Source organism: Ruditapes philippinarum, unplaced genomic scaffold (genome assembly GCF_026571515.1).
Source record: "Ruditapes philippinarum isolate M1 unplaced genomic scaffold, ASM2657151v2 ctg1530_1_1_1_1, whole genome shotgun sequence".
Classification (NCBI taxonomy): domain Eukaryota; kingdom Metazoa; phylum Mollusca; class Bivalvia; order Venerida; family Veneridae; genus Ruditapes; species Ruditapes philippinarum.
In genome coordinates this window covers 239,308-303,146 of record NW_026860708.1, presented here as the reverse complement: position 1 = coordinate 303,146, position 63,839 = coordinate 239,308, and the positions used below count along the sequence as shown (strand labels likewise).

Sequence of the window (63,839 nt, the reverse complement as noted above, 5' to 3'; positions counted from 1 at the left end):
TATATTTATTCATTTATTATCCTCAATATATCATTATTTTACTATTCTTCTATTATAATATTGATGATCATTTTTTTCCTATGTAGTGAATATTTCTGGTTGTTATTGTGTTAGATCATAAATATCTGTGTTTGTGTAACGTGGTCAGCACAGGTGCTGTTGCCTGTGTTCTTGGTATGCGACTCTCGCGTGTTTTATATTATATTAGTTCTGTTTGCTTCGTTAAACAAGTTAACTTTTTCTGACACGTGTCGTAGATGCCCAAAAATATATCTGTTATTAATGCTCGTAAGTTATTAAAGATTTTTTTTTAATTCAAGTTATATTCATAGTATACACGGGTTTGAGCTTATTATTATTCTTGAAGTAGCTAGACGAAGTTATATATGTCAAACTCAACCATTAGTACAGAGTTATATACCGTTCAAAAAAATCTTTATAAATCATAACCTTATTTATAAAAAAAAAAAAACTGTTTTCATACATTTAAATTTGCATTAGTCTTGCTTATTAATGCAAATAACAGTAAAATTGAACTTACAAAAGTACAGTATCACCAATACCATCTCCCTACAATTCTTTTGAACGTGAATATTGTGCGGGATATAAAATGACATAGTTGTATCGGTTAAATCATTTCTGTTATCTTTATTTCATAGATAAAAGCGTATTTCGAGAGTTAAAATACGAAATTTCTAATCTTCAAGCTGTGAAAGATGTGTTTTTTGTGATTCTGTTTTTTTTTGTTATTTCGTGGGATGTTAAGTACTACAAAGACATCCGATTCCTCTTGCATAAACGGATGCCCTCTTACAATTTTTTGAGCGCGTCACGACAAACACCAACATAATACATTTGCGACCAGCATGGATCCAGACCAGCCCTGCGCAATCCGCCGCAGTCTGATTCAGGATCCTGCTCTTCGATATCAGTTGCTTTCTTGTTAATAGGAGTGTTGTAAACGAACAAGCCATGGATCCCTGATCAGACTGCGCGGATGCCGCAGGCTGGTATGGATCTATTGCTGCGTTGCTAAACCACATTACGCTGGTTTTTGTCTGCACAACGCTCATGTTACTTGGTACCGATTTTAAATTTATTGTCATGGCGTCTTATAAAAAATAAAAGCCGAGACTACATGCTGCACGCTATCTATAATACGTCTACAAGTGACATACTTAACCGCTGCCACAGGGTGAGCTGACCAGGTTTGAAAATCAAATGAAAATTCTTTCACATTTTATGAAAGCTACTTCGCATGAATAATATACATACCCCAAGAATAATTTCTTGTCAAATATCCAACGCGAATTAACTTGAAACGTTAAATTATAAATAGAGTGGTACAGGACAGTCTTTTTATATTTAGAGCACTTTTCGCCTAAACATTATTTCTAATTCAACTGCTGTCACATCATCTCATTATACAAGATTTTGAAAATATGTTCAACTTCAGCCTAACCTGATAAATGACGAGATCATTCATAATGTCTTAGTGCTGTGAGTCATTATATAGAGACAAATACTGATACTACTAAGTTCTTTTTCTTCTAAATATCTATAATCTTCCTTCACCGCGCAGACCCTGATCAGGATCATCGCTATTGTCTGCATCTAGTTGTTCATGCTACGTACATGAGTTGTAAGCTGAATAGTCTGTATTCCTGATCTATACCTGCGCGATATCGCGCAGGTATGTCGATCAATGCTGGGTCGCAAATCGCACTATGTTGATTTTGTCAAGGCACGGCTCAAATGGATTTTCTTGCTTTGACTTTAGAAAAGTCCATTCAAAATGTATGAGGTAACAGCACCATACAACCTGGTGAGACAACACGACACCGCTTCAAATACTTCCAGCAAAGTATTATTAAATTTATAAAACAATGTATTCAATGAAAAAATGTGTCTCAATTAAATACAAATAATACATAGTTAGTCATTAATACAATAGCGCTTTAATCAACCTCCCTTCGTTCATAGGGGTAGTCTAAGATCACAGTTCGTGTTCTAATGGATGTCTAAAACTGACGAGCTAGGAACGCATTTCTGTCAAACGTCTGTAGCGTCGGTTTCAAGTAATACTGCTTCACTGATTCTTCGGTCAGAAAACTAGTATTTGCAACAACGCTTGCGCGCAATAGAAATTCAGACGTACAGTACACCTAGACCCCGTATTCACATGTATTTCTTGCATGTAACGATTTGTGTTTACGCTAAATTTACATTACCTTAAACAGAATCCTGTTACGTGGACTCTGATGCCGAGTGGTTAAGGTCACAGACTTCAAATCACCCTCCCCCCCCCTCTAACAGTGGATTCGACCCCCGACAGGAACTTTGCGGTTCTATTCATGCAGTCAAGATATTAGCTACATTATACAATAATAACGGTTACCTTCAGTGCACTTGTAGAGTTTTATGAAATAGATTCCTAAAAAATAAATAAACGGAGGACACCCATTTATACTATCTCCACTTAGCAAAGTTATTATAGATTCCATGTGAACCATAACATGTAAGGCTAAGAACCATCGATGGTCCTCAATATCGGGGATAGGGACTAGAGAACAAACCTACCGCTGCATCCATCAGTAATTACTTTTCCTTACTTTTCAGAATCAACCACAGACGGACACACAAACAACGAGTAACAGTGTCATGTTTTAATGTTCCGAGTTAAGGAGTAGCTAGTACAGTATGTGATCAGTATTGTCTGCTAGAAAACGGGAAGCTTATCTGCAAAGCTCTATTATAGCAGTAATTCCAATGCTATTCTGCTGTAATTAATGTAACCATATTTGTATTTATCAATTGCTCGTCAAACATGGCGTGAATAGTAAAACTGATGCATGAACTTGCACTCTTCCATCTAATTACCAAATAATAACCAATAGTTTCAAATCGAATACTTAATAACCATGATTATATAAACACATTCATTCATATGATATAATGAATGGTTTATAGATGAAGGGGTATTTTTCCGAAATTGAAGCTATTGATTATAATTTGATTAGAAATTATTCAACTGCTCTGTGCTTCATCTTGAAAGTAAAAATAATTTTATCGCAGGAATGTAATGCCCATATATTGATCTTTTAACTAAATATGTCTAATTTTGAATTAAACAATGCAAAATTGTTATGTACGCGGAATATGCGTATTAATTATTTTTAAATCAGCTATATATTCATTTGTGGCCTCCTTATATGTTACAGGTTTTAAACAACTAATCGAGTATTACTCGTGCGAGCCCGAAACTGTGTGACTTTATATTTACACTCAAGATACAGTAGTAGAATTTTCAGTTATTTTCAAATGCATGTTACAAATTTGAGCTATATACATTTTTTTATAAATTATGCATTTTTAGTCGCTTAACATCTGCAGAAGAACAAGAACAAATTCCAAGCCCGACCCCAAAATCCAAATTTTTTTAAAAAAAAAGGGGGCTTGTTTTCCCAAAAATTTTTTTTTTAAAATTACTTTTATGACTTTGACAATTTTAGACAAGAATACAGAAAATTTTGGGGCCGTGTATCGTTTTAGGGGTTGGGTCCTTGTTTTTTTTTGCCTTTCATCCTGTTTTGTATTTTTTAAAAAATTAAAAAAAAAATAACATTGTACACAAATCCAGGGATTTAACGGGATGAAACCCGTACAGTTTACAAAATAATTAGGGCGTCCGATAGTTTAGCTTTTGGGGATAAAAAAATTTGCTTTGGTGCAAATACATTCGGGGAAAGTTTTTTTTTTTTAAAAATTTTTTAATATTGCTGAAAAATTTGGGTTAAAAATTGGGAGCCTTTTGTAAGCTTTGCATTCAACAGTTTAGAACTAAAAAAATTTCTTAAAAACAGATGGGGATTTTACACAGAAGGGGAAAAGCTACATTAAAAATGAAATGTTACAAAAATTAACAATGAGCCCAATCAGTTATATTGTATGTGTCTGTATTGAAACAATATAAGAAAAGCATTTTTTTTAAGAAAAAATTTTGACCTCATGGTGCTTTCCCCCAAGCGATGCCGACAAAGACAAACAATTGGGACGGAATGACCCCGTTTATTAGTACCCCTGGGGATGCCCATCAACTTTGTCAGCGTCTTCGTCAGACGCAATATAAGAATCCCCGCAGACGCCCGAGTGAAACTATCCGGGGTTATGACTTTAAAGGGTTATTTTTTTTATTACTGAATTTTACTGAATAAATTACTTTTACGTATTTTTTCTGGCCCCAATTATTCCTGCGGGGTTTGGGGATTGGTTTCGCGTTTTAACTTTTGAGGCATAGAGGACCGTGACCTGTTTTCGTACATGGGGGAGCATGTGATCTGTAAAACCCTACATGATTGGTTAATTGACCTTTCGAAAACCCGGCTAAAAACCCTTTGCCGGTCTTACGGATAAAACCTCTAGGAATTAGTCAGAAATTAACCCAATAAGAACAAAAAAATTTTCGTGATATTTCTAATTTTTTATAATTTTTTTCCCTTTTAAGGGGAAAAATTGAATGAGGTTTTTAAAATTAACAAATGTATCTCAAAGAAAAAAAATTTTTTTACTGAAAAATCTACAAAATTAAAATATTCTCATAAATAAGATACTTTTCTGCGTAAACTTGGTGTTTACTTTATTTATTATTTTTTGCTCGGAAATTAGTCATAAAATGGTAGCTATTTAATCATTTGCTTGAAAAGAAAAATTGTTATTGTTCGACCTTCTCCGTATCAACTCACCATTTCCAAATACCTTCTTCTATATTGATCGATTATGTCAACTATCATATTCCTGATACAAAACGCTTATTTTATCACCCCCAAACAAGTTGAAAATAGTTAATGAAAAATCTTGTATATCCGTTTTAAAATGTTCCCGCAGGAAACCATTTTACTTGTCTAATGTTAATCGGCATCCAGGAAATAAAGTAGAAAAACAGATCAAATAAACAAAACTTTTAGATCTTGTGAAAATTTCATATTTCTTCGTTATTGTTTGTTACCTACAGTAAAAGATAAACTGACATATCGTATATATTTCTTAAATAAGAACATTTTGTTTATCATTTCAGTTGATATAATACTGCCATGAATAATTATTCCTGTATACATGACAATATTTAGGACATGACCAAATGAAAAAGTGAGTAATTCTCATATCTATAAGATTATTTCTGTTTTATAGTTTTACGCTCATTTATTGTTCATGTGTAAAATGTCATTTCCCTCGCATGATCTAATTATAATCTAATGTAAACATTTAATGTCATATATGTTCATAAACTATTGACGTCATGTACTATTTACTTTACTTTACCTCCGTTTACCTCACTTTACTTTACCTTACTCACTTACTTCGTCTTACTTATTTATTTATTGCTTCACTTTACTTTACAACTAAGTATAATAAAGTATTATCAGCTGTTAAATTGCATGTTACATATATATATATATTATAATCTCAATACGAGGATTGAACGACCATGTGTTGGACCGTTACAGGGTTATTATCATACCTATATAATATACATGATATTAAGTTAATTTTGATATTTTGTGTTAATATTTCTAAGTTCTTGTTCCACGTTCATATTATGAAACTTTAAATTTCAGGGGATTTTATCTAAATGCGATAACCAACAGCAACCAGAAGAACATCAAAATGTTTGTAAATATTTGCAATTTATAAATGAAACCAGTTGAGCATTACCACACTACGGATATCATTCTTTTGGCATTTAGAATAGGAATAGTAAACATATTATTGTCACTTCGGTCACAGAGATCAATCAGGTAAGAAAGCAAATGGAAACTCGCAATCTATTCCAAACTAACTACAAGTACAGTTAGGATCAAAGAAAAACGCTATATCTCGGTGCAGTTGAGATGATTTAGTTGAAGTTTTTGCTATTCATTAGCAGAAATCTAAGAGACGTGTGTTTAAATTATATTAAACATTTTATTTCATTTTTGTATTTGGTTTTACATATATTTTATTTGTAAACGTCTTTATTATGTTTGACTAGGTATAGAGATATCTTTAGCATTAATTATACGGCGGCCATATTTCCAATAGAAATATGTTTGACTGCTTTAACACTTACTTGTGCCAACGTTATATCTTTTAAATCTGTGTCTTCTTTTTTGTGGACTTTAAAAACACTTTTCTACTTGTGATTGCTTTAGGTGTTTTTTTATTTCTTATTTTATGTTTTAATTTTGCTGACACAGTTTGTGAAATTTTAAACCAGATTACATTTTATCCTACAGATAATAAAATTTTTCCTTTCTTTTGATGTCTTTCACGTGTTATCGAATTTACGTGCGGCACTACGGGTATATATGTCTAGTGATGAAAATGTGTAAATACATTGTTATAATGTATTTTAACATAGACTACCTTTTTAATACTACATCTTTATATACATGTATTTATGTAATCTGTTATTATGCATATACAATTTATTTTTATAGAGGAATATTTTACTCAAAATTTTATATATTGTTTGTTTTATATTCAATAAAATTAACTTATTCGAAAATAGTTTGAAAAGTTTTATCTGTCACACATAGAGGCATTCTACACGAAAATATTTTTACGAAAGGGAAATAATTATATGTGGATGTTGTTGATAAGATGTTGTTGATAAGATATATATAATGTTGTTGTTGGTAAGTGTGATCCAGTATTACATACATATTTTGTCGGGTTTCACGTCGCACCAACACAGTTTCAAGACGTTTTCGGTAGTTTTTTTGTGCGCATCGTTATGCGCTTCCAAGAAAGATAATCATGGATATTTACTCTTCAAATGAAGGTCAAGTTGAATAGTATTCGGATAAGTGTTTAAATTTCGGCTATAAGCAAATAATGAGTAAATAATACAGAATAGATACTTTCTAAATGATTTAAAAGGAGATCGGTTCAAAAGAATAGAAGTGCGTTAGAACACATACACATAAAGGATTTCTCAAGCATTAGTACGACAGCATGATGATAATTATTCTGCGCGCGTTACCCACCCACTTGTGGTATAGTGACGAAAAGTGACCGTCGCGACTTGATTACTGGCAGACAATCGGCAAAGAAGTTAAAATGCAATATTTTAAAAGTGTTGAATAAAAAAACAAATTAATATCTAAGAAATGTTCCGAATTTCATTATTTTCTTTGTAAATTTCTAATACTGCTTACTGTTCGGGTATGTTAGTCGAGTGAAAAAAATATATGGCCCTAGATATGTTTTAAAAAGATATTCAGTATCAGTTTACTTAATAAACATCAAAAGAAAAAGAAAGTTTTTATACAACATGTTTTTGTTGTATATTTGACAATACATTTAGTATTAACACTGATATTTCTTAAGAAAGCGTGGTAATTTTGACAGTTGGCATATGCGGTAACCATGGAAACTGCCCGTTTACAAAAAACGTAACACGTCAACATATATATTTTATTCTATTTTTGAATCCACCATCAAATGTTACTGATATATCAATAATGTAGAAAATTCTATGAAAGAAATTTCTTGATAGCTTTTAATTTTTTACAGAATTCATGTTTATTTTCTCATTTTTTGTTTAGTTAAAAAGCATGAAAACTCATGTTTTAAAGAAATATGTTCCAATTATCGTTGTTTTATACAGAACCCTAAGATAAAGCAAGCTTTGTATAAAATTATGTTTATTGTGAGTGTAATAAGCTATTTTATACATTATTATAACACAGTTTGGCTATTTTGACAATTTTAGATATACGGTTACCAAGGAAACTGCCATTTTTTCAAAAATCCAACACGCCAACATATATTTTTCTTTTTCTTTTTGAATTTGTCATTAAATTTTACACAACATACAAAAAAAATAGAAAATCCTATGAAACACTTTTTTCAATATCTCTAATTATTCTCAGAATTCATGTTTATTTTTCTCATTTTTTGTTCGGTTGAGGAACATGGAAAACTCATTTTTTAAAGAAATATGTTCAGATTATCATTTGTTTCATACAGAATCATTAGATAAGGTTATCTTTGCATAAAACAATGCTTGTTGTGTGTTTTAAGCTATCTCATACATTTTCTATTCGTTATAACACAGTTAGGCTATTTTGACAGTTTTTAGATATACGGTTACTATGGAAACTGCCATTTTACAAGAAATCCAACACGTCAACATATATTTTTCTTTTTATTTTTAAATTCGTCATTAAATTTTACTCATCATACAAAAAAATTAGACGTTCCTTAAGCTAGCCGGATAGTTTCCTCACTTGAAAGAATCCAAAGTCCCTGTCAGGATTCGAAACCACAGCGGGGAAGGGCAAGTGGTTTGAAATCAACGAGCTTAACCACTCAGCAATTGACGCCCCCCCCCTACATACTCATATATAGCAGACGATAAATTGTTCTAGAACAATTTGTTATAATTCATCAGATAAATGTTCGTAGTAAACCAATAAGAACTAGATCGATATTTTTTCAAGACACATTTTATAAGAATATCCAAAATGATACCTCCAATTGCTTAGAAATACTTACCAAAATAATTCCCATTTTAGACTAAATCACTTTAAGACTAGTGATTTCTTAAATACATTTAACTGAACATTGCCCACTAGCCGATTGCCACAAGTGGCCAGACTTAAGACTTCTTCATTAAGCCTAGTTCTACGTAATACATTGTAGAATTTATATTTATTGTATAAATAATAAGATTTCTGACGAAAATACGACCATTTAAATTTATAAAAGTACAAACATCCGGCTAGATTTCACGGTTTAACCGGGCGGATTATTAACGGAGTCTGCTGGTTTTACAAATTTATGTTTTTGATACATTTAAATTGAAATAGAGCAATTATAATTAAAACTGGCCACGTTGTCATTAATAAGTTGTATATGTTCTAGACATTATCGATACTATCCGAGGAATTCCGATATTATTACGTATATATATACATAATAATGAAATAATAATGACATCAATGAGTGATAGAAAGTTTGACCGTTCGTTTTATAAGCGGTCAAATACAGTTAAAGGGGAACAACTCGTGGTAAAGAAAGTCAATATTTAGATTGATAATTACTTGTTAATCCCTTTCAAAGCTATATACGTTAACTTATTTACCTTGGAATTTAGAAGGAACACGTCCTTTTTTAAATGTATGGGATTGTTATTTTATAGGTCAAATACATTTGTTGAGGAAAAATGGTAAACATGTTAGTTGCCTTAATAATCATGCATGATAATACCTTGTTTAGTATTCAATGCAATGTCATAATCGTGTGTGGAATAGTAAAATTGTTATTGCTTACAAAAAAGCACGACTAATGCATGACTGTGAAAACGCACAATGGAAGAAAAAATAGGCTTCCAATATAATTATATTATATACATGTATATTACAGGTTTAAACTCGCAACAGGTTTAAGCTTAAGGGTATTAGAAGTACAATCGTATTCATAATTAAAAAGGTAACCTGCATGATAATGTTCATGAAAATATTTCCGTTTTGAGACTTAAATGGGCAACATTAAAATATTCAAATGACAATGCACGCATGCAAAGATCATAAATTACGGATGTTTCGTTCGAGACATGTGTGTTCCGTAGCACCGGTTATACTACGGTGTATGGATTGGAATTCGATTTTATGACCAAAGATTACATCAAAGGTGATTTTAGGTCTACACTTACACCGTTTAAAGAAAAAGCTAATCCGGGCTTTTATTTCAATAATCTCTTAAGCCCCATGTATTACGCCCGAAATTGCAAGGCACCGCCCTAAATCTCTTTTCAATAAAATAAGCATTATATTTGGAAAATAAAAAACACAGCACACTAATATGTTTTCGCGCATTTGACCGCTATGTTATTTGGGCGAGTCAGACTGTTTATGCGTTTACGATGACCGTAAAAACTATAATTTTGTAAATCAGGGCATTGGAATGTATCGACTTCACAAACAACGATTTTTATCTTAAATAAATTGAATGTCACTTTGTCTTAATCGTGATAAATGTAGTTTCAGGCTATAAGATCTGACTTGGATTTCTACGAAAGATACAACACCTGTAACCCATAACCTACTGCATTAGTTTTAAATGGACTTGCTTTCTGACGCGCTTTCTGATCAGGATCCATGCTGTTCGCTATCAGTTTCTCTGGTTTGTAAGCGAACAGCATGGATCCTGATCAGACTGCGCGGATGCGCAGGCTGGTCTGGATCTATGCTGGTCGCAAACGCACTATGTTGGTTTTGTCGTGACGCGGCTCAAATAGTTAAACAAGTTGATTAGATAAAATAGAAAAGAACACACAATAAGTTTTACATTATTATGTTACCGATTTTAATATAAAAATTTCCTAGTCAATGTTTTCTACGAATAATTAAATATGTACACATTCATTCACATGCTTTCATTTTTGTTGGAATGTTGACAGTTTTTTTTTCTTGTATTACATTAGGTTATTATTGATACGCCCAAATATATTTTTACATCTAATATATTCAGACAGTGTTGCCCTCACATGTTCACGTGACTGTTTATTATTATTTACAATTACAAATGTATTTGTCTCATGCTTTTTGTTTTGTAAATATGCAACTGGGATATACAATGTATATTCAATAAACTTGAAACTTAAGGATTCATGTTTCACAGACACTGGTTGTTCCATGTAATTTTCTCCGGCTAGCTGGTATGTAGAAACTCAATATACAGGTGAACGTACGTACCTCAGATGATTTCTGAAGGGTCATCTTGGCCCGTCCCCCACATCCCCTAGTAGAAGACAGGAAGACGTCATATTTATGATCTTTTATTGTGTTAGAACAATTCCCATGAACTTGTAATAAATTTGGCACATCACAAGAATGGATTCTACATATCAGATACGTTCAATAAAATTAATGAATAATAAATACAAAACATGTTACTAACACAACTGCAAAAACGCATGCATTTCAGTTATTTAATTCTTGTATAGCATAGCAAATTACGTACATAAATAAATAACAAGGTTATGGTGAACATCTTTAGTTGAGCTTTGAATGTCAAGGTCATCTAATTAAATCAATGCCATACCTCAGGACGTGAAAATGATGTTCTTGTAAAAAAAGATATGTTGTGTCCAAGCATAAGTCTTATAAAACAAATATGTTATTGACCAATGCGGTAACATTTTTCACAGAGACAGGCAGATAAAAAGAAAGGAGGAAAACCGTTTGTCCTAAACTCTGGCCAGATTGTCCGAAATAAACTGGAAATGAAGTCTGTTAGACTGTATTAAAGCAATACACATTTTGAAAATATTTATTAAGTAAATATTAATTTAGAAATACGCCATTGAACTACAAGTCAGTAATAATACTTGACTATTTTACTACCTCTAATAGTACCCCTGCGGCAGGTCAGTCTAGTAGAAAATATGCTTTTGTTATTCTTACGATCTTATTGACCAATATTTAACTTTTCGTAAAGCTCCCGTAGAATTATTGAAAAAATCTTGCATGAATGAAAAACTGGGTGTGGGTCAACTAATACGGATTTACAGAAATTTTAACACTTTCGCCAAAACTATGGAATAGGTGGGAAGCAATATTTTGATGACTTTTCATTGCAAACCAGCTTCATTTATTGCAAAACATATTTAAAGAAACGCATGGATATTTTCGATTGATAATTTTTTTTTGTGGATTTACAAAAATAAAAAAGAAATAAGATGATGTGTAGTCGTTAGAATTATCTTAACAAAATTACTCAACAGTGATTTCATTGGATTATATAATCAGAGTGGTTTCATTTTACGGATTTAAATCAAATAATCAAATTGGATTTTTTTGGGAATTACTACTTAATGAAAAAGGTAAAGTCTCAATTTTTGTATGTGAATATTAATTTAAAATGTTTAAAAACTTGTGATTTAAGCAAGGTGAGTCACTTTTTAAACTAAAAAAGAACTACAAAAAGAACACAAAGCAACAACTAAAAACAACAAACAAACAATAACAGCAAGAAAAAATATAATAAAGCATCGAACATTTATTAAGAAGTTTAACATCTATCGCACGGTAATGACATTCGTCCCGAATAAGACGCATACAGCGGTCTAAAAGTCTGTTTGAATATAATCATGCGAGTAACACTGTTCAGTCACAAACGATTTTGACGTCAACGTCATATCACGTTGATAGGAACGCTTAACGTGCAAATGATTTAACAGAAACATACTTTCTTTGAAAAGAAAATAACATGAATAATATATTATTAGCTTCACAATCACATTTTAGTCTTAGGAAAATAAATATATATACTAATAAAAGGTTAATTCTTAATTTTTTTTTTATTTTTTATTTTTTTTTTGACGCGGTTCAAACAATTCCTTAGTTCGGCTCATAAACTGATTTGAACTTTTGATTGAATATCCATTCACAGATCGATTATTCATTTCATATTCTGTTATCATTGTAACATGGCATTAGATTAGGTGACAAGATCAATGTCAGTCGAAATACAAGATATTCAAACATGCCATGCACTCACTAATTGACCAATTATACAGTAAATAAAAGCATTTGATACGTACAAATCAATTTGTCGATGATAAGTATCAATTTTTCTGGAGATTGTAACTTATTTATGGTTACAGAGTCAAGAACCGTGTAAATATTTAAATATGTAAAAATGCATTATTTCAGTCGATTATGAGAAGTTTTAATTTTGATATGAATCAAAGAAAGCATAATATTGATTTCGGGTTACTTGATTATTTTCTTGAGAGAATAATATAAGCCGTTTTTAGCTCTAAATATTATATATTAGTTTTAAAACTGTTCTTTCATTAGACTCGGCAATAAATTCAAAAAGGGATGGCATTCTAGTTTCTGGAAAGATAAATATATAACTCATATATTATAGTTCTATAGATAGATACACATTAGTGCCAAAGAATGTTTGCTTTTTTTACAATACAATTTTAGAAGAAAATACAATACAATACAATACAATACAATACAAATACTTTATTCGCTTTAAGGCTACCGGCCCATGCAAAAACATATATACAGAAAAACAATTTACACAAAATTATAGCATGTGCACAATGTTTAAACTTATACTATATAAATTTAACTGAAAATAACTTTTAAGCATAATTATTTTTCTGGGAGTCTCTTAATTATCATTTTGTATCTAAGACATATTAATTGTTTAACTTCCTTTTACAAAAATGTTGCTGTACCCTTTATAAGATCATCACTTTTTGTAGACATTAATGTATTAAATTTGTTTCGGGTTGGAGCATTTAGGTACTTAATCGGTAAATATAATTTTCTTAGTTCTGAATAAAAATCACAACATAGTAAAAAATATATATTAAATTTGTATAGAGATTATGAAAATATGTAAAACTATGTAAAACCTGCCTCACTCCCACATACGCTCACGCAACCCCCTCCCCCTGCCTCACTCCCACATACGCTCACACAAGCCTCCCTCCCATATAAGCTCACACAACCCCCTTCTCCTGCCTCCCTCCCACATAAGTTCACACAACCCCCTCCCCCTGCCTCCTTTCCGCATACGCTCACACAATCCCCTCCCCCTGCCTCACTCCCACATACGCTCACATAACCCCCTCCCCCACTCCCACATAAGCTCACACAATCCCCTCCCCCTGCCTCACTCCCACATAAGCTCACACAACCCCCTCCCCTGGATCCCTCCCGCATACGCTCACACAACCCCCTCCCCCTGCCTCACTCCCACATACGCTCACACAACCCTCTCCCCCTGCCTCACTCCCACATACGCTCACACAACCCCCCTGACTCCCTCCCACATACGCTCACACAACCCCCTCCCCTGCCTCACTCCCACATACGCTCACACAACCCTCTCCCCCTGCCTCCCTCCCACATACACTCAATCCCCTCCCCCTGCCTCACTCCCACATAAGCTCACACAATCATCATCTTCTCATCTCATTCTTTCAAAAATGCCATCACTCTAAAGAATAACTTTGAATAAAAAGTTATTTTTATTTCTTCATTTAATTAAAAAAAAATAAAAAATGTCAAAAAACAACAATTTTTCACCAAAATTTTAGGTGTAAGGGCACGTGTTAACATGGAAAAACTAGTTTTTGGGTAATTCCAAGGTTTTCATCATTTTTGATAAAGTCGTTTTTAATCATTTCCCCTAACCCTATAATATATAAGCCGTATTTCAATACATCAATTAACTGTTAAAACAATTCAAATTGTAGACGGACACACTGAACACATCACCTTAGTGCAATAACTGGTTAACTACTATTATTTTAGAAGGACTTAACCACTTTTATACACTAAGGCAACGAATCTAGGCTTCTTGGTCTTACCAAATGATGATCTGTTTAGAATTAATTTTGTCCTTTAAAGGATAATTTCGAGTAAAAAAATAAGATTCATATTTTCTTCTAAACTAAAACAAAATAATATTGATGCGTTTTACTCGCTTCAAATATTAAACACTGTAGAATTTATGTGGTTTAAAACTGACGCATAGCTTTTATGACGCCACAATCTAAAATTGTATCGCGTATTTGTGTATAACAGAAGTTATTCCAATTGTATGATATATGGCGGCGGATGACTAAAACATAGATGTAAAAATAGCTCCAATTGTAACAGTGTAGATAATGACGTCTGTAGATCGATTTCAAGGTGTTTGGTTTGGACAATTTAATATCAATTTAGAAGAACTTTCATTTAACCACCGACCTGTAATTTGTCGGATTACCAACAATTTAATAATTATGTTTAATATGACGGCGGTGTCAAAAATAAGTAGGGACTAGTCATGTGACAGGCCAGTCCGGTGTCAATGTAATGTCCATGTAATGACCATTAATTTTGAAATTTATGACATAAATTAAAAGAGCTCAGTCTAAAAACATTTTAAAAAAACAATAAGTAATACGAGCATATTGAAAATCTATATTAAGTACGTTTCTTAGTCTTACTAGCTCACTTTGTACCAAATAAATGAGCCGCGTAACGACAAAAGCAACATAGTAGGTTTGCGACCAGCATGGATCCAGACCAGCCTGCGCATCCGCGCACTCTGATCAGGATCCATGCTGTTCGCTAACAGTTTCTCTACTTTTAAAAGGGTTGGTAAGCGAACAGCATGGATCCTGATCAGACTGCGCAGATGCGCAGGCTGGTCTGGATCCATGCTGGTCGCAAACCCACTATGTTGGTTTTGTCATGACGAGGTTCAAATGATTATGCTAAAAAAGGAGATTGAGCAAATGATCTGAAATTTAATGGTATAGACCAACATGAAATGGTGTACAAATGTGACTATTTCCTGTCCCGTAATGTGTAAAAACGTCAGTGGAGTCTCTTTAATGGTGGTACATGTATTGGTGTAATGCAAATGACAAATCATATATTCATGCATAGACAAAATTGCCATATTTCTCAACAGGATTGTTTCATATTATGATTGTGATCATGTTTTTAAGTCTCAATTTTCTTAACACAGCTGTTTTAAACGTAAAAGCGTTATTCTATATTACGAGGGCATTATTTTATAAATCGCAAATCTGCCATTGTTGTGATGTAATTGTGTTCAAATCGGGTTTAAATATTATTTATATAAATAAATGTTGCAGTCATGTCTAAACATATACTTTATAAAGTGGCAATCGTAAACAAACACAAATGTAACCGTCCAAAATATATGAAGTTGAATTTTCTCAAATGTTAAATGTGTGATCTTGATAGACTATGCCGTTGTTGTAATGGCCATATTGCAATGTCAAAATGAGGCTTTCTTTCAGAGAAATGATGAAGTAAAGGTTGAAGTTGTCTGCTGAAAGACACAATTAGTCCGATTACCTTCTGAATTTGTATAATGGATTTGCCTTACTTTAACTTTGGAACAGTCCCATTTAGTGCTTTGTGGATTTCAATACATTGAGCTCCCAACAATGTAAAACCTCGTCTGATCGCAAGACGCACATGCTGGTCTGTCCGCAAGAAGCACAGACTAATCTGATCACAAGACTAATCGGAAGACGCACATGCTAGTACGATAACAAGACGCAAAGACTGGTCTGTAAAAAAATAACATTTTATTCATTATGTACTAGAAATGCATGTTTAAGAGCTGATACTTATAAAGCCGGGATAATAATTGTGGCATTTTATGAAAATTAAAAGCCAGTCTGAATAGGTCAGCTTAGCTGTTTTATATTAGTTAAAAAGAATATCGCAAATGAGCTAAATATTTGTTGAATAGAAAGAAATTTTAATTATTTTATGATTACGTTTAATTTATAATTGAATGAACGACGGTTACAAGAGTGCTTTAAAGTGTAAATAAAGGCAATTATGTAAACAATTCAGTGACTCCTTAACAAAAGTGGTAAGCTCTTACGAATATAGATAAATATCGTTGTCATCTTAATAAACTTGAAAATAGCGAAGCCAAATAAAATGTGTCACAATGATTTACTACCGAACTAAAATGAATGGTGAGAAAATAAAGGATGCATATAGTATTTGAACACGTCAATGCTTGACTGGGTCATTTGACCGAATGCCTAGTGGCAAATAGCACCGCTACGTTAACTTTAGAAAGTGTATAGGATATTTGTTTAATATAGAATAACAATTCAATATTTAATCGAACACTATTTGCACATCCTATTCTGTCTTGGGCGTTTTTCTTTGACCGATATTTGACGCAACTGTCCAAACATTCAGTGCAATGTCGGAGTTCAATTTGTTTTAATTTCACTAAAATTTGTATTGAATTATTTAGCATTAAATAAACGTTCGTATGATCTGTCTGAAAATCTGTAAGATTTAGAAACAAACTAAACTATGCATAAAGATCAATTTCGTAAATTAACCACCATTTTCAAGCATGTCTAATTGTGACAGAGAAAAATTGATTGTTGATTACTAGTATTAGCTAAAACTATCACATATTCTTTAAGATAAAATATACCTAAATTCCTCCAATATTGTGAACGTTCTTACAGCGTTACAGACTTTGAGTGTAAATATAATAATTCATTACAAAGGAATGATTTCCACATATTTTCGAAATTTACTTTGAAATAGTTAATTCGAAAATGTAACCTTTTAAGTAAATTAAATTAGTAAATTTGAAACCTTGAATGTCGTCTTACACGGCTAAATTTGAAATGTTGCAGCCTCGGTTTGGTTGAGCCCGTTCTTAGATGGCAGTGGTTAATGCAAGCTCCCATCTGGACCCCCTAAATTTCAACAATTTAACATGCAAATTGCGTTAAATTTAGAAGTTTAGAAATACAATAAGACTCAGTAATTATGTCGTATTGATTTTACAGAACTCCGATTCTCATTCACAATTACTTTTCAAACTTGCTCGCGGAAATGAGTATTCCGCCAATGATTTCTAATAACCACTATACACAGTTTCGAAACTCTCAAGGATCGTCTTTTTTTCATAACAGAAATGGTGATGTGCGGAAGCTATGTTAAATAACAACGAATTTATTATGAGTAAGGCTTTATTTTAATAAGGATAAAGATTCTTCGTTCACAGTGATTAACAATTTACATATAACGTAGGACAAAAAACACGGATTTTGGGATGTTGATATAATATATGTATGTATGATATTCGATGACATCAAGGCATGATGTCGAGTTTTCTTCTTAATTTCTTATGTTAAAGAATCCGATATGTCTAAATAGAAATACACCTTGATTGAAAACTGCATTTAATGTACGTGTTACGAGATTAGTTACTAGATTACTGGGCATGGTTCAATAATCAATCAAGGATAAATAAGATTTTATCGTCTGAAACATTATGACCGGATATAATCATGAGAAGCAGACATCGATATTTCACGTCTGCTTTACATATGAAGGGAGGTAACTCGAAGATTCGTAATATTCAAAATATAATGGATAACTTCTGAAATTCGGAGGAACCTTAATTTTAAATATTTTATCAATATAGATACTAATATTATAATAATGAGCGCGTTATTTCGTGTATTTGTGAAATATCTGTATACATGTACATTTGTAATCATAAATGGTCAGACGTGTGATAGACTTCGTACATTATGTGAACTGGTCCTTAAACCAACATCTAATTGAGTTTTCAAAATAAGATTGAGTTTTCAGATTAAAAATGTGATTTTTCAGGAGAATATCCATAAACAATTATATTATGAATAAATGGAAAGTTATCTTATAAATTGTTTCTTTATTACAATAAAGAGAAAACAATACTGATTTTAAATACTTTTTGAATTAATGAATGACTGAATGAATGAATGTATGAATGAATGAATGAACGAATGAACAATTAATTACTTTAATGAATAATTAATTAAATAAAGTAATAATTAATTGATCAATCAAACATTGGTGTGCGCGCCTACAAAATGCATTTAATACATGTAAAATAGTGATTACTGTATATAAAAAAGAAAATCTGCACAAGTGCACGCTGTATGGACAATTATGTTTATACATGTTTTTTTGTTGTTGTTGTTGTCTTTTTTGTTGTTGTTGTTGTTTATTTTATTTTTATTTTGTTGTTGCTGTTGTTGTTTCTAAGACCAAAGTGTCTTTAACTAAAGAACTATTTATGACAGTTGAACTTGCAGGTTTGTACTCAATGTGACATTGCACGTGATATGTGACGTCATTCGGCACAACTTTTGTAAACGTTGTTTGCTGATGTAAAAAACTTTATACAACCAATGACAGCTTTCCTGAAGTTTTATTTACTTGATTTTTACGGGGATTTGCAAAATATAAGGATTGTATAACAGAAAAGAGGAAAAAATACAATACATGTCTCAGTAGGATATACAAGAATCTTCGATAAGCTAAAATGCGAAAAAAAACGAAAACGAAAGTCGATGAAATTTCACATCCATCATGATCAACAAAATTTTCCTTCCTATAAAACATGCAAATCTTTCCTTTATTAATTTTAACAATGTCAATTCATTTTTTTATATTTACAGTCACTAAATAGAAATGACGGATCAACGACGCCTGATAAGGCAGTTGTCATACACTATTTTGACGATGCTGATTTCAACACTTGTTTCTGGATCAACAACCGTCGCTGATACAACTGTCGCACCAACAACAACTGTGGCTAATACAACTGTCGGGCCGACAACAACTGTTGCTGACACAACTGTCGGTTCGACAACCACAGTGGCTAACACAACTGTCGGACCAACAACAACTATGGCTGATACAACTGTCGCAACAACAACGGCAGTGGATAATACAACTGTCGGACCATCAACAACTGTTGCTGATACAATTGTCACACCAACAACAACTGCTGCAGATACAACTATCACAAAAACAACAACTGTTGCTGATACAACTGTCGGACCAACAACAACCGTCTCTGATACAACTGTCGGTTCGACAACAACCATTGCTGATACAAATGTCGGTTCGACGACAGTGGCTAAAACGACTGTCGGGCCAACAACAACAGTTGCTGATACAACTGTCACACCAACAACAACTGCTGCAGATACAACTGTCACAAAAACAACAACTGTTGCTGATACAACTGTCGGACCAACAACAACCGTCTCTGATACAACTCTCGGTTCGACAACAACTGTTGTCGATACAAATGTCGGTTCGACAACGACAGTAGCTGATACAACTGTCGGACCAACAACAACTGTTGCACCAACAACGACAGTTACTGATACAACTGTCGCACCAACCACAACTGTAGCTGATACAACTGTCGGACCAACAACAACTGTTGCTGATACAACGGCCGGACCAACAACAACAGCTGCTGATACAACTGTTGGACCAACAACAACAATTGCTGATACAACTTTCGAATCAACAACAACCGTTGCGGATACAACTGTCGCTCCAACAACGACAGTTACTGATACAACTGTCGCACCAACCACAACTGTTGCTGATACAACTGTCGCACCAACAACAACTGTTGCTGATACAACTGTCGCACCAACAACAACTGTTGCTGATACAACTGTCGCACCAACAACAACTGTTGCTGATACAACTGTCGCACCAACAACGACAGTTGCTGATTCAACTGCAGGACCAACAACAACTGTCGCTGATACAACTGTCGCACCAACAACAACAGTTGCTGATACAACTGCAGGACCAACAACGACAGTTCCTGATACAACTGTCGCATCAACAACTACTGCTGCTGATACAACTGTCGCACCAACAACGACAGTTGCTGATACAACTGTCGCACCAACAACGACAGCTGCTGATACAACTGTCGCGCCAACAACGACAGTTGCTGATACAACTGTCGCACCAACAACGACAGTTCCTGATACAACTGTCGCATCAACAACTTCTGTTGCTGATACAACTTACGCACCACAACTACTGTTGCTGATACAACTGTCGCACCAACAACTACTGTAGCTGATACAACTGTCGGACCAACAACAACTGTCTCTGATACAACTGTCGCATCAACAACTACTGTTGCTGATACAACTGACGCACCCACAACTACTGTTGCTGATACAACTGTCGCACCAACAACAACTGTTGATGATACAACTGTCGCACCAACAACGACAGTTGCTGATACAACTGTCGCACCAACAACTACTGTTGCTGATACAACTGACGCACCCACAACTACTGTTGCTGATACAACTGTCGCACCAACAACGACAGTTGCTGATACAACTGTCGGACCAACAACAACTGTCTCTGAAACAACTGCCGCACCAACAACAACTGCTGCTGATACAACTGTCGCACCATCAACGAGAGTTGCTGATACAACTGTCGGACCAACAACAACTGTTGCTGATACAACTGTCGCACCATCAACGACAATTGCTGACACAACTGTCGCACCAACACTTACTGTAGCTGATACAACTGTCGCACCATCACAACATACGACAGTTGCTGATACAACTGTCGCACCAACAACAACTGTCTCTGATACAACTGACGCACAACAACAACTGCTGCTGATACAACTGACGCACCAACAACTACTGTGCTGCTGATACAACTGTCGCACCAACAACAACTGTCTCTGATACAACTGTCGGACCAACAACAACAGTTGCTGATTCAACTGCAGCGCCAACAACAAACTGTCTCTGATACAACTGACGCACCAACAACAACTGTTGCTGATACAACTGTCGCACCATCAACGACAGTTGCTGATACAACTGTCGGACCAACAACAACTGTCTCTGATACAACTGCCGCACCAACAAACAACTGTTGCTGATACAACTGTCGCACCAACAACAACTGTTGCTGATACAACTGTCCATCAACAAACTACTGCTGCTGATACAACTGTCGCAACAACAACTACTGTCGCTGATACAACTGTCGCACGAATCAACGACAGTTGCTGATACAACTGTCGGACCAACAACAACTGTCTCTGATACAACTGCCGCACAACAACAACTGTTGCTGATACAACTGTCGCACCAACAACTACTGTTGCTGATACAACTGTCGCAACCAACAACTACTGTAGCTGATACAACTGTCGCAACAGCACGACATCAACGACAAATGCTGATACAACTGTCGCATCAAACAACGACAGTTGCTGATACAACGACTGTCGCACCAACAACAACCGTCCCTGATACCAACTGTCGCGGCGCGCAACAACGACAGTCACTGCTGATTCAAACTGCAGGACAAACAACGAACTGTCGCTGATACAACTGTCGCGACCAACAACAACTGTTCCCTGATACAACTGTCGCGCCAACAACAACAGTTGCTGATACAACTGTCGCACCAACAACGACAGTTGCCTGATACAACTGTCGCACCAACATCTACTGCTGCTGGATACAACTGTCGCACCATACAACGACAGTTGCTGATACAACTGTCGCACAAACAACGACAGTTGCTGATACAACTGTCGCCACCAACAACAACTGTCCCCGATACAACTGTCGCACCAACAACGACTGTCACTGATTCAAACTGCAGGACCAACAACAAACTGTCGCTGATACAACTGTTCGCACCAACAACAACTGTCCTATATACAACTGTCGCGCCAACAACGACTGTCACTGGATTCAACTGCAGGACCAACAACAACTTCGCTGAATACAACTGTTCGCACCAACATACAACTGTCTGAATACAACTGGTCGCACCATACAACCTTTGAACTGTCGCCCTGATACAACTAGTACTGATAAACTGTCGCAACCGAACAACAACTGTTGGCTGAATACAAACTGCGCACCGAACACGACTAGTGTCCTGGATACAACTGTGCGCCTCACAACGTACTGTAGCTGATACACTGTAAAACAACTGTTGCTGTACTGCGGACCAACAATACACTGTCCCTAGATACAATTCAGTCGCAACTACTTTTTGGTTTAACAACGTCCAAACAACCTTTGTCGTGATACAACTGTACGCACCAAACAACGACAGTTCCTAGAAAAACTGACGCACCACCAAACTAAGCAACTTTTTGCTGACTACAAACGTCGGTTCGCACATCAACTTACTGTTGCTGATACAACTGTCGCACCAACAACGACAATTGCTGATACAACTGCAGGACCAACAACAACAGTTGCTGATACAACTGTCGGACCAACAACAACTGTCGCTGATACAACTGTTGGACCAACAACAAGTATATCTGATACAACTGTCGAAACAACAACTACTGTCGCTGATACAACTGTCGCACCAACAACAACCGTTGCTGATACAACCGGTGGGCCAACAACAACTCTTGCTGATACAACTGTCCAAACAACAACTACTGACCTGATACAACAGTCGCACCAACAACTACTGTAGATGATACAACTGTCGCACCAACAACTACTGTAGCTGATACAACTGTCAAACTAACTACTACTGTTCCTGATACAACTGTCGGACCAACAACGACTGTAGCTGATACAACTGTCCAACCAACAACTACTGTTGCTGATACAACTGTCGCAACAACAACTATTGTCGCTGATACAACTGTTGCACCAACAACTACTGTATCTGATACAACTGTCCAACCAACAACAACTGTTTCCGATACAATTGTCGGTTCGACAACAACTGTTGCTGATACAACAGTCACACCAACAACGACAGTTGCTGATACAACTGCAGGACCAACAACAACAGTTGCTGATACAACTGTCGGGCCAACAACGACAGTCGCTGATACAACTGCTGGGTTAACAACAACTGTTGCGGATACAACTATCGGAACAAAAACAACTGTCGCTGATACTACTGTCGCACCAACAACTACTGTTGCTGATACAACTGTCGCACTATCAACTACTGTTGCTGATACAACTGTCGCACCAACAACGACTGTTGCTGATACAACTGTCGCACCAACAACAACTGTTGCTGATACAACTGTCGCACCATCAACTACTGTTGCTGATACAACTGTCGCACCAACAACGACAGTTGCTGATACAACTGTCGCACCAACAACGACAGTTGCTGATACAACTGTCGCACCAACAACGACAGTTGCTGATACAACTGTCGCACCAACAACAACTGTCTCTGATACAACTGTCGCATCAACAACGACAGTTGCTGATACAACTGCAGCGCCAACAACAACTGTTGGTGATACAACTGTCGGATCATCAACGACAGTTGCTGATAAAACTGCAGGACCAACGACAACAGTTGCTGATACAACTGTCGGACCAACAACAACTGTCGCTGATACAACTGTCAGCACCATCAACTATGTCCTGATACGCTGATCAAACAACGTGCTGATACACTGCCACCAACAACTACTGTAGAGTGATACAACTGTCGCACCAACAACTAACTGTTCTGTAAAACTGCGGCCAATAACAACGTTGCTGTTTAAACTGCCGCCCCCCCCCCCCCCCCCCCCCCCCCCCCCCCCCCCCCCCCCCCCCCCCCCCCCCCCCCCCCCCCCCCCCCCCCCCCCCCCCCCCCCCCCCCCCCCCCCCCCCCCCCCCCCCCCCCCCCCCCCCCCCCCCCCCCCCCCCCCCCCCCCCCCCCCCCCCCCCCCCCCCCCCCCCCCCCCCCCCCCCCCCCCCCCCCCCCCCCCCCCCCCCCCCCCCCCCCCCCCCCCCCCCCCCCCCCCCCCCCCCCCCCCCCCCCCCCCCCCCCCCCCCCCCCCCCCCCCCCCCCCCCCCCCCCCCCCCCCCCCCCCCCCCCCCCCCCCCCCCCCCCCCCCCCCCCCCCCCCCCCCCCCCCCCCCCCCCCCCCCCCCCCCCCCCCCCCCCCCCCCCCCCCCCCCCCCCCCCCCCCCCCCCCCCCCCCCCCCCCCCCCCCCCCCCCCCCCCCCCCCCCCCCCCCCCCCCCTTCCAAAAAAAAAAAATGCCCTGTACACTGTCGCCCAAAAACGACAGTTGCTTTCAACTGCCGGACCAACAACAACTGTCCTATAAACTGTTGCCCCACAACATGCTGCTTAAAACTGCGGACCAACAAAAAACTGTCGCTGTACAACTGTTGCACCAAAAACTGTGATAAAACTGCGCCCAAAAAAACACTTTCCTGATAAAATTTTGCCCCCACAACAACTCCCTATACAAACTGCCCCACCAACAAAACGTTTATACAACTGTCGCACCACAACTCTGTTGTGATACAAGCGCACCAACAACGAACATTCCCCCTATCCGTCGCCAACAACGCATTTGCTGATAAAATTTTCCCCCACCAACCCCAAGTTTTATCCCCAACGTCCATCAACCCAACACTTTTTGGGATAAAACTGTGCATCAAAAGACGTTGTGTAACTGCGCCCCAAAAAAAACTGTTGCTGAACAATGCAGGACCAAAACAAATTGCTGATAAATTAGGCTGTGTCGAAAAATTTTTGGAAAAAACAACTTTTTTGATAAAATGTCGAAAAAAAACCCTGTAGCTGATTACAACTGTCGCACCAACAAAACCGTACTGAACCCCGTTGGCTGATAAATGCAAACAAAACTGTCCTTTAGCAAAACTCAACATACTAAAAAATACTGTCGCTGATACAACTGTAAAATAACTTACTGCACTGGGGAACAACACTACTGTTAGCTGATACAACTGTCCAACAACTACTACGTTGCTGTTTACAACTGTCGGACCAACAACGACATGTTGCTGATACATGGGACCAACAAAAACAGTGTGATAAACTGTCGGGAAACAAATCTGTTGCAGATAAACAAAATCAAAAAAAAAAAACCCTGCGCTATACAGACTGTCGCAACCAACCCAACAACTGTTTCCGATACACGTCGTTCGACTTAACACTGAATACAACAGTCGGGCCAACAACGACAGTTTGCTGAGTACAACCTGCATGGACCAACAACCAACAGTTGTCTCGGAATACAACTGTGGCACCAACAACGACAGTCGCTTATACAACTGTTGCACCATCAAACGTCTGTAGCTGATACAACTGTCCGACCAACAACAAGTACTAATCTGATACAAGCTGTCGAAACTGCCCATGTCCAAACTACTAGTCGCTGGATCAAACTGTCGCAGCCACAACAACCCGTTGCCTGATACATACCGTTCGCACCAAACAACACCGTAGCTGATACAAACTGTCGGACCACAACAATACTGTTAGCTGATACAACTGTAACCAACGCAAACAACAATTACTGTTGCTGATACAAACTGTCGCAACAACAACTATTGTCGCTGATACAACGTGTTGCAATCCAACAACTACTGTAGCTGATACAACTGTCAAACCAACTACTACAGTGTGCTGATACAACTGTCGGACCAACAACGACTGTAGCTGATACAACTGTCCATCCAACAACTACTGGTTGCTGATACAACTGTCGCAACAACAACTATTGTCGCTGATACAACTGTTGCACCAACAACTACTGTAGCTGATACAACTGTCCAACCAACAACAACTGTTTCCGATACAACTGTCGGTTCGACAAAAACTGATGCTGATTAACAACAGTCGGGCCAACAACGACAGTTGCTGATACAACTGCAGGACCAACAACAAACAGTTTGCTGATACAACTGTCGGGCCAACAACGACAGTCGCTGATACAACTGCTGGGTTAACAACAACTGTTGCGGATACAACTATCGGAACAAAAACAACTGTCGCTGATACTACTGTCGCACCAACAACTACTGTTGCTGATACAACTGTGGCACCGAGAACAACAGTTGCTGATACAACTGTCGCACCCACAACTACTGTTGCTGATACAACTGTCGCACCATCAACTACTGTTGCTGGATCACAACTGTCGCACCATCAACTACTGTTTGCTGATACAACTGTCGCATTAACAACGACAGTTGCTGATACAACTGTCGCACCAACAACGACAGTTGCTGATACAACTGTCGCACCAACCAACGACAGTTGCTGATACAACTGTCGCACCAACAACAACTGTCCCTGATACAACTGTCGCACCAACAACGACAGTTGCTGATACAACTGCAGCGTCAACAACAACTGTTGCTGATACAACTGTCGCATCAACAACGACAGTTGCTGATACAACTGTCGCAACAACAACGACAGTTGCTGACACAACTGTCGCACCAACAACGACAGTTGCTGATACAACTCTCGCACCAACAACAACTGTCCCTGATACAACTGTCGCACCAACAACGACAGTTGCTGATACAACTGTCGCACCAACAACAACTGTCGCTGATACAACTGTCGCACCAACAACAACTGTTGCTGATACAACTGCAGCGCCAACAACAACTGTTGCTGATACAACTGTCGCACCAACAACGACAGTTGCTGATACAACTGTCGCACCAACAACGACTGTTGCTGATACAACTGTCGCACCAACAACGACAGTTGCTGATACAACTGTCGCACCAACAACGACAGTTGCTGATACAACTGTCGCACCAACAACGACAGTTGCTGATACAACTGTCGCACCAACAACGACAGTTGCTGATACAACTGTCGCACCAACAACACCACAGTCGTATATTACAGGTTAGAATATTTTTATGAAGTGTCATATCTTTTTCTGTTCTTGACAATATTCAATACATTGACAACCGTTTTTGAATTACAAGTTTATTAACAATTCGTACCTGTCCATTATACATCTATTAAATAAATATTGTTTCATTAACACTCCTTTATAATATTCATATCAAATCAGTTATAGTTAAAAATATTTGTCTTGTACAGTTATTTATCTTATTTTGGTTTCTGTCTCATCTTGATTCTTTACATAAACATCGAAGATTCTAGTTTTATATCTTGTTTGAAGGTTTACGTCTTGGTTACGGTGCGGGAGAAGGTGACAGCATCTCGACGGGTACTGATGACGAGTGTAACGTTAAACTTAAAACGTCATATGACGTTCCTTTCAAAACACAATCGTTCAGGAACATATACGTACGTTATTTTACTTTGTAATTATTATTTAGAACGCTGAATCAATATTAAATAATCAATTGTATTAAATATTTTTAAATGATATAGTAACACAGTTTAACGGCAATCAGAATGTACATACGGGTTGGTCCGAAAGAGATACTAATTTTTTTAAGGTAATTCCCCAAAGGTCTAATTACTGGCGTGATGGAAACATAATAAAAGAAGTTTTAGAAATTCTAGATAGCGATTTTCTTTATATACATGTATATATATATGTATTTATGCTGTATTTTAGGTGTGTGCAAACGGACTTGTTTGCTTTAATAAGCGTTATGAGAGTTACACTATTCCAATAAATGGCGAGACCAGCTCCGACTTACGTAATATCTATTGTCTGGCACCCTATTTCGCTGATCTAGATATGCGAGACACCGGTAAAATATTGTACCAGGCTTATGATGCTATACGAGAGGATGTTTCGGAAAGTAGCGATGTATTCACAACAGTAAAAGAACTAATGTCGAACATTTACGGGCTAGATTACAGTCCTGTTTATATATTAAAAGTAACATGGGAAAAAGCGCCAAGATATGGCAGTAACAACGAGGTAAGCGATACGAGTTTTGTTTCCCTGATATTTAGAGTACAGATTCTATTAAATATGGTGGCTGATTTTGTACATTGCGCGTTGCGTTCTCGATGGCGACAACGCAACCTATATCGTTATCGCCTTTTCGTCTTGTCGCTAGCGGCAACACGATAAAGCGCTAACGGTTTTATTTGGCGAAATATAAGCCTAATTATTAATTTGTAAAAGAAGAAGTTTTGAAAAGGATAAATAGGAAAATTTAAAGTCTAATTAGGATTTACCATCGCTTTTACAGGAGTTTTAAAGTATAAAGATTTAGACCCTTTTGTGATTAGGAAATATTTTATGGATCATTAACGTGATTTTGAGACAGGACTTTTCCGTACGATACAGATTTTATTCACATCATCTTCCAACCCCCCCCCCCCCCCCCAGCATCGACTTATGCAGCATTCAATATTCATTAATACTATATTATTGTTAGAAAAACATTCATTGTTTTGTACAATTTAGTTTAAACAAACCGGGCAACTATCATGATTGTTTAAGCTATATTTTTTTTTAAGAATTCACGTTGTTAGTAAAGAGCATGAGCTCAGATTAAAACTTGCTTTCACCATCCAATTGTATGAATCTTATTTAAATGCATTTTGCATGAATTGAAAAGTGAATGTTTGTAACTTATGAAATAACAAATATGACTTATATTAGATGTACATGTTTGTCTTATATCGTATCATTCTGAAGTATTAGCGTTTTTATGCTAATTTAAGTGCTTTTATGCTAATTAAATGTGTTCTTCTGCTAATTCAATGTACTGTTATATTAATTCAATGTGCTCTTATATTCATTTAGTGTACTCTTATGATAATTATATGTGTTGTTATGATAATTTCATACTTCGTATGTTCAATTTAGATGTACTCTAATAATAATTTATTTCAGACGGTGACTTTTCAAGCAATCTACGTGACAAATGGCTTAAGTGCTTACACTTTCTATAGCTATGAACCTGATGGTATGAACTTTCTAACCGATCCCCAGTTCATCGGAATTCTGGTAGACGGCGCTGCTGAAGGGTTCACTGATAGCCCAGATGGCTCTTACCTCCGTAGACCTGACGTCAACCTCATTTTAGAACGTAAGTAATATGTAGACTCAAACACAGGTGCCTGACATGTAACACACCCCCTTACCCACCCCATATATATAATAAATACAATGTTTATTATAGATATAAGAATGTTTGAATGGGGATATTAGACGTCAGGTTCCTTTGGACTCAGCCATTCATTACTCTGACATTTCAAGAATATAAAAATGTAATTCTCCGCACCTGGGTATCTAGAAACGCTTATACTTTCAAGTTATGGAAGCCTGCTTTGTTCTTGTAAAAAATACATGATTTTGATAGATCTTCTTCAAACGTTACACGTTTTGGCGATGAATGTTATTTGCCCTTTCTTATATGTAAATTAATGTGTTATCACTTGTCAGTCTGTAAATTGAACAAGAATCCTATAATGTAACAGATACTTATTTGACGACAACACAAAACACGAGCACTTAACCTTTTAATTTAATAATACTCTGAAAAAGTGATTAGTATACATGTATTAATCTATAATTAGAAAACGTCATATAAGGATGTTCAAAGGTAAGAACAAGACCGAACCGTACCGTATATGTACATTGTTAGCTTATTGTCAATTTACATAGTATCTTATATTCATATACGTGTCTCACTCACAGCTTACAAAGGGACTGCAACCTTCCAACTAACATCAGACGAGGAAGAAGAAGGCAAGGAAAACTATCGCATGAAATGCCAGAAATGGCACAAATCAGAGAAATCCCGAATTGCTTCTTACAGAGCTGAACTTGACAAGATGCCTCAATGCCCATGCGCGGCTTTATTCCTGGTGTTCGATAGGCGCTTTAGCCTTGGCTTTCTGTCTTTTGATTTAAATGAAAACACTTTCACAGTTCCAGTTTCCCCGAGGAGAGACTATGCGCCGTATGGGAAGGTATAAATCTAGAATTCAATAAAACTGTAACGGCCAGTTAGTTAGTTATAGACACGTACTATTTTATAACATCTTTAAAGAAACTGATACTTTTTTTCGAATTCCTATATAACCTTACTTATAAAAGAGAAACTGTATGGTCACTCGTGGAAGAACGTCTTTAAAGTCAATTAATAAAGATAACAGTGAAAATAATGGACCTTTAACATTACAGATAGCATTGTTAAATATTATATTTGATGTGCTTAGTTATGTTCGTGGCGTCTAAAGAAAACATACATGTACATTTTTTCCTTACTGCTCAGACATGTACGTATAGCGCTTTCACCCGGAGCTTCATTGGTTCGGGAAGAAATGCTGGATCATTCAACGCTTACAACGAACTAATAAATAGCAGACAACACTCACTTCAGGACACCGTCTACAAGAACGTCTGCTGCGATCAATCTGACCTTTGTGACCTTTATTATGATGTCAGACCCACACATAACTGCTATTCCACGTTTCCATTCAGATTTGGTATGTTGCTATGTTTTATGTTGTCGAAACTCTTTATCTTGCAAACGACCTAGCATTGTAATACAATGTGACAATGTATATTTTGAATATATCTTAACTCAGCACTTACATATTTTCCATTAATCAGAATCCGTTTTATTTCAAATTCAGCATACCAATTTACATAATGTGGCAGAACGGGCGTGAAGTCAGGCCCATGGGAAAATGCCACAATAACTCGTGACACGAATCTGCCACGCTCGTATTCATTCAATTGAGCTTGTCGTGGAGTAAAGTGAAGATTATGCTATTAAAATTATATATAATGTAACAAAGCTTGCATGAAAGAAAAAATGTTAAAAAAGCGGCATATAATGTTTTGGTAACAAGAAATCAGATCAAAAGAAAAGTATTAAAAGTGCATGTTCAATACATGTGTACTTTTTATGACAGGTGGAGGTTTCGGAGATCCTCATATTGCTACGTTAGATGGACGGACGTACACCTTCAACGGTCATGGCGAATATGTTCTCCTTCAGATATCGTCTGCTGATTTCCAAATTCAAAGTCGTACAGATCGCGCGGAAAAGTCCGATGGTTCTGCGTCAGAAGCCACTATTTTTACAGCGTTCGCCATCGAGTCTACTGGAGCTTGGCTTCAAGTTGAAATTAATAACGATAAAACTGGAATTAATCTGTTTGCCGGCTCTAATAAGACAAACTGGGCGGATTATACATCATATTTTTACGACAATAGTGTCAGTTTCTCGTACGTGACAGACAGTCTTAGTATGAGTCGTGATAATAACACGCTTGTGACAAGTTTCGCAGAAACAGGTAAGTAAATTGATATGACTGCAGTATCATATAAAGCTAGATTAATATCAATTTAACAGTTACATTCTTAAACGCCCATTGTTATGTCTGTTTTAAAGTAACAAGAATGCAATTTGATTACAATAAATTGCCCCGTAGAAATGTTGTAATCCGTAGTTTAACGACATGTTTATATCTCAGGTGATTTAAAACTGTGATTTCTTGTTACATTATTGGTTTTAACAATGGTACATATTGATTAAACTTTCAGGCGTAGCGTTCAATGTTACTATAGGAATTGGTCTTCTACAGATGAGTATAGGTATGAACGACGAATATGAATCATTGACACGTGGGTTGCTAGGCAACTTTAATGGAAATGATGCAGACGACCTTGTACCTCGAAATGCAGGGACAGCTCTACAAAACTCGGCTTCGGAGAGGCAAATTTTCGAAAACTTTGGGCAGACATGTAAATAATTATTTTAATAAATCAAAATTTAAATTTAATATTATTTTAAGTATTGGATTCATAATAAAATAGAGGACAGAATCTCTTAGTCTATTTTCATTTGACTTCAATGGTTAATGGTATTTCTTGCAATGCTGAAACACTCATTCAGTTAGATTTGTTACCATAGCAACCGAATAGTATGTTATACATTGCAGAATGCCAGCAGGCACGTACATAAAACATTTAACATGTAGACAAAGACATTCTTTCTTATTTATTTATTTATTTATTATTTCTTAATAGGGTTAACTTCTGCGGCCCAGTCAATCTTCAAATATGACAACGGTAAGTCGCATAGTGACTACAGCTTCCCAACTTTCGTACCGAAATTTCTAGACGAGGCTAATGAAACCCTCGTGACGGAAGCAACGTCACTTTGCGGCGAGGGCAAAAATCAGTGTATATTCGACTACGTTTTTACTGGAAATTCTGATTTAGCATTGGCGACAACTGCGACAGAAGATCAAGCTTCTGAAAATAATGCTGATGCAGGTATGTGTTTTTAACTTTTAAAAGATGCTGGTATCCTCATTTGCATGTTTTTGCTATGCATGCATAAATATGTATCTAAATCTAAATCTTCTATTTTCATTATCGAAGCCGTTCTGATATGCGAAATGGTGTGTCTGCTTATGAAGCATAGTTATTTAAAACATTATGGATTACAATCAAATATTTGATTTAGGAAGAAAAAAAGAAGAAAGAAAATAGAACAATTCATGTGTAAAATCCGTTCAAAGTTGAAAAATGAATATCCTGTCACTGTCTTGATAGCAGATAAATATATTGTACTAAATAGCATATAATTTATAATGATATTATTTCGTTTCAGTTGTTTTTCATTTATAGTAAAAGATGCATTACTTTATTCTTATTTTTTTTCATGTAACGAAGTGAATTTTTTTTCATTTTCCAGCAAATATCTCGCCTAACGTCACAATAAACAGCGGGACAAAGACCGTAGACGGACGTAATTACCTATATACTGACGTCAATAAAGTTTCTACGTTTACGCTTCTCGGCACAGATGACGGCACGTTAACGTATGAGTTTGTCAACACGACAGCAGAAGCCAGTCTCGGTACACCGAGTAATGACGGAACGGTCGACGTCAACGTCCTTATTCAAAACACGGATCCAGTTTACGTTAGGTATTTCATTGTTAACTTAACAATTCGGTAAAATTTAATATGCTACAAACAGACAAGGACTGTGGTCAAAATTATTATTTATCTTTAACGTAAATAGTTAGAAAGTGAATATATAGAGGATATTTGTTTGTTTCAGTGTAAGATCGAAAAATATTTCACCGAGTGAACACCAGATGCAATATTTTCCACGAGTGGCGTAGCCACGAGTGAAAATATAATAGCTGGGGTTCACGAGTGAAATATTATTTGATCTTACATGTAAAACAAACAAATTTTCTGTTTATTTCATGATTTTTTAACGATTTTTACACCATTTTACTGATTTTTGCCGCGTAACGTCATGCTCTTATCTTCATGACGTCATCAAATAATGACGTCACAATGTTGAAGCAAAATATAATTCCATGATTATTTTTAGATTTTAGATGTTTTTCAGCACAACGTTCGTAAATATTTACGAACTACAGTTATCACGTACATTTTTTATTATGATTGACTACATTTCCGCTAAAAAAAACATTCATTAATGATAAATATTTTATTTTTACGCCAAATATAGTTCGGCTACTGTGAAATTATATTTGGTAATCATTACTGCGAAATTATCAGAATATAATTAACCGTTATAATTCAGTAATCTACTACAAAACATGTAATAAATATATATATCTATGAGCAATTTAGCTTCAGAGTAAAAGAGTGATAGGGAAGACAATGCTGGATTTAACATACATGAGCCGTGTCATGACAAAACCAACATAATGGGTTTGCGACCAGCATAGATCCAGACCAGCCTGCGCATCCGCGCAGTCTAATCAGGATCCATGCTGTTCGCTATCAGTTTAGCTACTTGTAATAGGGTTGGTAAGCGAACAGCATGGATCCTGATCAGACTGCGCGGATGCGCAGGCTGTCCGCGCAGGCTGGTCTGGATCCATGCTGGTCGCAAACCCATTATGTTGGTTTTGTCGTGACGCGGCTCACATTGTTCTTACTTCAGCGTAACAGCTACTGATGACCGTGGAGTTAAGGCCCCTGTCGTTGACATTGTTGTCGTACTTTGCACCGGATGTAATAGTCACGGTTCGTGTGATAATGACGTTATCAGGGAGGATGTTAGATCTACCGATGGTTTCAAGTATGCTACGTGCATCTGTGAACCGTACTGGACAGGTAAGAGACTATTTACACGCCTGAAAGGCCCATTACACCTCAAAATGTTATAAAAGCTTTACGCGGTGATAAATTTTTAAATGTGTAAATGTAGCTTTATGTATTTATAATTGCAGTGCTGAGTACGTTAAAATAACAGAATGAGTTCAAAATTACTAGCAATGTGTTAACAGTATCAAACCAGATAAGTTTTATTTTTATCTATTTTATTTTTATTCATTTTTTTGTGTGTGTGTTTCAAATAAAAAAATCTTTTACACTTTTTATTTATGCCTGCCAGTTCTAACTCGCATTCCCTCTGTATACTTTTTATGTTAATAATAATTCGAAAATATCTGATCAGGAATTGACTGTGAGCTTGACTTTGACGGATGTGAAGTTAACCCTTGCTCGGTGAACCGTACATGCACTGACAGACCCGCAGATGAACACAAAGCCAACCCGTCCTTGAAGGCTTACACGTGCAGCCCGTGCCCGACCGGATATCAAGATATCCAGGATAAATGTGAAGGTACCACTATAAGGATGATTTACGTTATTTTGACTTTAAATAAAGTTATTATTGGTTTCTTGATATTTACGTATATTTAACATATTTATTATTTGAACTTGATAAGATAATGACAGACGTTAAATGGACGTTTATAAGACGTTAAATAGACATTTATAAGACATTAAATGGACATTTATAAGACGATAAATAGACATTTATAAGACGTTAAATGGACATTTATAAGACGTTAAATAGACATTTATAAGACGATAAATGGACATTTATAAGACGATAAATGGACATTTATAAGACGTTAAATGGACATTTATAAGACGTTAAATGGACGTTTATAAGACGTTCAATGGATGTTTATAAGACGTTAAATGGACGTTTATAAGACATAAAATGGACATTTATAAGACGTAAATTGGACGTTTATAAGACATTAAAGGGACATTTATAAGAAGTTAAACGGACGTTTATAAGACGTTAAGCGAACGTTTATAATATGTTCATAAGTAGAGCTCTCTGTACCGGATTATCTTCATTTGTTACTACATTTATTGGTTACTATAACTACGATGGTATTTTATTATAAGTTTTCATGCACAGAAAGACAAATATTTTATTACTTTTCAGATATAAATGAGTGTAATAATGAAACAGTGTGTTCTCAAAAGTGTGTGAACACCGCCGGAAGTTATTACTGTCAGTGTAACAGCGGTTTCCGTTTGGCACAGGACGGAACAAGTTGCATAGGTATCCCATTAATATTTTCTGAATATTTTGAATGAGAGGTTACACATAATCTGAGTAAATGTTTTTTATCTATCGGTAGTAGTTTTTGTTGACAAGTAAGCGTCTTGCGGACAAATGAAAAAGTTTGTTTTGATTGCTATTCTAGTATTGAATCAACTCATGCTGTCAATCTATTTTATTATGATAGCTGTTTAATTTCGAAATTGACAATTGCCAAGTTGTATACATATGGCGTATGTCTATTATATCTATGCCATATTTCATTGAAATATGTTCCAAGATCACAGGAATAGATCATTTTGTTTAACTTTTTAGAATTTGCACAACATTTAATAAAATATACCGTCCAAAATGTTTTGAGTATACGGATAAATTAGTCCTTAATCAACCTGTGGAATTGTATATCAGATTGTTTCGGTTTGAATATGTTACATTCTATTCGAAGTTAAAGGAATTTTAGTACCAAAATACAAAAAAATAAACAGTCAACAGTATAGAGCCTGGTCAGACGACACGGTTGTGTAGGGACTCCTGGCTCTATACTGGTCACCTTTTGTTCAAGCAGGCTAAAAAATGTATATGCTATCATCATGTTTCAGATATCAATGAATGTGAGGAATCAACAAGCGGCTGTCAGCAGATTTGTACAAATAACGCGGGAAGTTTCGTCTGCTCTTGTTTCCCTGGCTATACATTAAATGTTGCAACTTCAAACTGTGATAAAGGTTTGTTATGAGAGTAGTAAAATATAATTAAATATACATGTATGTTTCTTTTTTAATAATTGTCAAAATGGCAAATTATATATATATGTCTAAGGTCAAATATGTGGTCAGGAATATTAGATATATCTATGTCACTGGTGTGGTCAGAACTGTTAGCTCAACAAAAAATCCGACAATGTGATATTTGCCACTCGGAGCCAAGATGAAAATCAACAGCAAAACAATATTGTCTATGCTCTTTTTTCTCCTCTTTCTTTTCTCAGTGTCACTTCTTTCCTTTCTCAGTCAGAATTTCTGCCGTCATAATAAAAATTATTCTAAAACAACATACGTTTGTTGAAAATAATCAGATGCTGTGGAACCAGTTGGGTGTGATACAATTGACTGTTCCAAAGCGGCCGGATGTACTTTGAATGACACAAACTCCCCAGTGTGTTTTTGTAACAGCGGATTTCAACTTCAAAATGACAACACTTGTGACAGTAAGTAGTCATCTTTGATTATTACTCTGAAAACATAACGTATATTTTACACTTTGTTTTATATAAACAGGCAAATTATTCACTTATAGAATTTCGTGCAATAGGTCAAATGGGACTGTATTGAATATGTATATATATTATCAGAAATATTTGTGTAAGTTTTTAGGGTCCTGAACATTAATTATTCCTGAACATGCTGAATGCATTTGCTTACTGCAAAAGAGCCTGAAATGGAAATTACTTCATAATAACATTGTGTGCATTTGTATCGTTTTTGTTAAACTAATCTCAAGGTAGCGTTACGCAAAAACATACATGTATATTACATAAAACTATTATAAATTAATCATTAAAAAAAAACAAATATATAATAGCAATGGCTATTAAAATGACGGTGAAAGCTACTTTCTACTTACCGTTCGGTAAAATCGGTGTATCTCGAACATACTGTCGGTATATCCGATGTTCGTTATACACTACCGTTAGTTATACCCGGTGTATGATGTACCCAGAGAAACTATGTGAAGAGATGTACACGATTTTATTATGTTTTTCAGATATTAATGAGTGCACTACAGGGGTGTGTTCACAATCATGTTCGGATACTGTCGGCAGTTATTCGTGTAGCTGCTATACGGGTTTCAAGTTACAAGACGATAAGGTGTCATGTGAAGGTATATAAACTTCTTTGTATATGTTAATTGTGCAAGAAATCAAGCTGTAAAAATGTGAACATTATACAACAAAAACACAGACTCCGATATCATATGTAATAGTTATAGTACATGAAACGAGTTAGTTACGAGGATATAACACTGGCTGGGGCGACATCAAGGGGTGTTTCTGTTAAAAAATGTCGAGGCCGTTAGGCCGAGACAATTTTTTTGCAGAAACATCCCGAGATGTCACCCCAGTCAGTGTTATACCCCCGTAACTAACGAGTTTCATATACTATAACTGTTTTATCGCAATGACATAATGTTTTCTTTTTTGTAATAGAAATAAATAAATAAATAAATCATTAGCTACATTACAGTTAACGTTATTTATGATAAGGCAGTTTTTTCAAGTTGTTTTCGCTGCCGCAAGAAAAATATACAAAAGACATCCAATGTTGTTACCAAGATTGATTCCAGGTTAAAGGGCTTTTTTCAGAGGAAATAATTCATTCAGCGGATGTACCTTTTGATTAAATCAGAGTACATTTCATTTCATTAATTATCTTTGTTTATATTTTTCATTGTATTTATATATTTATTTTATCTTATTTATTCCATTTATTTATTTATTTATTTATTTTTGCTACTGGGAATGGTCGTTACCAATGCCCCCATTGGAGCCTCTATGAAAAAAAAACTGTATTGATTTATACAAGGTGCGAAAAAAACTCGACTGATATATAACAGTCGAGTTTTTTCCCTATATGATTCAATGAAAAAACTGTACTGTTATATATCAATACAGTTTTCAAATGCTCACTGAAGTGTACTGCGTATAATGTGTTAGTAAGAACAAAGGAAAAGTTCCAAACCATGCGATAATACACAGTAGCAGTGTTCAAACTGGTGAAAAGAGGTCCGTTGGAAACGTTAACGGAGCATTTCGTTCGTTACGAAACATTAAATACTTTCAAAAGAAAAAAAAGAAATTAAAGTCATATTAAGTTACCGTTAAAAGACATTATTATAAAAAAACAAATACATTCAGCTGAATCTTCTGTGTTGATAGTTGACTTTAATATATTATTTTCACTTTAGCATGCGTGTTCCCAAATTACGGAGCAAATTGCGCCAAGACTTGTGAATGTGGGCGTGGTTCAAGCCGCTGTGACCCGGTTCAGGGCTGTATCTGTAAGGCTGGATGGACCGGAACCAGATGTGACATAGATGTGGACGAGTGTCTGGTTCCCAACGTCTGCGGTGACGAGAATAAAGTGTGCAATAATACTATTGGTTCATATAAATGCACGTGTCGTACGGGATTTGTTTCCATCAATGGAACATGCACCGGTAAGTTATCAAACATGAATATCGCTAGTTCAGCAAAATACAGTCATTTTCAACAATCGAACTTTATAACATATGGAGCTGTAAAGTGAGTTATGTAGAGTGCATGGACAATAAGTTTGATTTAAGAGTTGGACAAATCTTTTGTTATCTTAATGATTACTGGTGGATATCTTTCAACATGTTTGCACAAATAAAACGAAAGTAATTTATTGGATACATATCAAAATCTTTTACTTTTTTTCAGACATTGATGAATGTAATGACGATGCGTTAAATGTTTGTGACCAGGTGTGCACAAATACACTGGGTGGTTTCACGTGCAGTTGTCGGCAATGGTATAATGTGGATCCGTCTGACCCAAATAAATGTGTTGGTATGTAAACCTGATTTCACTGCGATTTTTTGTGTGTTTTTTTTTGTTGTTTTTTTATATCAATATCAATCAGTTTTAAAAATTGCCATTTAAATACCGCCCCTTGATGAGAAGCGGAACAAAATTAATAACTGCGAGCGTTTTTTTTTAACAATCTATGAAGGTTGTTTACTTACGGCTACAAATTCATTAAATGAAAAGAGCCTTTAACTGTAAGTCTTGAAAAGGGGATATAAAGTCTTGAAAAGGGGATATCACAGGACAATAAAAAAAAACAACTTGCAAGTTACAGCTGAAAATACAGTCTCAGTTTGATTGAGTCTGTTCGTAAGTGAAAATGAAAGATGGAAAGTATCTTACGACACCTAGCATCGGTTGAAGCGGCATTCTATCTGAAACACAATAAGGTAATGGAATCAATGATCCCAAAGGCCCAGAAAGATATTACAACACTCAGGCCAAGGAAACTTTGTATCAATGTCTAAAAACATAGAATGTAATTCCAAGCAAGCTGGCTTAAGAGTTAAGTAAAATCATATTTCTGTCTCAGAGCGAGATCAGTTTGAAAATAGATCATCGATGCTTGAGTCGCGTCACTACAAAATCAACATAGTGCGTTTGTGACCAGCATGGATCCAGACCAGCCTGCGCATCCGCGCAGTCTGATCAGGATCCATGCTGTTCACTTACCAACTTTATTACAAGTAGAGAAACTGATAGCGAACAGCATGGATCCTGATCAGACTGCGCGGATGCGCGGTGTTGTCGTGACACGGCTAATATAATTTTAACGTTTATTTTGGCAGATTTTGATGAATGTACGGCGGATGTGTCCGGATGTGAACAGATTTGTAGAAATGCTGAGGGAAGATTTACCTGTGAATGTTATTTTGGTTTTCTACTCAATTCTGACAGGAAAACGTGCACAAAAGGTATTATTTTAATTCTACTTCTTGTCTTTTCTCAGTCTGCTTATTTTTGTTACTATTCAGATTCAGCATAGAGATGTAACAGATTGTTGAAACATGATAATGTGGATTTACATCTGGTAAATAAAACAAAAATTAAAAAAAAATGTGCTAAAAACATTGTATCTACCCAAACATGATTTTTATTACATTTGTCACCAATGACTGATTAATAATTCATTTTGTTTCTTTAATGTTCATAATGTTTGAAGAATTTGTGTTTTGTTTTGCTTTGTTTTTTTTTCAAATGAATTCTGAGTTTCTGAATGAGATAATTTCCTTCCAATGAAACCGGAAGTGTCATTTTGATTTCTTGAACAGTTTCAGATCCATGTACCTTATTTCCGGATACAAATTGTTCGGATATTTGTATAGTGGTAGACCAGGCCCCTCAGTGTCTCTGTAGCACCGGGTATACTCTAGGAGCAGATAAACAAACATGTATTGGTAAGTCTAAGATGATTTAGATTTCTATATTTTATCTGAAGGGCAATTCCCGTAGGACTTCATCTTTTCCCACTTTGTCTTATTTGATTGCTTGGTGTTTCCGCACTCAAAAGTTAGTTTTTGTGTAGTTCAGTGCACCATTGATATTTTTTTATGAACACTTTCCGTATATTTAACAACTACCAAGCACACAAATCATGACGTTTTGGCATTCGCGAAGAAACTGTCGTCTATGTCATTTATATCAGTCGTATTTTACCATGAATAGTTACATCTGAAGTACACTGTTAATGTAGTTAATAGGTTATGTTGTTGCTGCTGTTGTTGTTGTTGTTGTTGTTGCTGTTGATGTTATTGTCTTGCAAAAAGCACTATCGTAATTTATTTTACAGATGTGAATGAATGTGATGCAAGCCTTAATCTAAATGAATGCAGTGATCCGGGTACTTGTGTAAACTCAGACGGTGGGTACGAATGCTCGTGCAGTCCGGGATTTAAACTTGAAAATGATTTGAGAACATGCAAAGGTAAATGACCTTTTGACCTATATTTATATTTTTAATTATATTTCTGTTTTATTGTGCAGAGTTTTAAAGACTATTGAAATTATTATTCTAGTGTTTGATTTCTGGACTAACCTTTTCTATTTATTTACAACAGAATGTGATGCATTCCACTACGGTCTGGGGTGTGCAAATGATTGTAATTGTGGAGTTGGTGCGAGCACGTGCGACTCCGTGACCGGATGTGTTTGTGAAGCCGGATGGACCGGGGACAAATGTGACGCTGACAAAGATGAATGTGCCACTTTCCCCTGCACGGGAGACAACGTGCAGTGTATAAATACACCGGGTTCTTATGTGTGTGACTGTCAGACGGGATATAAAAAAGATATAAATGGAATATGCAAAGGTAAGATGGCCACACAACTTACTGTTTATAATTTTGTTGTCCATGTTTTTGAAATTTTATCCATGTGGAGCAAGTTTTTTGCGTCAGATGAATATAGAAGTTGACTATGTTTAGGATATTTGCAGATGCTGTATAATTCATTTGACTTTAATCTTAAGAATATTACATGATTATAGATGTTTTTCCCGGTACATATGTTATAAATTTCTCTCAACAATTCTACATTTTCATAATATTTGAGACCTTCGAATGAAATCAATAGTAACAACAGTTAGACTAAAAAATATCAACCGTATGACATCCATCAGGCATTATTTGATTTGATTTTAATCCTTCCTATTATCTTAACAAATTGAAAGCTAAGGTTTATACTAAAATATTAGCCACAACTATCAACTTAAATTGTGAAAAGAATGATGTGACCTAACCTCTGAAATGTTTATTTTCACTCAGCTATGTTGTATCTTTTCTTCAGACATAAACGAGTGTTCCAGCATTAGTCTAAATGGCTGTAGTCAGATTTGTACAAACACGGCTGGCAGCTACCAGTGCAGCTGTAATGCTGGCTTCCAACAAGACGGGAACGCTTGCAATGGTAAATTCTTCACATTTTTAATAAGTTGTGTTATTTCAAACAATTTTGTCATTGGTCTATAGTTTGAATTATAAATTAAGCGTTTAGTGAGTAAGATTATTTTACTCCTGGTCAAATTGCCGCTTAAAAGATCTTAGAGAAACACGGAGGATGGGCCAACTACTCACAGTATTGTCAAGTACATGCATATGGAAGAACGGCTTTATGGCCGATTTAAGATATCGAGGAAATGTTCTTTTTTCAAGTTTAAACTTTCAATTTTGATTTCTTTGAAATTTTGTAAAATAATTGCGAGAGTTTTGTGCAAAATTAATTCTGGTATTGCCAGATAATACCGTTATTATGTATACTGAAAAAATGATATGAGTATATTTTTCTTTAATAATTAGATATTAATGAATGTGAAGGACAAAACGAATGTTCCCAGGTCTGCAGCAACACTGTAGGCAGCTACAGATGTTTATGTGAAGAGGGTTTCAAACTTGATCTCTCCGACCGAAAAACGTGTATTCGTGAGTATTCAAACAATTAATAACTAAGTCAAGTCTATTCATCAATTAAACATCAACAATCAAATAAATTGATCATTCTTCATTAGTTTAAAGCTATGAACTTATTACTGTCACTAATATATATTTATATACCGGTATTAATTACATGTACATGTTTGGTTTCGAAATGTCAGATTTTCGGAATTTCGTACGGGAGATATTTCGGGGAGAAAAAATAAGCCACTTTATTTTCAATATTGACATAGACTTTAATAGACATCACCCCCAAATTACAATGTTACGATGATAGAACAGACCTTTGAACAATTTTCTTGACAAACTATTTAACATTTCTTTTTCATAAACACTTGTTTAATTGTGTTAGAATTAAGAATTTTGTGTATGTTTGTAAAAATAAATATGATAAACTTATATGTGATTATAGTTCCTTACAAACTGATATTTCCATGAAATTCAGTGATGGACCTAAATAATCTGTCTCGTAATTTACAAATTTTAGCATCAGAACAGTGTGACCCGTCTAATTCCTGCGGCGCCAATACTGATTGTGCTGTACTGAATGGGACTGAAACCTGCTTCTGTAAAGCCGGGTTCAAGTTTGTTGCAGGATCGAGCACGGTTTGTGAAGGTAAGAAATCAACCCGTCTGTGTTGAAGATGGTTATGTATCCATGGTCCTTAGGTCACACCAAGTGAAGATAATATGGATACTTATAGCAATGAAATATCAGCAGTACATGCTTAATTGTATACGTATAAGTAATATTCACAATTTAATGCCAATATAATGTAAACAATCAGTTGAAGTAATTTAGATCAACTATCTTAGAAATTGTAATTTAATAACCATACTATAATGTGTAGATATTTAGACAGCGCTTGTTGTTGTTTTTATTGTTGTTTTTCTTGTTGTTTTTCTAGTTGTTTCTTTTTCTTTTTCTGTTATTATTTTTCCGTGATCATATTTCTGAATTTATCATTTTTTCATTAATTACAGATATAAAAGAATGTTCCGAGTTACCCAGTCCTTGTTCTCAGCTATGTACAGAGCTTCCAGGCAGTTACCAGTGTTCATGCAACATTGACGGATATAAGTTAGATGTTGATCAGTCAACGTGCATAGGTAAACCTTTACCAGAGAGATTTGTCTCTGAAAAAAAACCATCTTTGCAGCCATGTTATTTTTTATGGGCACGTACTTCGATTGATATATTTTTGTACAGATTTTGTGAACAAGAAAAAATAAATGTTCACATGTTTGACATTTGTAGCTTTCTAAAATCAAATGTTTTCTTAATTATTGCAGTTATTACCTTTTACCATAATGCAAATAAAGCTGAGTATCCAAACAGACGCCAGCGTTTTGCTTTACAGAGTTGTTTCTTCTTAATGAGTTGTTCATTTTTAAACAATTTCGGACTTATTGCAGTTTGCCCAGATGGTACGTTCGGAAATGATTGCCTACAGAACTGCACATGCGCAGTTGGTTCAACACTATCATGTGACACAGTAACTGGCGCGTGCAACTGTAAGTCTGGATGGACCGGAAGTCAATGCAGCAATGACATCGACGAATGCCGAGATCCAGCAGTGCACCAGTGCCCGGATAATTCACAATGTGTAAATTCACAGGGGTCATTTTATTGTTCTTGTGACGTTGGATACATCAAATCAGGAAATGGATCTTGTCAAGGTAAATTACAGATAAGTCTTTAGCTAGACATCGATATTGCTTTCATTTTGAAATTTGCAAGAACGTTGTTCTTTAAATTATAAATTTCCCGTGACCGTCAAAGATACCTCCATTGTTTATTATAATTATCTATGTTTCAGTATGTGAAAGTACAAACTGGGGATCCAATTGTGAGAACACTTGCACGTGCGATGTTGCGAATACACAAAGCTGCGATCCTGTTGATGGAAGTTGCACGTGCAAAACTGGTTGGAAAGGAACAACATGTTCCACAGATGTAAATGAATGTGATTTGAATCCAAGTATTTGTGGTGACGTACTTAAAACTTGTGAAAATACACCCGGCTCTTTCACGTGCAACTGTATCGGTGGTTATACAATAAACAATCTGGGCACTTGTATAGGTAGGTTAACATCTTAATGATAATATGCAAACTTGAACGATGATTAATAAATTTGGAAGAGAACAAAATATCAATACAAAACATTATGTTCTATCTGTTTTGCTTTGTGTTATATGCTTGTGTTGTTAATTACATGAAATGTTTGTTTGTATTGAATTTGTATTGCTTACACATCCACGTGTATCGGTGTCAGACGCATTTCTAGATTTACCTACAGAGCCTTCAACATCATTGTTTTAAGACACATGTAATGTTCATTTTGTTCACCTTATTTTAGATACCTATTTGTTTAAGCTTGTTTATACGGGGAAGTCAAAGACCGGGCCCGCGAAGCGGGTCCGGGCTTTGGCTTGCCCGGCTATAGACTACACGTGTATATTTAAAAGAAAATCAAATAAAAAACATTTCAAAAATATATAGAATTCTATACCTATCAATGAAATTTTCAGTGTCAGTTCTACTCGGGCGCTGCCATTTACAATGTAACTCAATGATAAAAGGCGTGGTATTCCGATAACGGAACAAATCTCAACTTTTCGGATAAATAATAAACGTCGAGTGTTCCGAGTGAAAACGGAAGCGGTGCATGTAATACCGAATGACAATTTTAAAACGGAAAGAATGAAAGGAATTTTTTAACGACTTCCCCGTTCATAGGCTTTGCCTAATTTCATATTAAGTGATGCTCTTTGTCCGACATGATTTAATTGAACATTGTTTGAATTGCTTTAATCTGGAGTTTATTTGAGTCATCATGCTTTGATATGATATTAATTATTCCTCTCTATTCAAGATAATGACGAGTGTTTGCTTGGCACATCATCTTGTCTCTACCAGTGTACAAATACACCCGGCTCGTTTGAGTGTTCATGCTTCCCTGGTTATACCGGAACCGGAAATAGTTGTACACGTAAGTTGATTTCCGGTCTTCTTTAGTTGCATTTTGTATGATAAGTTGTGACACAGCAGATTTAGAATTCGTCACATTTTGTGTGGGAATAATGGAAATGATCCGTTCAATATGGTGGAAAACTAGAAAATCTAAATGTTTTTTATTGTTTTTATATAATTTAAAAAAAACGCATAGTTATAACAAAAGTCTATGTATTTTCCGAACAGCCCTCGTATGTCATTTATTAAACGGAATTTTAGGTCTGTTAGAGTTATTTTATTGATAATCCGTGTAAGAAGTAATATTCTGTTTGTATTTGTGTTTTAGCATGTACCGTTGGTAACTGGGGTGTGCAGTGTGTAAATACATGTAACTGTAATGTGACATACACGACCAAGTGTGATCCTGCAACAGGGTGTCAATGTACTTCCGGTTGGACAGGAGTCACGTGTTCCGAGGACATCAATGAATGCACTGATGGTTCGAGCACATGCCCACGTGACTCCACCTGTGTTAACACGCCGGGAAGCTACGAGTGTCCATGCAATACTGGTTACAAGAGTGATAATAATTCATGTACAAGTAAGAACTGACTTACAGAATATTTACAGCCAACTTGAAATCACTTCTAATATAACATCAAGGTGCATGAAGACTATAACAAATCTAGATTATAGAGGGTATACTAAAACTTAAATAATTAAGCAAGTTTTGAAACTTAAATTTTTTAACAAAATTACGCTTAATTTATGCTGATAAGTCATTGAATAACTTAAAAAATTATAAATCAAGTAAACGAACATGACCACAAACTTACAAGGAAATTGATATAACCCGAAGATTAAATTTTTTAGGTAGCCTGTATACATGTACATATCTGGTTAAATAATCACTTTTGACTTACAGAATGTTCGGATAACACGTATGGAGATGAATGTGCAAATTCCTGCGACTGTGTCAACAGCAACGCCATTATTTCTAGTCAGTCTTGTAATCACGTGACCGGAACATGCGAATGTCAGTCAACGTGGACTGGTTCCCGTTGCGAAACTGATGTCGATGAATGTGCTGCTGGAACCAGTAATTGTGACTCAGTTTCAAACCGAGGCTGCCATAATACGATTGGTGGATTTCAATGCTCCTGTTTTGTCGGATATGAAGTCAACAACAATGGCGATTGTGTTCAGAGTAAGATTTCTTCTTATTTTTGTAACAGTTCAAAAATAGCAAAATATGATTTATTCTCAAATAAAATATATAAGAATACGATTTTAGTACTGTATTATTTGTTTCAAAAATTACTTGTAAAGCTGTATTGTATTAAATTTGAAATTAACGTTTATGAATGTATTTCATTTTCTGTATTGAGGAAAGACGATTTATTTATGTTCATACTTTCAGGTACAACAACAACTCCTACACCTACCCCTGGTAAGATTTTAAATTTCAACTTAAAAATGTGAAAGAATGTCATATCTGAAAAAAATATTTATACAGTATAATAATATATGTATCTATATCAAATCACCAAAACCAAAAGTTCAATTCTGCCTGAATGTTGTTACAGAAGACATTATAAAACACACTGGTCAGTCTCTTGCAGCTGGGATGACCGTCTTTGACCGTTGACCTTTCAAATGGACAACGCTTTAAACATTTTTTTTTATTTATTTATTTACTTTTTGGAACCTCGTTTAAGGCGGTGTATTTATACTTTTTACATACTTTTTACAATTATCAGTTTGAATTAACATAAATAACATAAAATAATAATGTATGATTGTACATAATTATACATATGTTATTGAATTAGTAGATATCTTTTAAATAATTATTTTTACGAAGAGCTTAAAAGTGAATCGCTTGAAGATCTTTTAACACGTTATTGTTGAATCATTTATAATTGGTAAAGTAATGAAAATTTGAAAAAATAATTAAAAAGTGGAGCAAACAAAAATATATGTTTTGGGGGGTGTTTTTTCTTATCAAAATAAATTAATCACTATTTTCTTTATTTCCTTCAGTTCAATTTATATACATGTATACAGCATAAATTACATGAAATGAGCACAGTATATTAATTTCAGCTGGAGAAATAAAGATCGACTTAAACATTACTCTTAACTACACAGTGCCGACACAATCTGACCTTAGAGTTACAGCTACATTTAATTATTATGCTGCAGAAGTCAGGACTGGAGTGAGTATTTATTGCACGTTTTTCACAGGTATTTAAATTGATGGAAGAGTGACCTATTTAAAGGCTCATTATGCCTCAGAAATATCTTTAGAAATGGCAAACAAGTGTTTAAAGATGTTTTGTTAATGGATTTAGTGCATATAGTTGTTCAACAGCTGAAGAAAGTAGCGCTGACTTTGCAGCATTGAGTTATAAAGGTAGAAAAAAAGTAAAAAAAAGTAGTTATGACTTACATACGAAATACTAATTCACTATAATTATAGCAATTGCCAACAAAGCAAAAGAAGCAAAAAATGTTTATATGTTCAAAATAAAATGTAACTAAAAATAAAAGTTTTGAGAATTAGAAATGATAGCATGTCAAAGGCAAAATGGGCCTTCAAGGTAAATAACATAATCAGTTACATGTACGTGAAGTGTATTGTTTTATTAGGTACAAATGCACTTGTACCCTTCATAATAACGTTTCCTGTGCATAACCTTTTAACTTTATTCGTATGTGTATGTCTGCATAAATAACAAATCTATCGTCTGCTAATTTTAGCTTCTTCAATTCTTCCAAGCAACAATGGGTAGCAACATAAAAGACATTAGAGTGCTGACTTTAGCCAGGTAGGTAAATTGTTATCAATATATAGGTAAAGCATGAAACCTGCTTAATTCGTATGAAACATTAAAACAATGCAGTTACAATGGTACTTAAAAATAAGCTTACTGCTTCTGTAAGAATCCAAAAGTTCAGTCAGCACAGGTCTGAAGTTTGCTGCAGACATTTTTATGCTCCCCGAAAAAATTTCGGGGGAGCATATAGTCGCCGCCTTGTCCGTCCGTCCGTCCTTCCGTCCGTCCGTCTTTCCGTCCGTCCGTCCGTCCGTCCGTCCGTCCCCTTTTCTTGTCCGGGACATAACTTTGAAACAACAAGAGGTATCAACATGAAACTTTGTAGGTAGATAGATCTTATTGAGTAGGTGTGCAGTGCACAAGAACCGTAACTCTGCCTTGCCTAATTTTTGAATTACCCCCCTTTGTTTATTTTACACTTTGAAATTTGTCCGGGACATAACTCTAAAAGTATAAGAGGTATCAACATGAAACTTTGTAGGTAGATAGATCTCATTGAGTAGGTGTGCAGTGCACAAGAACCGTAACTCTGCCTTGCCTAATTTTTGAATTATCTCCCTTTGTTTATTTTACACTTTGAACTTTGTCCTGGACATAACTCTAAAAGCATAAGAGGTATCAACATGAAACTTTGTAGGTAGATAGATCTCATTGAGTAGGTGTGCAGTGCACAAGAACCGTAACTCTGCCTTGCCTAATTTTTTAATTATCTCCCTTTGTTTATTTTACACTTTGAACTTTGTCCTGGACATAACTCTAAAAGCATAAGAGGTATCAACATGAAACTTTGTAGGTAGATAAATCTCATTGAGTAGGTGTGCAGTGCACAAGAACCGTAACTCTGCCTTGCCTGATTTTTGAATTATCCCCTTTGTTTATTTTACACTTTGAACTTTGTCCGGGACATAACTCTAAAAGTATAAGAGGTATTAACATGAAACTTTGTAGGTAGATAGATCTCATTGAGTAGGTGTGCAGTGCACAAGAACCGTAACTCTGCCTTGTCTTATTTTTGAATTATCCCCCTTTGTTTATTTTACACTTTGAACTTTGTCCGGGACATAACTCTAAAAGTAAAAGAGGTATCAACATGAAACTTTGTAGGTAGATAGATCTCATTGAGTAGGTGTGCAGTGAACAAGAACCTTAACTCTGCCTTGCCTAATTTTTGAATTATCCCCCTTTGTTTATTTTTACACTTTGAACTTGTTCCAGGACATAACTCTTAATGTATAAGAGATATCAACATGAAACTTTGTAGGTAGATAGATATCATTGAGTAAGTTTGCAGTGCACAAGAACTGTAACACTGTCTTGCCTACTTTTGGAGTTATTGCCCTTTGTTCATTTTGAAACTTTGAACTTTGTCTGGGACATTACTCTAAAATTATAAGAGATATCAACATGAATCTTTGTAGATAGATAGGTCTCATTGGGTGAAAGTGCAGTGCTTAAGAATCATTACTCTGCCTTGCCTTATTTTGAAGTAATTGCCCTTTGTTTATTTTTACTTTTTGACTTTTGACCTGGACATTACTTTAAAACTATTAGAGATATCAACATGAAACTTTGTAGGTAGCTAGATATATTTTGATAGAACTGCAATGCTTAAAGAACCTAAACAAAGCCTGGTCTAATTTTGGAGTTATTGCCCTTTGTTCATTTTTACACTTTGACTTTTACCCTGGACATAACTCTGATATCATCAGGAAACTTTTTAGATAGATAGATCTCATTGAATAGAAGTGCAGTGCAAAAAAAACATAACTCTGCTTTGCCTAAATTTTGAGTTTTTGCCCTTTGTTCATTTTTTTTATACTTTCCTGTGTCCAGAACCTTCTCGGGGAGCATCACCCGGTTCAACCGGTTCTTGTTTATGAGGTTTAGAATATTGAAAATTATTGTCGACACGGCTTAAAGCAACATGCCTCCAGATTCTTTGCTAATTTGTATGAAAATTTTGAAAATGTATTGAAAAGTAACATACTGTGATGTGAACGAAGAAAGCGATTTATAAATTGCAAATCGGCACTAACAATCCACTTAAATTACCATAATTATAAAGGTCAAAATAATTATGCAAAAATAGCCCTTACTGCGTTAGTAACTCATAGACATATGGTGATGAACACTACACAATCATTCCTCACACATGACATGTAAATTATTACTTGAATCTTGAATCTTTTTACTTAGCAATAAATCTTTGTACATTTTTCTTAAGTTTAATTTTCTTGAAATATTATGGCTCATCTGGAGGCATGCAGCTTTAATACTTAGTAGTGGAAAGCATAACTGTCATCTAAGATTAATGAACTTACAATTATTCTTTACTTATTTGTGTAGAGGAGGTATTGTTGCTGATGTTGACGTGTTGATCAGCGATAGTAACGCGGCATCACAACAATTTTCACGTGCTGTCTACAGCCTGGTTACCGGCAGCACTGTGAGTGTGTTTGGAGCTAATACTGTTGCTGAGGGGCTCACTATAGGGCAGGAAACCAGTAAGTGATGATTTATTATTGATTTGAGAAAACAAATTATATGCTTACGATTTGGATTTTTTTTTATTTCCACGTCGCTTTTCTGTATATTTTCTCTGTTTAATGGCGGTGAACGATATAGGCAAATTTGGAACGGCGCAAAGATAAAAAAGGGGAGAATAAAATAATTATATGATATGAAATAGATATTTTTTGTTCACAATATGCTCACGATTTGGATTTTTTATATTTCCATATTTTTTTTCGGTACATTTTTTGTGTTTAACGGTAGTGGACGATTTTAGTCAAATTGCAACGATGTAAAGTAAATAAAAGTGTAGAATAAACTAATTATATATGATATAAAATAGATATTTTTGTAAGAGAAGATTGACAAATAAGTTGTAAAGGTCATTAATTAAATTTTAAATTACAAATGTAAATTAAATTAAAAAAGAATAGATTTCGGAGATTTTACTTCTGATTATTAGTAACAGTTGTTGGAACTGAGCTCTTGTTTTATTTTCAGTCGATATTTCTGGCGACAGTAAGAAGTCTGTGCTATGTACAGCTTTCTATGAAGCGAGAGGTAGACAGTGTGCTGCTAATGAAGAATGTGTCATAAAAAATGACAGCCCCTTGTGCGAGTAAGTTAGTTACGTCAGTTTTAAATACATAATGACGCGTCTGACGTCATAAACGTTTGTTTTCATGTAAATTCTTATGTATATAGAGGATATTCAAGTTTTTTCCCCTATAAATACATGATTTATTTTCATCGAGTGGTAGCCACGAGTGAAAAATAATAGTTTTCATATAACAAGTTGAATATAAATCAAATCTATTTATAGATTAAAAAACTTGAATTTTCTGTTTATTATATATAATTTTCTCTGTTTTTTTAACATTACAATTTGAAAAACTTCCCCTTAAATTTTGTGTATTGGCTGAATATAGGAAAAAGTAGTCTAGCAAGACACCAGTGAAAATACGGAAAATATGAAAAATAAATTTTTACAGTGAAAATACGGAAAAGGAAAATACTCATTGTATGTCATCAATATTTTTAAATGTTTGATCTGACATTTTTCAGACCAACACAGACGTCTGATAATTTCCCTCTGGTGATAGGACTTGGTGTCGGTGTACCACTGTTCCTGATTACCGCCCTTGTTATTGCAATAATTATTATATATGCTGTAAAGAACAACAAGAAAAAGCGCTACCATACCGAAGAATTCAATGACAGGTATTCACAAAATCTTTAATATTTTGCTAAGAGTCGGGGTATATTTTAAACTAACATTTATTTAGTCAAGTCAAAAGTAAAATAATTTAAAATTAAAATTCTTATTAGCATAAACATATATGTGTTTCGCGATCGCATCTTTTTGCGGTTAGATTAAAGAGAGATGTGATATAACATTGAATGGTGTGAAAACCCATTAAGTTAAAATTCCACGTTTTTATTTACAAATGATGGAATTACATATATAAACAAAGTGTAAATGAACTATATAAGTGCTGGTTTGTTTATACAATCAAATAGTACTGTGTTTTCTTATATTGTACACATTAGATTATTTATATTTCATTTTCTTCAGGGGCTCTTTCAACAACGGGTTCTTCCCCAATACTATACCGACTAAAATTAGTACATGGGGCCGAAATAATCCCGTGGGTCGGCTATATGGTCCCCAGACCTGGGACGACGAATCAATGTCAAGGTCAACTGACGACGGCAAACATCATAGAAGTCGGAGAGATAATGATTTTATGCGGGCCGATGAAATGTATTGTAAGTACACTTATACACATTTCTTTCATCTCAATGTATTTTTGTCGATAACAATTTGTTGAAGGGACATGGCCCTTAAACTCAATGTGGCCGTTTTTTCATGATCACAATCGGCTGTTTCCGTGATACCAATCGGTCCTTTCTTTAAAGATCAGATATTCAAATTCATTCATTTTTGTAATAATGTAATGTAATTATAATTGTATAAAGGACATTGGCTTAAGTGAACTTGCAACATGTAGATTTTTTTGTTAGGCATTAGCAATTTAGATGCTTTAAACTAATACCGCCAGTAAAACGTGATTTTGATTATCGGGCAATTGTTAATTTTGAATTTTAACATAGTTTCACGGACATTGATATAAATGCCCGTAACCACTGAAATTTCTAAGGATAAAATCGGGAGCAGTAAGTTCAGTTGGAACAAACGTTTTCGTTTATATATTGGTAAATTATTATGATTGATATGGTTGCTTTTTTGTTCTTTGCAGCATACGACAATGCTTTGACGTCAAATTTCTCCTGGGATTTTCTCTACAATTATATTCATCCACATGAAAGAGTAAGTATTTTAACGGATTGTGACACCAATTATATTTATCCAGTTTTTGCTGATTATTGATTAAAATATTTAAATAAAAAAAAGACACAAATATAAAATTTATAATCATATTCGATCCAAAGTGAACTAAATAGGCTCTTGATACATTCTATGGCATTTAAATAAAAATATATTGTTACTCAGAAGTGAGCCAATTGCAGTAGACTGAATGTGCTCGATTGGGTTTTACTTTCCAGCTAACTATCTTTTTGTGCGTGCTTATTGCATTTTTTTTCTGTATTTATTATTTATATATTTTGCTTCCCTGTGTTTTTTCCAGTACGAAATAGCACGGCCGCAACATGAACAACATCCTCATCCGGTGTTTACGGTAAGTTCCGTGATTTTCGTGCATTTTCCGGAAATCTGATTCTTTAATTACTTTTCTAGGAATAACTTTTTTAAACAAACATCTTTTAAAGAAATAACAGCATTGACAAGTTTCTTTAAACTGGTTTTCTTTGTTGAAAATACATTCATGTTGTGATACATAACTGAACAACTTCAAAATTTATATTTAAAATATTAAATGTCCTTAAATATTTGATTTTAATCTAAAGTTTGATATTTATTTTCAATATATTGAACTAGTTATAGTTTAATATATTTACGAGACATTTATAAGATATGAAAGTTTTGTTATTCATTTAAATTTTTATATGATTGTATAATTGAATGTTTTCATGTGGCATTTATAACACTAAATATGTTTGACTGTGTATTTATTTCTAAATGCTATTTGAATGATAATCATATATTATATACAATCTTTTTATATTTCATTTCAGCAATAAATCATGCATTGAAAACAGACATCAAAAAACAGGGTTTTTAAAATCCTACAATAGTGATAAAGTGTGATATATTTAACGTTTAATTAAATATGACTGACAATTCAGAGTTTTAAAATAGATGTGCGAAGACTGTAAATAAAACATTCACAGGCAGTGACTGGACTTCCTGCAAAAGAAAAGCTATGCTCGTGCAAAGTGTGTACTAGGTAAAATGCACAGATGTTTTGTGAGTTTTGTGGAATGTTCAATCGGTGTCAGTATGGTTTTTGTTGCCAAAGCCACACGAAAAAGTACACATGGTGCGAATTCGTCGCCGTAGTATAAAAGCAGATTGAACATTTTTATAAATTAAATGAAAGGATAAATGTATGTGTATTAATTATATTTTATTGATGGTTAATGTCCATATTCGAATGAATAGCTTGATTATAAAGGTAGACGTAATAGATTGCAAGGTTATTCAAATGTGAACAGGTGCATGATCTAGTTTTTCGTGACTGACGTTTCGATATATAATGTTATATGCATATATTTGTAATAAATGGCAGGGTAAATGTGTGTGAAACTAACTAACCCCTCACCAATTATAGTGCACTTGGTACAGTCAATATAATATTTTAGTTTTGGGTATAACTGCATTATTATTTTAGACTTACCGCGGCATCAAACTATTCTACTGCAATCAGTGGATATAAACCGCACGATTTTCACGTTATAATATAAAGCGAAATGCGCATGCGAAAAATGCTCACTTTTAATGTTTTTTTGCACCAATTTATTCAGACTTTTAACCTTGGTTAAAAAAGTTTTATCATTTTTTATATGCAGAGAGCTTCTTTACAAATACATGTATATTGTTTTCCTAATAAAATGCCATAATATATGTTTATTTTTATATAAAATGTAAATATTATATTTTGATTAATTCTCTCATTGTTGAAGAGTTATCTAGATTGTCTAGAGTTATCTTGATTTTATGATGCTACTCCTCTGTGTTATGTTTGTAGAGTACCCCACCCCCTAGCCCCACCCCAAATCATGTTTTATTTTTTATATGTGTGCTTTTGCTATGGTTATTATCTTTTTATCAATAGCTTTATAATGGTATGTTTTAAGCTGACCTTTATCTGGGACAAATTCTTTTTGTCCCAGCCTTTATATATATTTCAAATATCTGCATTTTTTGCAGAATGTAAAACTCATTTTTACAATTTTATGATACATTTCTATTTAACTTATATCAAATTGTTTCCATTTTTTATACATGTTAAATTATGTAAAAAGTATATAATACTCAAACTTTATTATAATTATATTTATGCAAAAAAGAAAATAAAAGAGAAGAATTGTAATTTATAGTTTCTTAATATAGTTTCTTGTAGTACTTCTGGTCTTATTAGATAATGGTATAGCGGATATTGAATTTTCCTCATTTTCTGTTTATACATTTCACCGTGTTTAAGTTATATCATTCCAACTTAAAACGAGAACCGATGAAAAGAGATCATTATGATTAATCGAATACAATACTAAAGATTGTGTCGACATGGCCGAGTGGTTATCGCGTCGGACCAGTAATCTAAGGATCTCAGTCCGCGTGGATTCAAGCCCTTTCAGAGGCGAGCCGTTGTTTCTTTGAGCAAGAAACTTTACACTCATTGTTTAGTACTGGTTGGTTCCAGGAACAGATTCGAGAGTGTGTCTATAAGCTTGAAGCTGCCTCCACAATCGAACTAAAATGAATTCTGTATAAACCAATACTAAAGATCGAAGAACGACTGAAATAGGATGAGACGTCCGTACTCTCTGCTTGAAAGAGCGGACGGACCCTTATTAAGCCTAGAATACATGGAACGGGCTTATTTTTCTTCAGTTGTGTTTATTTTTCATGTAACGAATTACTTTGATCAGATTCTCTTATTGAAAGACCACATTCTAATAAATACATTGTGTATATGACCTTTATACGACCAGTACAGCCGATGCAACCACAATTTTTTGAACCGAAAGCCATCTAAAATAAGTTTGACTTCCTGTAAAATTTTTAGGGAAGCACTGAATAAAATAAGAATTTTCATTGCTCATTTTAGAATTACAAACTGAAATCTAGGAATTTCATTGTCTATTCTATAAGACGAATGGTTTCGAAGCAGTGGCTGTGGGGGCGATGTGTTTAACGTACACTTACATGTTAATAAGGGTGTAACAACAAAAAGAGGCCGTGCGAGCGGAGCTCTCACGGTCGTTCCAATGGGGCTAGGGCTTCGAGACTTACATTTCTGTCAAGGGGACCCTTTACACTCTTAGAAAATCGAATTTGCAATGGAATCAGACGAATGGTGTGGAAGCAGTGGCTGTGAGGGCGATTTATTTTACGTACACTTACATATTAATAAGGATGTTTAAATGAAAACGGGCCGCGCGCGCGGAGATCTCGCAGTCGTTCCACTGGGGCTTGGGCTTCGAGCCTTACATTTCTGTCAATGGGGACCCTTCACCCTTGTAGAAAATCGCATTGCAACGGAATCAGACGGATAGTGTCGAAGCAGTGGCTGTGAGGGCGGTGTGATTTTACGTACACTTGCATGTTAATATGGACGAAACAACGAAAATTGGCCTCGCGCGCGGAGCTCTTATGGGCGTTTCCACTGGGAGTAGGGCTCCGAAGGGGACACTTACATGTTAATAAGGATGTTTAAATGAAAAGAGAGCCGCGCGAGCGGAGCTCTCACGGTCGTTCCAATGGGGCTAGGGCTTCGAGCCTTACATTTCTGTTAAGGGGACCCTTCACACTTGTAGAAAATCAAATTTGCAACAAAATCAGACGAATGGTGTTGAAGCAGTGGCTGTTGGGGCGATGTTTTTTTGTACACTTACATGCCAATTAGAATAAAACATCGAAAACGGGCTGCGCGCGCGGAGCTCTCACGGTCGTTCCACTGGGACTAGGGCTTCCAGCCTTATATTTCTGTCAAGGGGGCCCTTCACACTTGTAAAAATTATATTTGGATTGGAATCAGATGAATTGTGTCGAAGCAGTGGCTTTGGGGCGGTATGTTTTACGTACGAGGGTTATCCACTGAAGTTATTGTCGTGAGAGTTATTGATAGAAAAACATGAATTATATATCACTTGAACATGTTGAAGGGGAAATCAAAACAAAAGAAAAAAGACGGCAAAAAAAAAAAACATGTAACCGGCATGTTGTGAAAACGAATCGTCATACAGTTACCTTGGTAACGTAGTACCGGCGCACGACAAATAATTGGGTTAGTTCATTACTTTGATGCATCATGGTATTCTTTAAACACTACATATAGACGTTAAAATTCAAGGAATTCAAGTGTGTGTAAGTATTCCTAATGTCACTAGAAAATATGACGTCATTTGCCCTATTGTAACGGTCGTTAACAAACATTTGTGTGTGGTTGTCAATACTGTAATTACGTATTAGTTATTGGTCATAATTATATCAAATTTTATGGAATTTATTGCGAGCGAAGCCAAAGGCGTAGCGAAGCAATAAGTTCTATAAAATTTGATATAGACCAATAACTTGCTTACAGTTTGTCACGTACGCACATCGGCAACCTTCTCTGAAGTCTTTTTAAGACCGCCTTTTCATTTTGGTTGACACCTCTAGCGCCCAAAAAGATGTCGATTGCCTGTCAATCAAGTTGTCTTTATGTACAGTTCAAACAAGTTTAAATTCAATGCAAGTAAATAATGGCCGTCGAAGCACATTTTAATTTATTAGAAGATGAAGATTTTTATAGTGCAAAATACAGGGTATTAATTCAAAAGGTTTCAACATTTATTGGCTATCGACATGTAAAATGTCTTTGGCCATATTTACAATTAACATATATGGCAAAGACAGACATATTGTATAATATATACAAAAGCATACAAACATCATATAAAGTATTACAAAAATTAATATTTCAAACATTTAAGAAACTGTAATATTTTCCAGTGTATTGTTTCTTAACGTAAAAGCATCTTTAATGTATTTAGCAATATTACATATTTTTTAAATATTCTTACTAGGCCAAGATACATTACAATGATATTTAATTCTAAGATTTCTATATTTACTACAACAAAACATTAAATGGTATTCATTTTCAATTACATTTTGGTTGCACATTTTACACAATCGGTTTTCTCTAACTATACCACTATAACGACCTGTTTCAATTTCTAAATTGTGCGAGCTTAATCTAAAACGAGCTAAACTGTTTCTAAGAGAGTCATTTTCAATTACATTAAGATAGTTTTCAAATTTAAACTCCTTTTTGAAATTGCAATAATATTCAAGTTTAGGCATAGATCGTATTGACGCTGACCAATCTTGTAAAAACTGATCGCGTAAACGATTCTTAAACATTGGTAAATATTTACAACTGTCGTATATGAGCAAATCCAAGATGATCAATAATAGAATGTATACGAGAAGCCCAGCAGCTATGAATATTGTGGTCAATAAGATCTTTATATCTAACATAAATGGGAGAAGAAACATTTTTCATAATTTTTAGCCAAAAATTTAAAGATCGTTCTTTACAGGTAACAGATAACGGTAATCTACCCAGTTCTCCCAGTACCGCATAGTTAGGGGTTTATTGTTTTACACCTAGAACATGCTTACAAAATCTGATGTAATTTGTCCACTTCTTTATAGTTATATACCCCCCAAATCTCTGAACCATATAAAAGTATTGGCACCACCATTGTATCAAATAATAATAATTTCGTTTTAACATCAAATTTCACTTTGTCAAATAGAAGCATCAAATTGTGGTACGCTCTTAATGCTTGATCATGTAGCGCCTTTACTGCATATTACCTGTATACATAAAATTAATGCCTAAGTAAGTAAAGTTATCTACTTGCTCAATTTTCTCACCGTTGATATAAAAATCTTTATTTACATCATTAGATCTGCGCTTTTCAAAAACACATATTTTGGTTTTATTTACATTAATTTTAAGACCCCATTTTTCTGAATAATAAAAAATATTATCTATTTGTGACTGTAGACTAACAGGATTCGTAGTAAACAATACAATGTCGTCAGCAAACAATATAATATACAGAAATAACAATTCTAAACTTTTATCAGTTAAAGTATTAAAGTCTATACTATCAATAATATCGTTTACGAAAATAATGAAAAGTAAGGGAGATAATGGCTCTCCTTGCTTCAGACCGATCGATACAATGAAAAATTCAGACAACTGCATAGTACTAGATATTTTAACACATGATTGTACATCATTATAAATACATTTCATCTTATTGGTCATTTTACAACTAATGCCGGCTTTAATAAGTTTTACCCATAATGCATCCCTGTTAACGGAGTCAAAAGCTCTTTGGTAGTCAACAAAAACACACCAAAGTTTAGATTTTTGTATAAGATTTTCTGGATAATTGCATGTAGTAAAAAAATTGCATCAGTTGTAGAACGGCCATCTCTGAATCCACATTGAGAGTCACTTAAAACATCATTCTTTTCACACCAATTGTTAATACGGTTCCTTAACAATCAGGAAAATTTTTTACCAATTGTATTTACCAATGTAATACCTCTATAATTCGAAGGGACCCCTTTGTCACCTTTTTTATAGATTGGTATAATAACTCCTTTTGACCAGGAATTTGGGTATACACAGTTGTCAAATATATGGTTAAATATTGTACAAAGATAAGGAGAAATAAATTCTCTACAGTCAATAAAGAAATCTGCCACATTATTTTCGTAGTCACAGCTTTTATAACGGCTTAACTTAGATATAGTTTTACTTACTTCATCCACAGAAATAGATTTATCAAGATCATCAATATACAGCATCATTATCCCTAGTAATCATAAAAATATATATATTGAATTGACCATGATTTTCATTTGAAACATTTTCAAAATGTTTTTTTAAAATCCTCTAGATTAATAGGAATCTTGGAATTATTGTTGTTCTTAAATTTATAAATGTATTTCCAGAACTTTCGAGGAGCTGTTTTGCCCATACTAGACAGCTTTATTTTTTCTTTCTGATAAAACAAAAATTTGGCTTTACGCTTTGTTTTCAAAAATGATTGTCTGCATTCACAATCATTTAGTTTATTTTTGATACCCTGTATATTCCAGAGTAAGAAACGTAACTGTTTCTCAGAGTCATCCTAGTTTGAATAACCACTGTTTGATACTGTATCTACAGTAAACATTTTGTTGTTGATATACAACGTATCAACGGATACATATGCTGTTTTTCCATCTTGTTTCGCCCTAATCATTGCTGGTATGAGTAGCTTCCGGCGATCCTGGATGACCTTGGGATATTGCTCACTCACCCAGATTTTTGTATAGGGATTGAAAGTATGACCAGAGCTTGTAGATTGATTTTGTTTCCAGGCTTCATTTACTTTTTGTTTGATTAACATTTTATCAGGGTAGTGGTTAAATGCTACCACTACAGGCCTAATTTTATCATTTTCATATTTTGGAGAAAGTCGATGGGCTCGCTCAATCTTTATTGTATTATGAGAATTTGGAATTTTAAGCGACGTTTCGCAGTAGTCAAGTATCATTTTAACACAATTCTCAGCTTTGCGGTCTTCAGGCGTGTTCTTCTCCGGAAAACCGAAAAAGAGAAGATTAGATCTCATGGAACGAGTCTGAAGATCAGTAAGTTCGTCCGACACTGATTTAAGTTTATCACAGTCAAATGACAACTTCTTAATATTTGACCGTTCTTTTTCTAGCAAAGTAACAATGACAGATTGCTTTTCCTTAATTTCTTCGCTGATCTGAGAGTCAAAAGATCTTCCAGCCTCCACCTCATTCATACGGGAATTAACTTCAAGTACAGACGATTCTAGTGACGTCATACGAGTATCAAGAGACGATAGCTTGCTCGACAAAGATGTTAGCTGATTTTCAATAGAGTCTAACTTATTAAGTCTGTTATCCAGGGACGTTAGTCTGTCAACCACAAACTGCTGAAACTGTATCTGAGACTGGGGTTGCTGAATCATTTGAGGGGAATTACAAAATTGTTGTTGTTGTTGCGACTGAGGGAGTGGGGGAGGCGAGTAGAATGTTCCAGGGGGAGTTTGATATGAGTTCATATTTGTCATGTTTAAAGGTTGAACATACCCCTGAGAATTCATTGCGGTAATGTAATTATGTTCGTATAAAACACTTGCTGTAGACTGGGAAACAGGCGGTGATGTTCTGACGTCACTTCTTTTTTCCGGTAATATAACTGTATTATCTGGGGAAGAAAGAGTTCTCTTTTTGTCACCACCTTTGTTATTTTTATTTTTCTTTGGAGGCATTGATCAGATTATCTCGCACAATAAATTTGACTTTGACCAATGACCATTAACCATTAACAGTTAATTAATTAATGATGTCACTGTATCGCAGCTTCTAACTATTGATACACAACAACTTTATGACGATGGAAACAAAGAAAACATCGGAACATGGAAAACATTGGCGTTTGCCTATACAATGTATTCTTAAAATTCCTATTTAAAACGTAAATTAGTAATTTCCATTTAGCATGTAAAAGTGCCATCAGTTCAAACAATAACATTTAAAGTACATGTATATAAAAAGTGTGCACTATTGAAGATTTTTTATTTATGCGTACTGTAATGGATGTCCTACTATCTCATGTTAAATATCTTTTTCAGATCGATTTGAGATGAAACAACGGAATGTACCTGAGAACACTACAGTACTAGAAATCATTCTTGGGCGATAAGCGTATGGCGAGAATAGGTGGAAAATCGCAACATGCAACCAGATTGTTATTAAAATCTAACTCAATAGTTCCTTTTATTTGATATTTTTATTTCAAAATAAAGTATTTTTGTGTTTTCGTTGTTGAAAATGTTTTATTTAATTTTCATAATTTGCTCGTATTTTTTTTTAGTTTATATATAATGCCCGTATGTTATTCTAGCCATAACTCCGCCCACATACCACATGTCTCGCGCTGTTCATATAAGAGAAAATAAGTCGCTTATTTTTTTCATACATATTATTTTATGGGATATACTTTTCAAATTTGAAGTGAATATGGCTTCTCTGATTGAACGGCAATAACTGCAGTGCACGAATTTTTTGGACAACCCTCGTACACTGACATGTTAATACGGATGTAACAACGAAAACTTGCCACGCGCGCGGAGCTCTCACAGTCGTCTGTGGCTAGGGATTCGAGCTTCAAGCTTGTAGTAAATCGAATTTGCAACGGAATCAGACGGAAAGTGTCGAAGCAGTGGCTGTGGGGGTGATGTGTTTTATGTACATTGACATGTTCTTAAGGATGAAACAACAAAAACGGGCCTCGCGTGCGGAGCTCTCACGGTTGATTCACTGGGAGACAAACATTTCTGTCAAGGGGACCCGTTATACTCGTAGACATTGAATTTGCAACGGAATCAGATGAATGGTGTCAAACCAGTGGCTGTGGGGCGATGTGTTTTACATACACTTGCATGTTAATATGGATGACACAACGAAAATGGGCCTCGCGCGCGGAGCTCTCACGGTCGTTCCACTGGGGCTATGGCTTCGGGACTTACATTTCTGCCAAGGGGACCATTCAAACTTGTAGCAAATCGAATTTGCAACGGAATCAGACGGAACGTGTCGAAGCAGTGGCTGTTGGGGTGATGTGCCTTAGTACAATTGCATTTTAATATAGACGAAACAACGCAAATATGCCTAGCGCGGATCTCTCACGGTCGTTCCACTGGGGCTAGGGCTTCGAGACTTACATTTCTGTCAAGGGGGGCCCTTCTCACTTGTAGAAAATCGAATTCCCAATGGAATCAAAGGAATGGTGTCGAAGCAGTGGTTGTTGGGGCGGGGTAATTTACGTACACTTACATATCCATAAGGGTGTAACAACGAAAACAGGTCGCGCGTTCTTCTGGGGCTAGGAATTCCAGCATTACATTTCTGTCAAGGGGACTCTTCACACTTGTAGAAAACCGAATTCACAACGGAATCAGACGAATGGTGTCGAAGCAGTGGCTTTGGGGTGATGTGTTTTTACTTACACTTGCATGTTAATATGGACGAAAGAATGAAAATGGGCCTCGCGTGCGGAGCTCTCACGGTCGTTTCACTGGGGCTAGGGCTTCGAGACTTACATTTCTGTCAAGGGGACCCTTTTATATAACACAATATATGACTATCAATGAGAATAAAGCATAAACTCTGATCTCTCATATTTCAATGTTATATAGTTCCGCCCTTTAGGGCACATACGTATTTTATAGTTCTGGCTAGACATCCATTTTATAGAGTTCCGCCTTTCGTTTTCACGTTTAGAGCACACGCCTTTGATATAGTTCCGCCCTTTGGTTTTATCGTTTAGGGCACATGCATTTTATACAGTTCCGCCCATGGTTTTCTCGTTTATGGCATATGTATTTTACATAGTTCCGCCCTTTGTTTTCTCGTTTAGGGCACATACATTTTAGACATAGCTCTGCCCTTTGTTTTCTCGTTTTGTGCACGTGCATTTTATAAATCTCCGCCCGTTTAGGGCACATACATTTTATATAGTGTAGCCCGGTTTTCTCGTGAGGGCACATACATATTACTTTTTAAATATAGTTCTACCCTGTTTTTTCGTTTAGGGCACGTGTATTTTATATTGCTCCGCCCGTTTAGGGCACAAACATTTTTATAGGTAGGGGGAAAATCCCACCATTTTTATATAGTTCAGCCCGGTTTTCTCATTTAAGGCACATACAGATCACATTTTATTACCGTACATACACATTATATTGTTCTGCTCTAGGGTGCATACATATAATATAGGTCCGAACATT

The 63,839-nt window shown here is 35.4% G+C and overlaps 3 protein-coding genes across 3 annotated transcripts; all 3 read left to right on the top strand.

The window, feature by feature from the left end:
- The first annotated feature begins 11,238 nt into the window (after positions 1-11,238).
- LOC132713126 (mucin-5AC-like) lies at positions 11,239-20,907 on the top strand. Its single transcript, XM_060695597.1, has 2 exons — positions 11,239-11,869; positions 19,037-20,907. Exon 2 carries the CDS (start codon positions 19,050-19,052, stop codon positions 20,472-20,474), a length of 1,425 nt encoding a protein of 474 aa, XP_060551580.1. The 5' UTR covers positions 11,239-11,869; positions 19,037-19,049; the 3' UTR covers positions 20,475-20,907.
- A 1,945-nt stretch (positions 20,908-22,852) lies between these two features.
- LOC132713130 (uncharacterized) lies at positions 22,853-23,821 on the top strand (the record flags this gene model as incomplete). The annotated part of the gene is made up of 1 exon (XM_060695601.1): positions 22,853-23,821. A coding segment is annotated over one exon (969 nt), but the record flags the coding sequence as incomplete, so codon positions are not given.
- Positions 23,822-25,392: 1,571 nt separating this feature from the next.
- On the top strand, positions 25,393-55,316 carry LOC132713129 (uncharacterized). The gene is made up of 43 exons (XM_060695600.1): positions 25,393-25,481; positions 26,065-26,311; positions 26,382-27,057; positions 27,341-27,468; positions 27,746-28,057; positions 28,985-29,180; positions 29,792-30,066; positions 30,372-30,585; positions 31,018-31,401; positions 31,652-31,852; positions 32,138-32,386; positions 32,811-33,045; positions 34,046-34,218; positions 34,562-34,729; positions 35,351-35,470; positions 36,070-36,195; positions 36,546-36,677; positions 37,235-37,351; positions 38,435-38,686; positions 38,931-39,059; positions 39,866-39,991; positions 40,349-40,474; positions 40,867-41,001; positions 41,135-41,386; positions 41,862-41,981; positions 42,371-42,493; positions 42,993-43,121; positions 43,490-43,615; positions 43,922-44,185; positions 44,326-44,589; positions 45,383-45,499; positions 45,809-46,063; positions 46,388-46,669; positions 46,883-46,912; positions 47,569-47,681; positions 48,226-48,293; positions 50,649-50,806; positions 51,315-51,432; positions 51,879-52,034; positions 52,390-52,583; positions 53,075-53,145; positions 53,465-53,515; positions 53,973-55,316. The coding sequence occupies exons 1-43, from the start codon at positions 25,393-25,395 to the stop codon at positions 53,976-53,978; spliced, it is 7,707 nt and encodes a 2,568-aa protein (XP_060551583.1). The 3' UTR covers positions 53,979-55,316.
- The last annotated feature ends 8,523 nt before the right edge of the window (positions 55,317-63,839 follow it).

What these genes read in the sequence shown, in the direction of transcription:
- LOC132713126 (XM_060695597.1), top strand. Translation starts at nt 19,050, where the DNA reads ATGACGGATCAACGACGCCTGATAAGGCAGTTGTCATACACTATTTTG.
- LOC132713129 (XM_060695600.1), top strand. Translation starts at nt 25,393, where the DNA reads ATGGACCAACAACCAACAGTTGTCTCGGAATACAACTGTGGCACCAAC. An exon ending in CGTCAACCTCATTTTAGAAC is followed by an intron (nt 29,181 to 29,791) that starts GTAAGTAATATG and finishes TCTCACTCACAG; the next exon opens with CTTACAAAGGGACTGCAACC. An exon ending in TGATCAGTCAACGTGCATAG is followed by an intron (nt 43,616 to 43,921) that starts GTAAACCTTTAC and finishes GACTTATTGCAG; the next exon opens with TTTGCCCAGATGGTACGTTC.